The sequence below is a fragment of the Mus caroli genome, unplaced genomic scaffold (genome assembly GCF_978045245.1).
Source record: "Mus caroli unplaced genomic scaffold, Mus_caroli_1 scaffold_6, whole genome shotgun sequence".
In the NCBI taxonomy this organism is placed as follows: Eukaryota; Metazoa; Chordata; class Mammalia; order Rodentia; family Muridae; genus Mus; species Mus caroli.
Genome location: NW_028227261.1, coordinates 111379894 through 111449664, shown reverse-complemented (window position 1 = coordinate 111449664; position 69771 = coordinate 111379894). Strand labels below are relative to the sequence as shown.

General features: G+C 48.0%; 2 protein-coding genes across 15 annotated transcripts; both read right to left on the bottom strand.

The window, feature by feature from the left end:
• Positions 1–13258: 13258 nt before the first annotated feature.
• On the bottom strand, positions 13259–21257 carry Dnajb5 (DnaJ heat shock protein family (Hsp40) member B5). Of its 6 annotated transcripts, none has more exons than XM_021159758.3 (5): positions 21132–21204; positions 20394–20660; positions 17735–17979; positions 13922–14523; positions 13259–13713 (listed from the first exon to the last, which is right to left on the bottom strand). In XM_021159758.3, the coding sequence occupies exons 3-5, from the start codon at positions 17943–17945 to the stop codon at positions 13480–13482; spliced, it is 1047 nt and encodes a 348-aa protein (XP_021015417.1). In that variant the 5' UTR covers positions 17946–17979; positions 20394–20660; positions 21132–21204; the 3' UTR covers positions 13259–13479. The 6 variants fall into 6 exon arrangements, with proteins under 6 accessions (XP_021015417.1, XP_021015418.2, XP_029332614.2 ...); XM_021159759.3 differs by lacking the exon at positions 20394–20660 and adding an exon at positions 20193–20337 and having other exon boundaries at positions 21132–21193; XM_029476754.2 differs by lacking the exon at positions 20394–20660 and adding an exon at positions 20193–20334 and having other exon boundaries at positions 21132–21189.
• A 5710-nt stretch (positions 21258–26967) lies between these two features.
• On the bottom strand, positions 26968–54365 carry Phf24 (PHD finger protein 24). Of its 9 annotated transcripts, XM_085839366.1 has the most exons (10): positions 53578–53722; positions 48337–48463; positions 37328–37379; positions 36998–37216; positions 36154–36339; positions 33245–33323; positions 32786–32991; positions 32387–32547; positions 31974–32069; positions 26968–31649 (listed from the first exon to the last, which is right to left on the bottom strand). In XM_085839366.1, exons 3-10 carry the CDS (start codon positions 37373–37375, stop codon positions 31553–31555), a joined length of 1092 nt encoding a protein of 363 aa, XP_085695492.1. In that variant the 5' UTR covers positions 37376–37379; positions 48337–48463; positions 53578–53722; the 3' UTR covers positions 26968–31552. The 9 variants fall into 9 exon arrangements, with proteins under 9 accessions (XP_085695492.1, XP_085695489.1, XP_085695493.1 ...); XM_085839363.1 differs by lacking the exon at positions 53578–53722 and adding an exon at positions 54162–54365 and having other exon boundaries at positions 36998–37379; XM_085839367.1 differs by lacking the exons at positions 48337–48463; positions 53578–53722 and adding an exon at positions 54162–54365.
• Positions 54366–69771: the final 15406 nt, after the last annotated feature.

Below are 69771 nucleotides of genomic sequence, written 5' to 3'. Positions count from 1 at the left end.
AATCCACCTGTCCCTGCCTCCCAAATGCTGGGATTACAGGCTGCACCACTACTGCCCAGCCAGGACATGCATTTTAAACCTTGAACTATGCTATCCAGACTCTAGTTTTCGCCTCCTGTCCATGACACCTCAATCAAATAATGCAGAAACTCAGATTTTGTTCGCTTGTTTGATTTTTGAGACAGGGTCTTCATAGCCCTGCCTGTCCTGAAACCCACTTTGTAGACTACACTAGCCTTGAACTCACAGAAATCTGACTGCCTTTGTCTTTGAGTGTTGGAATTAAAAGTGTGCGCCACCACACCCAGCCCATTACTTCAGTTTTTAGGATTAAATGCATATATGTACTTAGAACAATACCTGGTAGGTAGTATATGGTGTGTGTGTGTTATGTGTTTTAATTTCATTTTTAGCACAATTGTTTTTCATGGCATTTTCATAATACTAATTTTAGTTGTCTCTTCCTCCCTGCCATTCATTTCCTTTACCCCTGCACCCCTGCCCCATCCTCCCTGCCGCACCCCTGCCCCATGCTCCCCGCTGTGTCCTTTACCCTTGCACCCCTGCCCCACACGTCACTTTCCACTTCACATTACATATTCTGTACCTTTCTTCATTGAAGCTTCTTTTTTCTCTCCCATGGCTCCTTTCTACTTCCCTGATTGCCTCTTACACTTACTTAAATACACATAAAGAAAAAATAGAAGCCAGGCTCTGCATACAGAGAGACCATGTGATATTTGTCACTCTGAGCCCATGATAGGTTTTTTTTTTTCTTTATTGCTGTGATGAAATACTATGACTAAAAGAAACTTGGGGAGGAAAGGGCTCATTTCAGCTTACACTTCCACATCATAGTTTATCATTGAGGGAAGTCAGGGTAGAAACCCAAGGCAGAACCCGGAATGAGGAGATGACACAGAAGCAATGGAGGAGTGATACTTACTGACTTGCTTCTTATGGTTTGCTCGGCCTGATTTCTTTTGTTTGTTTTTTGTTTGTTTTTCGAGACAGGGTTTCTCTGTATAGCCCTGGCTGTCCTGGAACTCACTTTGTAGACCAGGCTGGCCTTGAATTCAGAAATCTGCCTGCCTCTGCCTCCCAAGTGCTGGGATTAAAGGAGTGCACCACCACGCCCGGCTAGGCCTGATTTCTTACAGCACTTGGGACCATCAGCCCAGGGGCAGCACCACCCACAATGGCCTGGGCCCTCTGACATCAATCATCAGTTAAGAAGATGCACAGGCCAATCTCGTGGGGTCATTTTCCTAACTGCGGTTCCTCTTCTTGGATGACTCTGGCTCATGTCTGCTTTACATAAAACTATCCAGCACAGCTTGGATTGCCTTGCTTCCTATATTTTCCAATTCCATCCACTTTCTAGAATTTTAAAAATTTTATTTGTATGTGCATGCATATTTGTGTGCATAAGTGCACAGCTGTTTGCTTGTTTTTTATGAACGAGTAAAATTCTATTGTGTGTATGTGTCATAGTCACGGTTTCTATTACTGCGATGAAATGCCATGACCAAAAAGCAGGTTGGGTAGGAAAGGGTTTACATGGCTTACACTTCCAGATCACAATCCATAATTGGAGGAAGTCAGGACGGGAACTCAAGCAGAGCTGGGACCTGGGGGCAGGAGCTGATGCAGAGGCCATGGAGGGTGCTGCTTATGGCTTGCTTTACATGACTTGCTCAACCTGCTTTCTTAGAGAACCTGGAACTACCAGCACAGGGATGGCACCAGTCATCATGGGATGGGCCCTCCTGCACTAATCACCAATTGAGAAAATGCCTTACAGCTGGATCTCATGGAGGCACTTTCTCAACGGAGGGTCCTCCTCTCTGATGACTCTAGCTTGTGTCAACTTGACACACAAAACCAGCCAGTACTGTATGTACAACATTTTCATTATTCATTTTTCTGCTAGTGAATATATAGGATGATTTTATGGCCTTGCTACTGTGAATAGAGCAACAAAAGCTGTGGATGTACAAATATCTCTGGAAAAGGGGATAGTTTATCATTGAGGGAAGTCAGGGTAGAAACCCAAGGCAGAACCCGGAATGAGAAGACGCAGAAGCATGCAAAGGGTGTTACGAGGAAAAAGATCTCAGAAACACCCAAAGTGGCAACAATGAGTGACCGACGGGAATCTGAAGGTCTTTTTAGTCACCTTTGTCTTTGGCTGCAGGGGTAAGGATGTGTGTGAACTCAGAGCTATTTGTGATTATGCCCAGGGGTGATATTGCTGAGTTATATGGTAGGTCTATTTTTAATTTTAGGGTTTTTTGCTTGTTTGTGCTTTTTTTGGACCCCCCCCTCCCAGTGCATAAGTGTAAGAACATAGACTTCTGCCCTCCTCCCTTTTTTTCCCCCTCACCCGCCACATTCAATTTATATTGGCAGGGTCTCCCTTTGTAGCTATTCTGGAACTTAATATATATTCCGGGTTGGTCTCAAACTCATGGCAATTCTCCTGCCTCAGTCTCTTGAGTGCTGGGATTATTGGACTGAAACATTCCTAGCTTTTTATCTTTTAGACTTTTTAAATACAGGATCTCATTATGTAGTTCATAGAAGTGGTTGTGTAAATCAGGCTGACCTAGAATCTGTAGAGCTTGTCCTGCTCCTGCCTCTCAGAGCTGAAGTAAGGTGTGCGTATGTGTGTGTGTGTGTGTGTGTGTGTGTGTGTGTGTTTGTGTGTGTGTTGTGTGGGTTGCCCTCACACTGCTGAGCTAACGTAGCCCTCCTTCTTCAGCCTCTTGAGTAGCTGGGTCTATAGACTCAGAGGAGAGTAAGTGCATAAAAGTTCAACATCTTCAAACTTTGAGTTGCAGAGAAAAACCACAAATGTATTAATTAAATGTAGAAAACCACATTATTCCTACATAGTGTCTGTAAACAGAAGAGAATGTGAATTGATTCCAAACCTTTCTTTCATTTCTTTTTGTTTATGTTTTTACCCATAATGTTTAATTATTGTTCAGAAAAAAAATGATGTTTTTTTTTTTCCTGAAAAACTGTATTGGTTTTGTATGAGTTGAGGATATTTGAGAGTGATAAGACCACTGGTAAGTTGTCACGCTACTTTCTATTCTGAAAATGACAGCTTCATTTTAGTCTGATTGTAAAGATACACGTGTACCCCATGGAAGACAATAAATACAAACTAAAAAACTATTCATCTAAGGGCATGCAAAGGGTATTACGAGGAAAAAGATCTCAGAAACGCCCAAAGTGGCAACAATGAGTGACCGACGGGAATCTGAAGGTCTTTTTAGTCACCTTCGTCTTTGGCTGCAGGGGTAAGGATGTGTGTGAACTCAGTGTAGTTGGACGCCCCTGTGTCGGTGTGCGCTTCAGTGTCCCAGTTAGCGCATCTAGCCGCTCACGTTGGTCGTCAGCTCAGGCAATCCTTCTGAATGGTGCCAGTTGGTGCTGCTTCTCCTCCTTCGTTTTCTTCCTCATCCTTTTCTTTACATTTATGTGTATGCTGATTTGCCTGCATGCATGCTTGTGTGCACGTGCCTGTGTGTGTCCAAGGAGGTCAGAGAGGGCTTGGGTTCCCTGGAACTGGACTTACAGATGTGTGCGTAGGAATTGATCTTGGGCCCCCTGGAAGTAATGGTCATGACTCTTAACTGTGGAGCCATCTCTCTGGCTCCCCCAATCACTTAAGCAAGCTAAAGCATTGCTGATGTCATTTTCAGGATCTGTGTGTGCCATTTAACCTTCCAGCAAACTCGTTGAGTAGATGCGGAGAGCGCTAGGGCCATGACTTTATCCATCACAGCATCCGGATGTTCATCAGCTGGGTTAGTCTCCACAGTGAGGCCAGCATGTCATGTCATCTTCTCTGTCAATGAGTCTGTGTGTTGGCCTTTGCCAGCCCCTGGGTCTGTAACTGTTCACATAGGGCACACACTGGATGTTGCCTGCTGAGGGGCTTCTTGCCCCTTTTGATTGACATGGTGGTTTCATCCCAGCACAGTTATGAGAGTCAGCATACCATAGTGAAACCCTTGCTGTCATGATTCTTTTTTCATTTCTTGTCCTTGCGCTTGAGTATGTAGGGAAGAATACAGTGAATGGGCATTATTGATCTACCCGCTGAGCTCAGAGTTTTCAAAGGTTAACCCAAGTCCCTCTTCTCGGGGCTCACAGTCTGTAAGAATGTTCATTGCTAGAGCTTATTTCTGTCAGCACAACACATCTCAGTGAGGAAACTAAAAGCAGAAGCCAGTAACCAGAGTACCAGCTTCCTGGATGAAAATGAAAGAACTGTAGAGCCGAGGAATGTCCACCAGGTGGCAGTGTGACATGCAATAGAACCAACATACCAAGATCTGCTTTCTGGCTTTTCTTTTTTTCTTTTTTTTTTCTTTTTTTAAAAATTTATTTATTATATGTTAGTACACTGTAGCTGTCTTCAGACACTCCAGAAGAGGGCATCAGATTTCGTTAGGGATGGTTGTGAGCCACCATGTGGTTGCTGGGATTTGAACTCGGGACCTTCGGAAGAGCAGTCGGCGCTCTTAACCACTGAGCCATCTCGCCAGCCCAAGACCTGCTTTCTGAATCTTGACTTTGGACAAATTTAACTTCCCTGAGGCTGAGATTCCTCCTTGAGATCCTCTCGGCCTGTATCCTTCACAGTAAGCTTATAAAGAGCATATGGGATAACGGACAAGAAAATACTTTGAAATATGCAATGTTATTGTATAACTGAGTCATTAGCTGTCATTGGCCAGGCCAGTCCTCCCGGTGCTTACCACACAAGACTGTTTCAGTCAGCTTCAGTCAGCTTCTGCACTTCTTTTGCTTGCTCCATCTCCATCACATGTGACCGAGCCTTGGAGTGAGCTTACCAGAAAACAGCTCATGAGATTCAGGACTGGCTTGCTCCTGGGGCTGGGTGGGGATGGAGTTTGGTGTTCTGTAATCTCTTCTTGTACCCTTCTTAGCGTGTCCCATGCCAGTGTAGAGCCCTAGTGCAGGCGGGATTGCGATGAGTGGTGAAGGCCAATGTCTCAGAATTTGTGAAAAAAAAAATTCTGGTAGGAAGAATAAAAGAATATTGTGGATTAGAGACAGGAGAATGTGACTGACCCCTCACTAGTGAGGCCTTCCTGTCCCCATGCTGCCCCTGTCTGCAGCAGGTGCTTCTGTTGTTTTGCAGCCAGTCATCGGGGGATAATATTCTTGGTGAAGGCAGCTTGTAGCAGTTATCTGCTGGGAGGATCTGATGAAGCAAGGGTGGAGGCTGACCCATCCTTTAGGAGGCTAGGAAAGATGCTGCCCCTGCAATGTCCCCAGGCTAACACAGCTCTGTCCCTGCAGTGTCCCCAGGTTCTCACAGGTCTGCCCCTGCAGTGTCCCCAGGTTCCCACAGCTCTGCTCCTGCAGTGTCCCCAGGCTCTCACAGCTCTGCCCCTGCAGTATCCCCAGGCCCCCACAGCTCTGCCCCTGCAGTGTTCCCAGGTCCCCACAGCTCTGCTCCTGCAGTGTCCCCAGGCCCCCACAGCTCTGCCCCTGCAGTATCCCCAGGCCCTCACAGGTCTGCCCCTGCAGTGTCCCCAGGCCCTCACAGGTCTGCCCCTGCAGTGTCCCCAGGCCCTCACAGCTCTGCCCCTGCAGTGTCCCCAGGCCCCCACAGCTCTGCCCCTGCAGTGTCTTCAGGCCCCCACAGCTCTGCCCCTGCAGTGTCCCCAGGCCCCCACAGCTCTGCCCCTGCAGTGTCCCCAGGTCCCCACAGCTCTGCCCCTGCAGTGTCCCCAGGCCCCCACAGCTCTGCTCCTGCAGTGTCCCCAGGCTCCCATAGCTCTGCCCCTGCAGTGTCCCCAGGCCCCCACAGCTCTGCTCCTGCAGTGTCCCCAGGCCCCCACAGCTCTGCCCCTGCAGTATCCCCAGGCCCTCACAGGTCTGCCCCTGCAGTGTCCCCAGGCCCTCACAGGTCTGCCCCTGCAGTGTCCCCAGGCCCTCACAGCTCTGCCCCTGCAGTGTCCCCAGGCCCCCACAGCTCTGCCCCTGCAGTGTCCCCAGGCCCCCACAGCTCTGCCCCTGCAGTGTCCCCAGGCCCCCACAGCTCTGCCCCTGCAGTGTCCCCAGGCTCTCACAGCTCCACCACCTGAGCCTTCTGACTTCTTTGCCTTCCATCCTTCTTGCAGACACTCTCAAAAACCAATTGACAGGTTTTTTTGTGTGTGATCCTGTTCAACAGCAGCCTATTTATGAACCTGTCAGATACACACAATAGAAACCACATAGATGAACTCAAGCCACAGAGGTCTGGGGATCCTCCAGAGACCCCCGCTTCCCATGCCACATTCTCCCTCCGCCTTCACCTTCTTGCTCGTTGGCTTCTCTGCTCATCTTTCAGTGTAAGAACAGTAGTCTCTATCTCTGTCACAAAGGCCACTTTGCCCTTGTCCATGTACTGTCACTAACCTCTTTACGCATCTGCCTTTGACATGAACACTATTTAATTGCATCTATTTATTTACTTCAGTATACGTGGAGGTAGGAGAACAATTTGCAGGAATTGATCCTCCTTCTACCGTGAGAATCCCAGGCGTTGAACTCAGGTTGTCAGTCTTGGCAGCCAGCACCTTTACCCACTGAGCCATCTGGCTTGCCCAGAGATCTGATGGGTCTTTGTTCTTTTGTTAGCCCTTGATTCCCTTTCAGCTCTGCCAACAGGGTCTCTGCTACTAGGCACTCTTCTTTGAAACTTGTATTTACTCGCTGTCAACTCTGCTGCCTGTTTGATATGTACCACAGCTACAGTTCTCTGGGTAGCTTGGAACTAAGTTTAGAAACACGCGTGCTAAGCAGTTATTTTCCAGCAAGCCCCTTCAGTGGCATCCTTATCCCAGGCTCATTCCTGTCAAGTGAATTCTGTTTTCACAAGTAGGGTCTGTGATGGCTGGGATATTGCCCTCAGGGCATCTTTCTCTCTTTTTAAAGATTTATTATGTGTACAGCACTCTGCCTGCAGTACACCTGCATGCTAGAAGAGGGCATCAGATCCCATTACAGATGGTTGCCAGCCACCATGTGGTTACTGGGAATTGAACTCAGGACCTCTGGAAGAGCAGACAATGCTCTTAACCTCTGAGCCATCTCTCCAGCCCAGCACCTTTCTCATTATCTATGCAGAGCTTAAGGTCTCTCTTCTTTTAAATTTATCCATTTTAATTTTGTATTTTTCCACTTTTATATGTATGTTGTATATGTATGCATGTTTGCACATGTGTGGGTTCATGTGTATGTGCATATACGAATGTCCTTTTGAGACATAAAATATTTTTTAGAATGTGCATCCATTAGCTCATATTTATAAACACTGATTTATACAGGAACCTTTTTTTTCTAATTTTTTTAAACATTTAATTTTATGTGTATGGGTGTTTTGCCTGCCTGTATGTCTGTGCACCACATGTGTACAGTGCCCAAGAGAGCTGAAGAGGGCATTGGTTCTCCTGGGACTGGAGTTAGAGACCTTCTGAGCTGTCACGTGGGGTAAGATAAATTATCTACACTTTTTTAAAAGATTTATTTATTTATTATATGTAAGTACACTGTAGCTGTCTTCAGACAACCCAGAAAAGGGCATCAGATCTCATTCGGGATGGTTGTGAGCCACCATGTGGTTGCTGGGATTTGAACTCAGGACCTTCAGAAGAGCGGTCAGTGCTCTTAACCTCTGAGCCATCTCTCCAGCCCAATTATCTACACTTTTATTTTTATCTGTATAGTGAGTTTTACTAGCTCTCTTTATTTCTTTGTGTAGAGTTGCAGTTTCCTTTATATCAGCCTGAAGGACTACCTTTTAGGAATTTTAGGGCAGATTAGCTGATGATGAATTTTCTCAGTCTTTATCTAGGGATGTCTTGATTTCTCCTTTAGTATTTTGTTTGAGACAGAGTCTCACTGGGTAGCCTCGGCTGTCTTGGAACTCACTCTGTAGACCAGACTTGTCTTGAACATCCAGGTATCCATCTGCCTCTGCCTCCCGAGTGCTGGGATTAAAGGCGTGCGCCCCCATAGCCTGGCGGCTTGTTTTTGTTAGTGTCTCGTTTCAGCTGTACTAACCTCCAGACTTCCCCTCAAACTTGATGTCTATCCAAGATGGCTTCTGATTTATGATCTTCCTGCCCTAGTCTCATTGTAGGGATGCAGGAATGCACTATCATGTTGCCTTCATTTGTGATTGCTAGTTTTTCTGGGTATAGAATTTCCCCTCCAATGCTTTGATTGTATCTCTAGGTCTTTCTGATCTATATGGCTTCTGGTTACAGCCAGCTCTTAATCTCACTAGAGTTTGATGGGATCTGTCCAGCTGTGGATCTTTTTATTGTCCCACACACCCACTTGGAATTTCTTTTTTCTTTTTTTATGCTGAGATTGAACAGAGCTTTTCACACGCAAGGTCAGCATTTGACAATGATCTCCATCACAGAACCTTTTGGTTTACAGATTAATCAGGTCTCTCATCAAATCTGGGGAATTTTCAGCCAATTCATCTCCTCCTCTTTCTCTTCTCCTTTTCCTCCTTGTTCATCTCTGGGTGCTAGGGTACTGAACCCAGGCTTTTATACATTTTTACCCCTTTCTCTCCTATTTCTTTCCTATTATTGTGTTTTGCCAGTCTTAAAGGCTTTCTTCACCTTTATTCTTCTTTCTCTCTCTGTTCCTCAAATTGAATAATTCCTTTGACCTATCTTTGTTTGCTGATTTTTATGTCTTCCTAATCTACTTATATTACTATCAAAAATTTCATTCAATTATATTTTTCAACTGCAAGGTTTCTATTTGTTGATTTAAAACTTCTCTTTATGTTTTTTTTCATCTCCCCCAACCCTTTGGTTTTTTTTTTTTGTTTTTTTTTTTTTTTGTTTTTTTGAGACAGGGTTCTTCTGTATAGCCCTGGCTGTCCTGGAGCTCACTTTGTAGACCAGGCTGGCCTCGAACTCAGAAATTCGCCTGCCTCTGCCTCCCGAGTGCTGGGATTAAAGGCGTGCGCCACCACGCCTGGCCCCCTTTGGTTTTTTAAGACAGGGTTTCTCTGTGTAGCCCTGGCTGTCCTGGAACTCACTCTGTAGACCAGGCTGGCCTCCAACTCAGAGATCTGACTGCCTCTGCCTCCCAAGTGCTGAGATTAAATGTTTGTTCCACCACCATCCGGCATCTGGCATGAGTGTTTTGCTTGAATGCATGACTGTGCACCGCATTTATGCAGTGCCTCAGGAAGCCAGAAGAGGGTGTGCAATCACCCATGCTGAAGCTACAGACAATTGTGGGCCAGCCTGCAGATGCTGGAACTTGAACCTGTATCCTCAGAAAGATCAGCCAGTGCTCTTAGCTGCTGAGCCATATCTCCAGCCGCACCCCTGAAAATCTTGTAGCTGCTTGGGAACTTTAACTTTAGTCCTCTCACTGAATCTATAACATCTCTTGGAAGCTTTCCTTGCCTGACTCAAGCATTAAACATACACCAAAAACCAAAACAATATGACTGGAGTTAGGAGAGAGGTAGAGCTTACTTGTTAAGGTGCTTGCATCTATAGAACTATTCAGGTGATGCAGGCCCAGCTGTGGGCCTTCTCTTGCCTCCCTTCTCAGCCTTTGTTTTAGAGAGAGCTGAATGGACATTGTTCAGATCCTGAAAAGAAACCCCTAGACGGATTGATGAATATGATCATAAAAATTCAGTCCTGGAGCTGGAGAAATGGCTCAGTGGTTAAGAGCACTGACTGCTCTTCCAGAGGACCTGGGTTCAATTCCCAGCGCCCACATGGCAGCTCACAACTGTCTGTAACTCCAAGGTCTGACACTGTCACACAGACATACATGTAGGCAAGACACAAGTGTGCATAAAAAAGTAAAAAAAATTAACTTAAAAAAAAATCAACCCCATTGCTAGGGGCGGTGCCACACCCTTAGGAAGCAAAGGCAGGAGGATCTCTGTGAGCTTGAAGCTAGCCTGCTCTACATAGTGAGGTCCTGGAGAGCCAGGGCTGTAGGGAAAGCTTGTCTGCAGAAAAGCAAAATCCAGTCCCAAGGCTAAGGATATGTATAGTTAAGTGGGACAGCACTTTGCCTGGAGTGTTTATGGCCCTGGGTTTGATCTCTAGCACCTATTATCCCCTCATCTGTCAGCAAAAAAGTCCAGAGAGAGCCAGGCGTGGTGGCACACGCCTTTAATTCCAGCACTTGGGAGGCAGAGACAGGCAGATTTCTGAGTTTGAGGCCAGCCTGGTCTACAGAGTGAGTTCCAGGACAGCCAGGGCTATGCAGAGAAACCCTGTCTCAAAAAGAAACAAAACAAACAGACAAAAAAAAAAATTGTCCAGGGAGACCTGAGAGATCTATGGGTTGTGGACTCCAAGGGGACCCTCAATTCAAGAAAGAGAACTTTTTTCTCCTGATAACATGGATAAACTGTGGCAGTGGGGACAAGGGGCAGTCTAGAGTTACCCAGCAGCCTGTGAATGCTGACAGGGTACCAGACACCAGACTGCCGCTGTGGAGGGGCAACACTCAGAACGAAGATGAAGAGAGGCTGGAGGAGGGTTCATCACAGAAAGGGACAGCCTTTCACTCTCCTCTGTAGATGGATATGAGAGATTCGGAAATTCACTCATAGCCCAGAAGAGGCTGAGGAGATGCGAGGTCCAAGGACCTCCCAAGTCACAGATGTCCAGTGAGCTGAGAGGGGTCGGGAAACTGAATGACTAAGGTGACAGATGATTGCCATAGTTCTGTCTTTACAGAACCAATCCACCTCCTTCCCTTCCTCCCAAACTTGGCCAGGCAAGAAAGTCTTCAGGCCCACCAGGAAACACTCTCTAGTTTCTTTATTTTCATTAAGTTCCCCCCCCCCACTCCCCTTCTCTCCTTCCTCCTCTCTCTCTCTTTCCCCCTTCTAGTTGTGTGTGTATGGACACACACATCTACACACACTTCCACAGCAGCTTATCTTGCCTCAGATAGCTTGGTTTCTAGGATCTCAGGGACCCATGGGCCAGAAGAGTGTGCTCAGCGCAGACATGGAGACAGGACAGTTTCCTAGGTCCTGTGTGTCCACCGAGGCCAGAAGAGAACACTGGTTCAGAACACCCGGATCCTGAGGTTGTGGGTCTCAGGGAAGACACAAGATAATATTTAACCTTAAGTGAGTGAGATCACTCTAGAATTCCTAGTGCAGAAGACGAAAGGGCAGGATCAGGCAGGGTGGGATCCACTTCACACATAGCCTGGTTTGGGAGTAGGAGGAAGAGTCTCCCACAGGAAGAGCCTCGTGTCAGAGGGCAGGGGCCTTCGTCACTGTCTCTGCCCCAGGATGAAGAGTGAGTCAGAAAGGTCCTGAGAAGCCCAAGGTCCACCTGTGTGGAGCCAGGCCCAGCAGAGGGCAGCCATTATTGTGGTCTTAAGGCTGTCTTGGGTCTCTCTCCAGCAGTGTGGCTGGCGTGCTTAAAGGTAGCCATTTTTGTAACCACGGGGTTCTTTCTCACCCAGACCCACAAGGTCCTGAGAATCAGAGCTATCTGGCAGGGATAGGTGGGTGAGATACCAGGACAGACAACCCCATAAGATTATGGTTCAAGGGGCAGGAACTATGTTTAATGTCCATCATGGAGCCCAGGTCCCCAGCCAGAACCTGTTACCATGCTCCATCTATATTCTTTGTGCCCAAGCTTTAAAAAAAATCATTTTTTTTTATTATTTATAAGTGTGTGTGGATGAGTGCATGTTCTTGACGAGGCTGGACTTGTTAGATCCCCGTGAGCAGTTGTGAGCCGCCTGATGTGTCCTGGGAACTGAACTTGGCTTCTCTGTAAGAACAGGAAGTGCTCTTAACTGCTGAGCCATCTCTCCAGCCCACTTGGTAGCCAGACTTTATTTTTGGGAGTGTGCCTATTCTCATCAGTGAGAAAGCCCTCCATGTCCTGCAAGGAATACAGTGTCTCTAATTCAAAGAGAACATTTAGACAAGTGTGTTAGTTCTCATGTTGACAGCTTCTGAAGGGGCTGGGCCCTCTTTCTCACAATCAAGGGCATCTTCTTCGTAGGCAGCTGGGCTGTGGCTTCTAGCGTTGTCGTTTGGGGTATATGTTCTGGAATTCCAAGAGGTCAGAGCTGATAGGAAGAAGGGGTGAGCCTTGGCATATGCTAAGGTTGACTGGCTTTCCTGGGGTGCCCAGGACCCTGGAAGGAGGCTGACAGTGGCTCTGTGTTCCTGCCTGCACCAGGGTTACTGCTTCTGCGCAGAGGCTATATTTTTAAAATACTTTATTTTTTTTTCATAATACTGTCATTACAAAAAAATACAAAAAACTACTATAAAAACATTCAGGGGCTTGTCAAAGTGAGAAAACCTAAGGACCCCACCCCAGGACCAGCTGAAGCAGTTTTCTCCCAGCTCCTTCACTATTCGACTTCTATACAACTGTGGGAGTGGGGTGGGGTGGGGTGGGGTGGGGTGGGGGGGTCACACAGGCAGAGAGGGGCTGGGCACTTCCAACACAGCCTCCAAGAAAAGTAAGAAAGAAGCAGCTTCACACAGCACAAAGGGGGGCTTGGAAGTTGGGGTGGCTGGGCCCTGAGTTCAGAGATATGGGGGGACCTGTGATCCTGAATCTCTTGGTGGGGAGCAGCTGCCGCCTGACCCCAAAGCCCTTTTCCTTCCTGACGCTGGCTGGGAGATGGGTCCTGCCCCACCTCTTAGCTGGGATGGTTCAGCCCCTTTTTTCTTCTCTCCACCCTTGAACACTCCCCAGAGCAGCTGAGGGGGACAGATCCTCCAACTCTGTGCGGTGTAGGCAGGGCAGCTGTTGGGGAGGCTCCTGAGTGTTGGCTCACTTCCCTGCCCCAAATGAAAAGTGTCTCGTGCTCAAAGGACAGCCTTGTTCACAGGTAACAGGCCTTCCCTTCCTATCTCCTGTCCTTTATTGTCTCCCGGAGAGACAGAGACCATTTTGGCAAATGTTTCATGTGCACGGACACTTGTGCAGTGGCCTCGGACACTACAGACCCGCCCAGGGTGGGGTGGGAAGCGGTGTCCTTTCTATCCTCTTTCTCCAGAAACAGGAGAAAGCAGAAGGGAAGGGAGAGGAAAAGTGTTAGCAAGGCTCAGAGGGAGGAGGGCATGCTATTTACAGGCAGGACAAGGAATCTATAGCTCCGAGTAGCTCTCAAGTCTCTCTCCAGCCACTGCAGTGGGAACTGGATTCAAAGCACGTGACAGAAAATTGACCCCTGGTCTGGGCTAGCTCTCCCCCACCGCCCTCCCATTCCCCCAAAGCAGCCCAGCTCCGAAAGGGGTCGGGAACAGGAACATTCTCCTGAAAATCAGTGGCTTTGCATTTTAGAAAAGTGCCAGTGTCCAGTGGACATCCAGCCGGGTCCACGTGAGATGGGGTGAGTGTGGGGGTATTGCTGTGGTAGGCTCCAGACTGGCCAGGGCAGAGCCTAGGAGCAGGGGAGGTGCTGCTTAAGGATCTGCCGCGTCTGTGGGGTTAATCTGTCTGGGAATCGAACTTTGAACTCGACAATGAGGTCTCCCCGCTGAGTGGGCACCTTGGGGAAGGGAAGTCCCTCCCCACGGAGTCTTTTCACGGTGCCTGGCTTGATAACATCATTGCAGGGTAAAGGGATCACTCGGCCATCAATGGTGGGAATGTTCACGGTGCAGCCACACAGCGCCTGGAAAACAATAACGCAGAGTGAGGGAAAAGTAGGCAAAGCGTGGAGAGGGAGGAAAATGATGTACACGGGAAAAGACCATGGCAGGCAGGCAGGCAGGCAGGCAGGCAGGCAGGCAGGCAGGCAGGCAGGCAGGCAGGAAATGATTCCTATCACCCTCTAACAGACAGAAAGACAGACACACAAGCACATACATACACACACATACCTCCTTGAGGCTGATGAGGGCACTGTAGAGCACGTTGGTGCCATCTCGGCGGAAGTGTGCATGAGGCTTGTCTTTGAGCACGAAGACAATGTCGGCTGGGATGTTGTCAGGTGTGGCGTCGCCCTCTTTGGGGAAGGTAATCTTGGTACCTTCTTTCCAGCCTCGTTTGATGACAATGTGCAGGATTTTGTCCTCGGTGCGCACAGTTCGCCCGTCAGGGTTAAGGCGCCGCCTTGTGATCTTCATCCGTTTGGTGGAGCCGTGGTAGATCTCCTCCAGGGACACCCGCAGCTCGTGCACCACAGGGGGGTCCTGGACCTTGCGCCGGGGGTACAGTGGCTCTGGGGCTCGCCTTGGACCCCTACTCAGCCCATTGAAGCCAAAGCGGCCAAAGGCACCAAATGGGTCTTCATCTTCATCCACATCCATGTCGTCGGGGTCAAAGCCACTGAAGGGCCGAGTGGAGCGGCTGCTGGCAAAGAAGATATCGAAGGGGTTGGAGCCACCAAAGAAGGAAGCAAAGGTGGCGTGAGGGTCCCCATGAAAGGTGTAGTGAAAGGAGCCACCGGAACCACCTGAGGAACCACCGCCGGTCTTGAGGCCTAAAGGGGACGAGAAGTTAGGGGCAGTGTGGTCCATCCTCGCCCCACCCCAGTCCCTTCCCTCTGCCACTAAATACTGGCTCCCTGGCTGAGGGAAGTAAGCAGTCTCTAACCCCCAGAGAGGACCACGCTGACAGAATGAGAAAGGCCTTGGAGGAGGTTCATTTCTACTCAATTGAATATATACTTAGGAATGTGTACATGGCATGGTGTTGCATGTCTGTAATCTCAGTACCCTATAAAGTCTGAGTAGGAGGATTGAGAGTTTTAGGCTAGTCTGGGCTGAATACTGAGACCTCGTCTCAAAAAGCAAACTAAGACAAGCTGCATCCCGAGAGTCCGTCAAGCTGAGTTAACCCATACATGGGAAAGCCAGGCCTGGGAGACTTAGAAGATGTGACTTAAGTTATATAATTATTCCCACTCACAGTCCAAAGATGCCTCGTAAAGGTTGCTTTGTTGGCCTCGTATTATATGACAGGCCACACCTGACTCCCATATCTCTACGAGACAGCCAGGCTTTGGCCACAGAGGAGGCTAATCAGTGAGCTGTCCTGAATTTAGTGTGGACACAGTTTAGGAGGAAGCCCTAGTTCCACTCTGCTTCCTCTCTCCCTACAGTTTGCTCAAACTGGAAATCACGAGTTCTCAAAAATTAAGAAAACTCATTGACATGAAAATAAGGAGCTGAGCCGGGCATGGTGGCGCACGCCTTTAATCCCAGCACTTGGGAGGCAGAGACAGGCGAATTTCTGAGTTCAAGGCCAGCCTGGTCTACAGATCGAGTTCCAGGACAGCCAGGGCTACACAGAGAAACCCTGTCTCGAAAACACCAAAACAAACAAAAATCAAAACAAAACAAAACAAAAAACCCCCAAACAAACAAGAAAAGAAAATGAGGAGCTATTTTCTCTAGGAAAAGAAAAAAAAAAAAAACAAAAAAACAAAAAAACAATCACTTTATTTGCATATTGTGATCTAGTATTGTACAGCTTCAGGGACTGTGTCATTCACATATTGTACAGACACAGACTATAATGAACCAGCGCCCTAGAGTAACACCATACCAGCCCTGCATCCCACATTTAATGTGGAGCAACCACCACAAGTCAATGGCACCACGCAAGGGATGACCCAGCTGCTCCCTCTTGTCTGAGGGACTTGGGTTTCCGGATGGCGTTTTGATGGTGGATGCTTGGTGGAGCTGTAGGAAGGATGTGGATTAACACAGACTGATCTGGGACCTATAGATTCAGGGGTGGGGTCCAGGCTAGAGGAAGGGCCCCTCTCACTGAGGCTTACTTGTTTATTTAGTGCTGGGGGTGGGACCTAGGGCTGTGTGCTGCTCTAGACAAGTGCTGTAGCACTAGGCTACATTCTCAGCTTTTTGTGAGGTCTTTTATCTAAAATTTCAATTTGTCTCAGGAACCTGGGCTTAAATGATTTTTTTGTTTGTTTGTTTGTTTGTTTCATGTGGCCACAAGGACAGATTTGGGTTTCATTAGAGAGGCCATGTATGTAGCAGGCACTTCGGGGCTCGTGGCAGCTGCCTCTTAACCCCTTTCTTAAGACCTGGGGGAGAGGGTCTGCTCTTTCTCCCTGTTGAAGGGCAGCTGTGAAGCAAGTATAAGAAGCTAGGCAGAGCTCGGTGAGAGAGCAGGAGGCTGGCTAGATGACAACAGGGGGTGATTCTCGCTGTGGAGAGTTCTACTCCACCACCCACCCCACTTCAAGCAGGGAACAACTTGTCCCAAGCCAAGCCAGTGCTGCACACAAACTCTGTGTACAATGATTCTGGCTGGCTGTTGAGGAAGAAGCAGGGTGGACAGCAATATAACTGACTTCTCAAGGCTACTTCTGCTTCCTTCAGTCCCAGAGGTTTCCCCTGGGTCACAGTGCACTTGATCTATCCCAGGACTCAGTGTCTAGGCTTAGGGTCCGAGTCTGAGTGTTGCCTTCACTTCCTCCCCCACTTGAGGGGGAGGAAGTTTCTGGGTAGCTTCTCCCATCTTCCTATCAAAGGTTGGGCTAAGGGCAGGAGAGAATGCAGTTCTGAGACTGGCCACACGGGGGTGTGGTGCCCACACTGCTTCCCTCTTTCCCACTCCCAATACTTCCCATCCTCCCAACTTAGCTGGGAGGATGCTGGGGATTTGAGCAGGTGCCTGGTCTCTCTGAGAATTGACAAGCCTGGGAATAATCAGGGAAAAATGGGATGAGCTCGCAGCATGGAGACTAAAGCGGGGGGCGGGGGGAGCGGCGGCTGGGAAGATGGGGCACAGGGAGGAGAGAGGCAGAGATGAGCAGGACACAATGTGAAGAGGGGACACAAAGAACATTCTCTTGAGCCCCTGCACTTAATCAGGAATAGTACATGCCATTTAGCCTGGTTCATTCTGAGGGTAGACTGGGGAAATCGAAGGGGACAATGAAATAGCGGAGGATGTCGTTAGGAGGAAGGACAGTTCTTCCCAGGAAGGAGAGTCCTCAGCTGTGACAATGTCTCTTAATATAGCCTGACAGGTGCCCATGGCTGGCGGGTGGCAGGCGCCCCGAGGGGCAGGCCCAGAATTAGCAGCTGCATCATGCCTGTGGGATGTGCTGGGAGGAGCCACCCTCCCAGGGACTTTATTTGGGCCTTTCCTGCTGCCCTCCCTGTGCAGGGCCACCAGCTGCCCCTAGGGAGAGGGTAAGATGCCAGCAACATCTCCCCTTCCACTCCTGGACCCCTGCCACTTCCTCTGCCATCCTAAGGGGGATTGGGGGGGTGGCAACAACCGGTTCCACTCAGAACTCTAGGAGTTAATTCGTTGGCTGGCTAGTCAGGGGGCAGACTTTTTATGCTGATGAATGTAAATGCCGTCCGTCCTCAGAGAGTCACAGGCTCTCTCTCTCTCTCTCTCTCTCTCTCTCTCTCTCTCTCTCTCTCTCCAACCTTTCTGATCAGCCAATGAAGCAGCGGGGACTTCAGGCAGGACTAATAAGGCTGGGAAGGGAAGAAGGTGGGGGGAGGGGGAGGCCTCTGGCACAGTCTCCAGGCCTCTCTAGGGCCAGAAGGGGACGAGGGAGGGAGAAGAGTGGTGGGGAGGAGAGTGAGTCGGGGCCAGGTGAGTGAGGGAACTTGCCTCCCTCAACGCTGCTGCTGCTGCTCCGAGAACCAGGGCTCACCCAGGGCTCCAGACAAACGGGGTCTGGTGCTCTGTCTCCTTACCTTCCTCGCCATACTGGTCGTACAGGCTCCGCTTCTTAGGGTCACTCAGCACATCGTAGGCCTCAGCAATCTCCTTAAACTTCTCCTCGGCGTTGGGCTCTTTGTTCTTGTCTGGGTGGTACTTCAAGGCCATCTTCCGATAGGCCTTCTTGATCTCATCCTCGTTGGCCCCAGATGGGATCCCAAGAATCTTGTAATAATCTTTTCCCATCACAGCCACTGGACCGGTGCTGGGTTCCTTGTTCCTGAAAGAGCCCAGGGCCAGTCTTTGATGCCCTACTCTCTACAGCGCAGCCCCACTCCTGATGATCGATCCTGCAGTCCTTAAATGACTCCCCGTGTGACCTTCAGTAGGTCATGCCTATTCTCTGGGCCTCTGTCTCCCCATCTGTAAAATGAAAGTTTTGGGCTAGATGATGTCTTCCCGTTCTGACATGAACCATTCCATGATTCCCTTCTCAGCTTCTGGCTGAAGATTGTGGCCTACTTCTTGGGGCTAGGCAGAGGCCCAGGCCCTTGGGGCCAGCCTGAGGACCCCCGAGAGGCCCTTCTGAGTGAAATGGCACTGTGGACTGACAGACACACACAGAAGCTGGCGAAGGTCAGTGCACTGAGTGAGGTCACCTGAGCTTCACAGTCTCTCCTACGCCACACCTCAGGCATGATGCCCGGGCTGAGGACAGCTGGGTCAGGAGCCTAGGATGGGGAACAGGCTCCAGTCTCCAGCCAGCTGAATTGGGGTATGGGAGTTTGGAGTCTTTTCTGCCACCGGGGACCCCAGATCTCTCTGCCCTTGTCCCCCAGACTATGCTAAGCCTCACATGTGACTCAGATTACAGAGTGACTCACACCTTTGGAAACTGCTGTTTCTAACACCCTCGTTAGCAGGGGGACACTCTCTCCCCCAGCCAGGGTAACGGTGCCTTTACTCATTTCCCAGTATTTACACACTGAAGTGTGATGTGACTACTTGTCTGCACTGCCTAAGCACCAAAGGCAGTGAACAAAACCATCAGAGAAACGGCCTTCTTAAAGCCTAGGTGCCAGGAGACACATGGACACTGACCTCTGTGTCCTAAGTCCCTTTGCTGCAAGCCCCTCCTCTACCTACCCTTACATTTTAGGATCTGACTCCATGCTAGGCTAATACTCCTAAGTGGGGCCCAAGGACATCAAGCCAGGGTTCCTACACTCTTAACCAACCGGCTCCCATCAGTGGACCTGTGGAGGATATGAAGGGAGGGGACATGAAGGAGTGGCCACGTGCCATACTTTAGCCTTTTTGAGGTGTAGCCAACCCTTGTTAAAACAGGGAGAACCAAAGTCTTTCTAACAATGTCCTGGCAGCCAGAGCTGAGGCCTGCCTTTCTGCCCCTGACTACCTCACAGTAGTAAAGTGTACAAGGCATCCTGGCAGGAGTGAGGGCTGTGACAGTTAAGGGGGCCCCAGATAGGCAGGGAGAGTGACCTTAGCTCCTGCCTGCTGCAGGTGGCTAGGTTGACTCATGGTACTGAAAGCCACCTCACTCTGACAAAGAGAAGGCACTATAAAGGCGGGTACTCCCCCATCTCCCCACACCAGCATGTCACGCCTGTGGGGGAGCCTGGAGTTGGGGGAGGCAGAGAAGAAAGATCATCTGGAGGAGGGCAGCCATTTTCGGAAACGGCATTAAAAGCAGTCTGAGAGGGAGATGGGTGGTCTGCCATCTTTGCCTCAGCCCACACTTTCTCTCCCTCAGGACAGGAAGGAACCTAGAACAGCAGCAACAGGGTGCCCAGGGAACTCCACTGGCTTCCAGGCAGAGGGCAGTGGCCCAGCTTACCAGCCCACCCACCGTTTGTGGTCCTTCAATACCTTTTCCCCACCACAGCCAGCTTCCTCTCCGGCACCCACCTGCTAGCTGCTCTAGACCCACAATTCTCTTGCCTCTACAGACACAGGGCAAACTCTCAGGACCTGCCTCCTTTCCCTCCTTCTTTCCACCCTCCTTCCCTCTCCCTCCCCACAAGCCACGTGGTAGGATGACAAAGGAGCCCCAAGGCATGGCTCTGCCTTTGATGAAGAATGAGTATGTCAAGGTAGAGCTAGGGATGAAAAAAAATGAGGACAGATAGCAAGAGGGACTGTCAAGTACAGGGAGGAGACAGGGTCTGACGGACAGGGATGAGAGATGACAAAAGGAAAAGGCTGAAGTGGACCACAGGTTACTGATGGGTTGGGAGGGAGAACCTAAGAGCTGAAATATTGGAGATATTTGTGGAAACATGAGTTTGAGAGAGAGATGAATGACATGGGGTACAATTCATTCAAAAGTACAGGTGAGGTCAAGGGGACTCATGCACATACCAGGGGGAGATGAGGATAACAGGGAGGAAGGAAGGAGGCAATGCAGGGAATGGCTGATGTGGAGAATCTGACTTGGCATGGGTATGAGCGCCCTTCTCAGGAGGGACTTACCGAAACTTTACAAACCCATTCAGCGTCCACGCTCGAAGTTTTAAGGGCTCCAGCTGAATTTTAAACATCAAGCTGGCTAAGAAGTCTTCTCCCCAGAAGTGTGGGAAGCTCCGGAAAGCTCCTCGAGCCTGCAGTGGGGGTGCTGCTGGGGGTGGGCAGGACAGCACTGTGCGCTTAAACATGCCCAGCCAAGCCCCTCACCTCTGATCGCTCCACCGGAGCCTGCTTGGGACGCTGTAGCTCTGGAAGCCACCTCCTCAGATTCCCAGAGGCCGTGACCCAGCAAGGCCTGTATCGTGCCCAGGGAGATGGACCCGGTCCCCAGGAGTAGAGTGCAGAGAGAGGATCCAGTGGCCACCTGCTCTCAGGTGCAGCAGTGTCTGGCTGAATGATGTGAGCGCCTGTTCGGCTGTGTGACAGTGAGGCTGGCAGTGACAGTGTGTAGTTGTTGAGTGGCAGCGTGTGTACCTGTGACAGGTGTGATAGTGAGGGCCTGAGAGTCAGTGAGCTCCTCTCGCCTCTCTGGGGAGGACCCAAGCCCAATCCCCAAGAACCTACTCAATGAAGTCACTGACGGGGAGTCTCCTCCCCCGCAGATGGGCGGGGAGGGGCGGGGCAGAGCCGAGCCTGGCCCGGACAAAAGGCGCGGCAGGGAGAGGAAGGAAGGGGGTTCGCGCGGGGGAGGGGGGTCGGTGATGTCACCCCAGCTGGCTGGCTGGCCTGCTCAGAAACGCCTCCGCCCGGCGCAACCCAATCCGACCCGACCCAACCCGACCCTTGTCGCAGACACCCAGCACCTGGCAGACCCCGAGCTCCCAGGCCCCTCACCCCTACGACAGAGGAGACTATGGGCCCACGGTGTCCCAACCCCCCATACCAGGACCTCTCTTCTCGACGCCCCACTCCCGGGACCCCCGAGTCCTCGCTCAGCGCCCTCACCGGTGAGGAGCTGCGGGCGCCGCCGCGGTCCTTCTATCAGCCGCTGCCCCCTCCCCCGGCTCCGGCTCCGCCGCCTCCACTCGGGACAGGAGTCGCCTGCCCGCCGGCCGCAGACAGCGGGACCGGGAGCCCGCCCCCACGGCTCCGCCTCCGCGCTTCCCATTGCACGGTCTATCCGTCACTCAGCTCAGACTCTTCTGTGATTGGATACCTCTCAACGAGCGTCCGGGTGATAGCCACCTCTTCTCCGCCCCTGTCACCCGGCCACACGCGCACACATTCCGGGCAGTGATTGGTGTGGGTGTGATTGGTGCCCTCTGGGATCAATCAACCACACCTCTTCTCCATCTCGTCGTGTTATTGGTGAAAAGAACATAAGGAGGCAACTCCAGGCGCCCTTTGATTTTATTGGCTGGTCCCTGTGATTTCGACCCAAGCCAGTGGGGGCAACTATATTAGTCCAGTCTCCAGTATGAGAAGGTGAGACATTCTAGCCACCGCCTGAGTCCAGGGAGAACCTTCTGGAACGAGTGCAAACTCAAAGACAACCTATTAGGAAAGCTGCACTCATCAGTTGTTGGTGACACCAGGCATTCTTTCGAGTCGAAGGAGAGGCAAAGGCTCTGGATCAGTGCCCAAAGCTCATCCCTTCTTACTCGTCTTCTATCAGATTGTGATCCAACTTGACCTGGCCTGGTTTAGCTTTCCCTTGTCTTGACCTGGGATTGACCTGCCATGGTTTAACTGTAACACAAAACAGAGTCGGATAGAGCTGAGATTCTAAGTGCCCCTGTGACTACCCTCTGCGCTAGTAACTGGTAACACCTTCCTGACTCTCTGTCCAGATGCCCTCCATCTTCAGTCCTTTCACACCGGCTCGCTTAGGAGCAGTGGCTTCTCAGCCACTTGGAGTCCACAGTGTCCAGTTCAACCTCGTTATAAACTAACCTTCCATCTTCTCCTCCTCGCTGCCCGCGCCCCGCCCCCGTCCTTTTTCTTACCTTCTGTGATAGCTGGTCTTCCCTCACACCAAATTTCTGCCCTGTTCTGTACCTTTTTACTCCCCGCTCCACCTCCCGCCTTCTGTCTTAATTCTTAATTCAATTCCCTGCTTCCATAGTCTGCAATCTCATAGCTCATAGTTCCCCCTTTAATCTTTTACCTCAGCTTTTCATGATCCTCTTTCTTAGCACCCTCATGCACTGTCATCTCTGGCCCCCCAGCCCCCTAGTAAATCATTAAATCTCAGCCCCAGTGTCCCCGATACTCGGAGCAGGCGGGCCTGCGGAGGCGGTCGCCAGCGGAAGCCGCCGCTCCAGCAGACACCGAGCTTGGCGCCCACGTTACTGTCTCCCAGGCCCATCTGTGCTGGAGGGAGCGGGGGTGGATGGGGGTAATCTGGGGGTGAAGAGGGGGAGGGGGTTCTTGGGAGATTTGGTGACAAAGGCTTGAGAAAATTCTCTTACCTTATTCTTCGCCAGTTCTCAGGACCGGATTTAGATATCTATGAGGCCATGAAGGGCAGTTGGAACTGTAAACTGAGGCTTGGAGTACCTAGGCCCCAGAATAGGGCAGGAGAGGGGACTGGGTGTTTGGGGGTGGGGGGCAAGTTCTGCATATTCGTAACAACCCTTCTTTCCCCATTGTTCCACATGAACTCCCAAGTGTAAAGGAATTTGAGTTTAAAATAGGAAAAGGAGCTAGGGTGAAAAAAGGAGTTGGGCAGAGGGGCAAGGAAGGGGGTGTGGAGCCCGCAGTATGGGGACTGAACAGGTATCTGGTTGAAGGAGGTGGGATGGGAACTGGATAAGGGGGCCGTAAGATGGGGGTGGGAGGCAAAGACGACCTGGGCAGGTGAGAGGGAGGGGAGATGGGTCAGGCAGAGACTGGAGGAGCAATAGAATGGCAGGACAGAGAAACCAGATGAGGCAGAGGGAGAAGGAAGGGATGAGGCCACGATGAGGGAGTGGCAGGGCATGGACATGGTATCCTGGGAAGAGGCAGTCCAGGAATGGTACTGGCCCCAAAGATTTGGGGGCCACCAGTATCCTTCCTCCTGATGTGAGGGGCCCTAGCTGTGTTTCTTCCTAATTCTAGGCCTGTCTCTTGCTGCTCCCAGCCTTGCTTATGCCAGCACAGAGGGAGGGTTTAGCCGTGAGCCTTTACCTGGCTCGGCTGATGATAAACTGTCAGCCTGGACTTCAGGGCCTGGAGGTTTATGTCCTCAGAGTGGTGACCCACACTTCACTGTCTGCCTGGATCACTATTGTTGCCATTTGTCCTACTTTCTAGGGCATCTGACCCAGAGAACACAGGGCAGCAAAGACTGTAAGAATGGGAGTGCTGGAGCCAGTCAGCCTGTTGGCCTTTCCAGGGCACTGGCCAACCCACACCTCATTTGTTCTGGGCAAATGGGCTAAGAAACAGTATAAGCCCACAGGGCTTTTCTGGGGGTTAATTAAGGTGACACATGTCTTAGTTCTGAACATGGCATTCGATTAATGTAAATGACATTGACTCTGTGTGTTCAGGGCTATCTGGGTGTGTGCGTGCAACTAGAAATGTGTGTGTCTGATTGGGATTGTTATAATCATGAGTCTATTTGTAAGTGTGTATCTGTACTTGCTATAGGTATGTAGCTTTGTGTCGGCACACAGGTATGATTAAATAAATGTCTGTGTAGGCATCACTCCATGCTAAAGAGTGAGGGAAGTATGTGGCCATTGACACCATTTCTGCCAGTGTATGTACGCGTCTGTGATCATGTTGTCCAGACACCCCCGCTTGTCCTCCCTCCTCATGGAGACGTCATAACCCTAGGTGTCCCTCATTTCCTCACCCTGAGGGAACCGGAACCTGTGGGCAGAGGGGTGGGGGTGGATGCCAGTGAGGAGGTGTTTAAGCAGGAGCACATGTTCCCTCACAGACTGTGTATGGGAGGGGGCGCCCCTATCTTGCACACATCCCAAATCCTCCAGAGGAAGTGCTTCCCCCTCGGCCTGTTCCTAGTTCCCTGTCTTGTCACCATGGCAGCAGTTGCCAGGGGCTCTCATGGTTGCTAAGATCTGGGTGTGGGAGGATGCCAGGCCCGTTGCTAGTAGAAACCGAATCCTGGAGGCAAAGGAGACTACTACCCCCACAGCTGCCAGCTCTACGCAGCGACAGCATTGGCTCTTGGGCTGCCCCTTTCCCCAGATTGAACCCACGACTTGTATGTGGCAGTATGGCATGTGAGGAGGCTTTAACATGACGCTGGGACTTTCTCCTTTTGAGGAGAAAGGCGCTCCTCAGCCTGCCTATTGTCATTTTTAAAGCCAGCAACTACCAAGAAACCAGAGGCTGCCTTATTCTGTCTCTCATCTCTCCTACTGGTCCCCTGGGTGGCATTCATGGTTGGAGCTCTCCAGTGACCGGGTACTTATCTCCCAATGTTTCACCTGGGCATAGGAATGCTGCTTTGAATGCAGACTGACTTCTTGTAGTCAGACTCTTAGCATCTCATTTGATATGTGCTTTGTGTTGACATAGGGACATAGGGTTGGTCCCACACTGAAACCCACCTTTGGCATCTGCCTGAGATACTGACTCCAGTTACAGTCTTGGCCAAAGGAATCCCTTGAATCCAGCCTCAGCCTCAGTTTATTTCCTAGACATAGTTGAGCCCTAATTTTCATGCTAGACACTTAAGTTTACTGACACCTTCACTTCCTGTTCTTTTCAGTGACTGAGCATTGGCCAGCAATCTAACTTCTTGGTACTTGCTGGCATCTCCTTCAGCTTCTAAGCTTGCACTGATGGGGTCTTTGGGGTCTGAGTTATTTTTTCGCTTTAGAATGGAGATGTCAGTTTTAGGGCTGGCCAGCAGAGGGCGTGTAGCATAAGATTCTCAAGGAAAGCTTCCAAGAGCCTATTAGTGAACTAAAGAAGGTTTGGCTTTTTGATAGCTAAACTTTAAAGTCATGTGACTGCTTGAGCTTACAGTTACATCTCCAGATAAGCTTGGAGGGTGCAAGAAGGCGCTCAAAGTTGACTGGTACCCCAGATGTTAAGAGGACCTGGTAAGGTATCTCACCCTGAGACCCAGCACTGTGTCAAATGTTTTCATGGCTTTGCTGCCCTCCCTGGTAATTCAGTTGTCCTTGGTTCTATTGAGAAGGACGCTGTATTCCCACAATGCTCACCCTTCACCTGGGCTCTGTTTCTAGAGACCTCTTCAGCTTTATAGGCCAAATATTGCCAACTGTCAGCCTTCTGCACCCACATGTCCACCTCCTCCAGAATCCATGCCTTTACGGGTTCTTCATCCACCTTGTTTGATTCCAGCCTTTCTAGGCTTCCGGTCTGTGCTACTTGACTCTGATTGGTCTGTTCCCAGGGGGTTGGCAGGAATGAACAGGATGGCCTGCCTCTCTTTTCCATATAGCCTCAGGTTGCATTAGTTTTTTTTTTTTTTTTTTTTTAAATTTCTTTTTTGGTAGCTAGCTCATATAGATCACTCATACCAACTTAAAACCGCAAGCTTTTTTACCCCAAGGTGATGATTCATCTCTGGTCTATTATGGTTTTGGGAAAAAACTTGAAATAAGTTAAATAAAAACATTTTGATGTTACTTTTTGAATTTGAGGGCAGTCTTTTGAGCTTGGAAACCTCTACCTTTGATGTTTACTTAAAGTGCGAACAAAGGACAGCCGGCCTGTAGCTGGCTGTGACTTCAGCACTGTGGACAGAGGCCACTGGCAGCACCTCCAGCCATGCCTGGGACTGCAGAAGCGTGGGAGATGGACCACAGCTTCCCAGGGAACAGGAATCCTAGCTGTTCACTCGGTGGCGCCTTGCCTGTCTAAAGCTCTTTTCTCTTACTTAACTCATTCTGTTTTTGTTTTCCTATCCGTTTAAAAGGCAGACATGACAGGGACTGTGTTCTAGATTTTTTTTGCAGATGAGGAAATAGGTGTGCAAAGACTGGATCCAGAGGACCCTTGGGGTAAAACAGAGTCTGGGAGAACACTGGGTCTAACTGGATTGGAGAATTGGAAAACTGTATTGTTTCTCTTTGGCTTTCTTGAAAGACAGAGGGAACATCCTTGAGCCAGGGCAGGACAGGAGGAAGTTTGTGTGCAGGAGAGGTTCCAGCAGGCCCTGGGAGCAGGAGGCAGCTGCCGAGAGAAACATTCCTAGGAGGGAGAAAATCTCCGGCTAGGGTTGCTGAGTGGAATCTTTGTTGTTCACAGAGATACAGGATTTTAATTTTTTATTGTCATGTTTATTTTGTGTATGTATGCATGCTATGACACACGTGGAGATCAGAGGACAACTTAGAGGAGTTGGTTCTCGTCATCTGCCATGGGGATTGAACTAAGTTGGCCTTTGCTCTCTGAAGCCATCTTGGTAGCCCAGGATCTAATTTTTATGCCTTCTGCTACCCCGATGCTCAGCTCCCCTGAGTTTGGAGATAGGAAGGGACTCATGCGGTGTCATCTTGAGCCTGGTGGACACTCTCTGCCCTACGGGAAGAGGTATGGAAGATGGAAGCTGAGGTGTGAAAGTTGTGTCAGCGGTGGAAGCTTCAGTAATGTGGCTACAAGCCTGGTTCTCGGTCTGTTTTGAGAGTTGGGAGGGGAGGTGCTAGACTACACCGCTGCAGGTCCCTTGAAGCGAGCTTTGACAGGCACCACATGTGCATGCGAAGAACATGGCCACTGAAGATGGACTGAAGGCTACAGTGTCCTGTTTTATACTCGAGCCAGGAATTGGTCATTGATGGGACAGGACAGGGAGATGGGAGGATCCCCCAAACACTAGGAAGAAGGAGCAGAAACAACATTGCAATTGGTTTATTATGGTGTCTGCAGTGCCCAGCCTCTGAGGGCTCCTGCTTGGAGTACTGTGAAGGCTGTCACAGGGAGAATCATGCAGCTGTAGACAGGAAGACAGGGCTTGGGGTTGGTCCCCTCTGATTACTATCATGTTACCTTCAGCAAGAAAGTACACGGGAAGGGCATGCGGAGCTAGAGGGCCTTGGGTCCTCGCTTACTGAAGGGCTCTCAGAGCCCCCCTCCCAGTCTGTTTGGCTGGAAACAAACCATGGATACCCCTTAATGTTTGGAGGCTGAACTTGAAGGCCTTTGCTGATTATGGATATAGAAAGGGCAACCCTTTCTATTCCAAACTAGAATGGAATGGGCTTCTAAACTATTTGTCTAGATAAGACTTAACCTGTGTCTCCAAGCTCTGGGCCCCTGGGGCATGCATCCCAGAGGGAATCAGCTTTTCTTTAGTGTTGGTCTAGTGGGGATTCTGTAGCCTATCATTTTCTTTACAAGGTTGCCAAACATAGTGGCAATAGGCCAGCAACAGCAGGAGGAATGCTCAGCTCCACCATATTCCCAGGCTGAGCTGTGGGACCAGGCCGTATACTGATCATGCTCACTCAAGAGCTCCTTTGTCTGGGCTGCAGCCAGGACAAGAGAGATACAGCGAGCAGACGAAACCCAGATGGCAAGGAGGACGTGGCGATTTGGCTCCACTGTAAATGGCAGGCTAGAAAGGGGCCATGGTTACAGATGCTGTCAGGATGTTCTGAAATTTTGGCATTAAAGTTGTTTGGCCTTTTAGAGCCAAGTACAGAATAGTCACGTGCCACATAGTGACATTTCAACCAACAACAGATGGCATGCACAATGGTGGTCCCACAAGTTACTAAGTCCTACTAATGTGGTAGCTGTTTGGTTTGTGTAAGAGCACTCTTCGATGCTTGTGCTATGAAGATGCTGACGAGTGATACGGTTTTTTGGAATGGATTTCCAGAATGGAAACGGGTCTCTTAATCATCAGTCCAGACAAGACTTGCCCCTATTTTCCATACTCGGGGCCATGAATGACTCTATATACTTGTGTCTCTCTGAATACATATGCGGTGCACAGCTGTGTCTGTGTCTTTACTTTGCTGGTTGGAAGGAGACATGGACTACCAGAGCCTGCTGCCAGTTCAAGTTTCGTGCCTCGAGGTTGCTTGCTTTTGGCTCTTGGGGAGTCATGGCTGGATGGGCCCCTGCTAGACAGCTTCTGTCGATCCTTTCTCTTAGCCTTACTGATTTATGCACTCTGGGAAGCCGTGATGCCTGCAATGATTATTGTGCTTTGGACTAAGGCATGGGACAACCCTGGCACCCACTTCCCAGTGGGGTGCCCTCTTCCCAGGCAGTCGAATTCTGTGCTTTCTGTTTTGGTGATAGGAATGGGGGAACTCCAAGACTTGGCCACTTAAACAAGGTCCAGGTGACCTCCCTTAGGAAGCACTAGGGCCAGAAAGGCAAGTGTTTACCCTGCCAGCCCATTCCTTGGGCTGGGGCTAGAAAGAGGCAATGTATTCATGGCTTCTGCTGCGGCTTTCCTCAAAAGAAGAGCACTTGAGTTGAATCAGTACCTAGGAATACGGAAACTGCTTCATCCCTGGGATATCATAGGGGCCACTGCTCAAATGTCTTGTGGGGGAAGGAGGCCAAGGGACAGACCTGGAGAGGTTATGCAGTGCTGAGCCACTCTCAGCGACTCTGTCCCTGCAGCTCTGCTGTGGCATCCTGATGTTCCCTTAGTTAATCTGAATATAAGGAGGAGAACTTCTGGATGAAAACCAGGCTTGGGGGAAGTGGTCTTCAGAGAAGTATATATGCAACCCAAGCCTCTATTTTTTGGAGCTCAGGATGGACGGTGTTGAGAAAAGCATTGATCTTTACTTTCGGCAGCCAAGATGGGAAAGACTGAAACATTTTTCAGACCCTCATCAGAGCCAGACATTAATCTTTGCACTTGGCAGAGTTTTAGACAGTCACAGTGATAGAAAGGCTTGGAAAGGGAACGAGTCTTACTAGGTTGATGACAGTGTACCTCTATAAACACTGCAGGGGGCTCCAGGGAGCCCACGTCAAAGAGAGATTATGGACATAGGGCTGGGGCGGGCTTCTGTAACAACGGACTAGGGAGCAATGGGCCCTCCTTTTGGAACAACACTGGATGCTTATGGAGAAGAGGTCAGCTGTCCTGTGCCATCCTGGGTAAAGAGGTGATCCCAGGTAGGCCTGGTCCTGTTGAGGATGAGCTGTGGGGCTGGCTCTGCACAGTCCGATTCAGCCTGTGGGCTTCTGCCATTCAACTGTACAGAAGCAAGAAACAGCTGCTCCAAAGTGGTAAGCATCGCCTTGGTCTGTAGAGGACCATGGAACAAGAAGAGATGGACGGACTCCCAGTGTCCACAGCTGGGGAGTGGCAGACAAGCACTGTCCAATTCCCAAAGCCCAGAAATGAATTATCTCTGTGGGGTTCAGCAGCCCACAGCCACAGAGAGAGAGAGAGAGAAAGATGACTCATCGGGAGAGCGAGCAAGAGCCCCTGAATTTAGCATGCTTTAATCTTCTCAATGGAAAACCCCAGGGCTGGCTGCTACAGATGCAGTCCTTGAGCTCAGCAGGTTTGTGCTTTGTTTTCGACTCGATTCAATAACGGGCCATCTTACTGATCAGTCCTGGGAACATGGCCGAGTCGTTTTCATTGTTGTTATTCAGACCAAGTCTCACTTGTGTAATCCTGGCTGGCCTAGAACGTGCTATTTAGACCAGTCTGGCCTTCAACTCATAGAGATCCACCTGCCTCTGTCCCTCAAGGGCTGGGTTTAAGGGTATGCACCACCATGCCCAGCTTTAAGTAATAGTTTTTAAAAGCTGTGGGTTTCAAAATGAACCCACATGTATTTCCTGCCTGCTTCATTTCGGTCCTAAATAATCTGTCTCCAGCAGTATACTACCCTGCTTCTAGGTAAGGCAGGTCCTACAGAAGGAGAGCATGCACGGCTCTTAGCAAGGCTTGGCTGGAGATGCCCATGGCATCCAAGCCTCTCAACACTGAGCAGCGTGCTCCTTCTCCTGAAACCATCCACTTTAGTACAAGTGCTTTCAGCAGCGGAGACAATGCAAGCTTTCTGCAGGACTTTGCTCAATTCTCTCTTGAAGAACTAGCTGTCAGAACTGCCCATACCCAAGTCATCTGGTTGAAAATAGAAATCCAGAACCTGGATCCCTAGGTCTTAGGGCTGACCCACACCATGTTCTGACTCCAGCCAGAGCTTCAGAACTGGGTGATGGGGTTACACAAAGCCTGGAGGCCAAGCTTGCTACACCCATGGCGTTCTCCACTTGTCCACAAGGTCCTCTCAGGCTAGCTTCATCTCCTAGCACAGAGGGGAAGACGCGGAGTGAGCATCAGGGAGAAGCAGCGACTGGGGCGACGGGAGAAGAACACACTGTCCCCCTTCTGACGCTGACTAGGACTTCTTGACAGTTGAGATACAAATCTTCTCAAGCCTTTGTTGTCTCTTCTTAAAAAGCACAACTGCATAGGCATTCTGCAGAGCTCCTCTGGCTATGTAAGAGGTTGGCTTGCCCTCCATATGATGCCACAGTTCTATGTCTGTGGCTGAGTTGGGCTGGAAAGTAGGAAAAGCCCGGGCTTTCTTTTATGCATCCTCCTTCGGCCTCTGAGGCTGCCACCTAGGCTAAAGCATCTCACACACAGTGATCCCTGCCAGTGTATCTGTTCTTCTTGGGTCCCTAGAGCTTTGGATCATTTGAAGACTAGGGATCAGGGGTCTCATCTTGGTTTTCCTGTTCTGCTAAGGACTTGTGAAGTTGGATGACCTGGCTGAAAAGTTCCTAGACTTCTGGCTCTCTGGGAGAGACTGTCTCCACTTTCTCCAGGCAGAAATCCACAAGCTAGGTTCCTTCTCTATCACAAGGAATCAGAATTTAAACACAAACTTCGGGATGGTTTTGAACTGTTCTCCCACCACGGCATACCTGAGGGATATACAGACACTTACAAATAACAGTGGTCGTCACTGAAGGGCGTTTCCATGTGGGCAGGGGGGGGGGGCTCTCGGCAACTCCTGGAGGGGAAGTGAATTCAAACTGTCCCCTTCTTTCTCCTGGGAATCAGAACTGACCAATAAAGAGTGAGAAGAGACCCTCTTATCTAAACCAGGGGGGCTCAACAAAAGGCTTTTGGTCCTTTTTCATCAAAGAAAGAACCAAAGGAGTTTGAAGGCATGGATGTCTAGGCATGTATGTGGTTGTATGTGCATGTGCACACACGTATGCGTGAGGTGGCAGGTAGTTTTATGATGTGCGGGCAGGAGGTGATCCATAGCAGGTAATGCCACAGCTCTCAGGGCCTCTCACTGTGGCAATACACATACTGCCTCTGTTGTGAGGGGAACGGTGGCTTTAGTGCCATAAAGCTTAATGACAAATTAAGATGTTGGCAGTGTCCCATTCCCATGAGTCTCAGTGCCAGAGGTTGGTAAAGGAAAAAGAAAGGAAAGGAGAGAGAGAGGATGCCACCGTCCCAGAACTGAGCTTCTCTGTCCCACCTATCCTGGGGGCTTCAGGTGGATCGCTCCACTGTTAGGACGAGCAGCCAAGATGTAGATGACGTTCTCTCTTAGGAAGGTGGGCCAATCCACATATCTGCAGAGGGAGAGAACAGGTTTGCAAGGTGGGGCACAGATCCGGAAGGCCCAGAAGGCCCAATCCCAGTGGCAGTTTGCCTTGGACTGGACAAAACTCAGTGGGGCTTGCCTCATGACTAATACAGTTAGGATTGGCTCTGCTAAAAAGCTAGCAGATCAGATGTTTTTGCCCTGGAGACCTGGGGTCAAATGTGTCCTTTTGGAGCCTGGTTTCTAGGATGAGCATTTACTGTTATGGGGTAGTAGTAATGCCCTCCTTTATTTACATGGGTGTTATGGCAGTGGAAGCTATAGACAGCAGCAGAAATGAGGTTCAGCTCACCTGGACTCCTGCTCTGTGGGCAGCAGGGCCTTCTCCTGACTCTTGCCGCTGCTGGCAGCCGGGCTGCTGTCTGCTATAGGTCCCACATGGCTGATGCTGCCAGACACAAGAGCATGAGGTTAGCAGTGGGACAGCAACAGGCCTGGACTCCTCCCAAACTCGGGCGAACCTATGGACCTAGCCATGCCTATCCAGTCTTTTCGAGACAGGGCGGCAGAGAATTTAGGACAGAGGCAGTCCCACAGACTGCCGATAGGATTGCTGCCCTCTACTTAGTTCACTGGCAGATCTTTTCTCAGTAGGATGGAAAAGAAGCTACATGCTACACCAAGCACCTCCAGGGAGAAAGAGGAAGGGGGGGGGCTAAGAAAGAGGGGTTAGGCAGGGCAGGGTAGGGCTGGGAAGGCGCAGACCTGACACTGCAGGAAGGAGCCTCTGTAAGGCGTTTACAGAACCAAGAGTGCCGGGCATGGTGGCACTCCGCCTCGCTGATGGTGCTCCCTCTGCCCCGTGCCAGGAAGGTGGCTCGGGCTCGTTCCCGTTCCTTGACGGTAAGAAGCCTCAAGAGAGAGTTCTGGGGAAGAAGAGATAGGTTTTTTTTTGGTAGCCTGTCATTTTTAGAGGAGTCCGGAACAAGCCATTCTTCTTAAGCAGTTTCTGCAGCCCTGGTCACTGGTCATCTGTCGCTGGATGGACCTGGAACCCTTTCCTGATACATGCTCTTGCTTAGACAGTTCCCAGTGCTCCCCGACACACCCAGCATGCATCTAGACCTCTGTCACCCATGGACATTCACTGCCCCCACTCCTCACCTGGGGACGCAGCTGCAGCAGCAGCAGAAGGGATTCGTGGGACAAGAAGTCGGACCACTCTATGTGACCCCGCTGTTCAGGGTCCAAAGCTGCAAACTGGCGGGCTGCCTGCTCCTCTTGCTCGTCAGTCAGGGCCCTGCTGCTCTCCCCTCGCTTTGCTGCTTGGTGGCGGTAGCGCACAAAGTCCTCCAGTGTCAGGGAGCAATCTGTGGGAGGCACCCTTGCTGGCCACAGCCACCTTCCTCGCCTTGGGCACCTTCACTGTCCTCCAGGGCACCCTCAGGGCCCCACGGCCCCAGCTCTTGTCGCATCATGCCTCCCGTAGCCAGAGGAGCTCGGGGGAGCTGTGGTGGAAGTGGGCGCCATTCATCCTTACTCCCCAAAACCCACCGTTCACCCCAGGAAGGATAAAAGGGGATGATGTGTCTGGCCCCTTCTCATCAGCGCTAGCCGGCTTACCAGGGATGACTTTACACCGCTGAAAGGTCTCAGTGAGGCTATACATCTCCTCCTCAGTAAGCAGCAGGTTAAGGTTGTCCTGAAGGAAGTAGAAGTGGAGTTAGCTAGTGGCCACACAGGCCAGTGACAAGGGAAAAGCTAAGGATCAAGAGAGATGGAAACAGCACCCCCACCAGAGAGGAGGTAACCCCCCCATCCCAACCACAGAGGGAAGATCTGCTTGGAGCTGAGTGACTCTCGGGATGAATCCCCCCTAGAATCCAGCTATCCTGGCTCTGGTCCAGTCTCTTTATTCAATACCTGCTTCCAAGTTAGCCTGTGAGCTGCCCTAGGGATGCCCCAGAAGCAACCCCCAAAGCTGCTGTGGGTGTAAAGAGAGACAGATACTCAGCTATAGGTCCTAGCTCCACCCATCAGCTGCTCAGTATGTATTTATTTTATGTCCACTGGCTTTGTGGCCAGGCTTAAAGCACATTTTAGTTATAAAAAACAAAAATAGCCCTGCTTCTAGTGGGTTGTGCAACTTTAAATGGCTCAAGAATGGGTTTCGAAATGTCCCTAAACAAAACCAATTTTTATGGTGTCATAGGAGTTTAATTACTAAAGCAGCACTGAGATCTCATTTTGTTAGCATTACTGATTAGTTAACTTGCTCCTAGCATAGCAGCCAGGAGCAGACTCAGACATCACGTGAGTTTCACAAGCAATCCTATGGTTCTGTCACTGAATGCCTGGCGTGTCCTGGGCACCTGAGTGTGCACAGCACTGGGATGTTTGGTACTGTGTGGCTGCTGCATGTGAGTGTGAAGGCAATCGGCGAGAACTCGAAATGAAGAATTGTGATGCTCCTCAGATGGCCTTGACGGGGCCCCGTAACTCGGGCCTTTACTCTAAGGACATTGAGGAGGCTCAGAGGGGCAGCTGTCACGGTCAGATCTCTGCCTTCTGAGGGAAAACGGATTAGAAGAGCAAAATCTGGTGGTATGGATCGTCGCTGGGTGCTGTTCCAGAGGCACAGGTAAGAAAAAGCGGGTGGCTAAACCCAGCGGACAGGGGAGGGAAGAAGCGAGAGGTGTCAGAGGTCATTGAACCTGCTGATGTACAGGCAGTGGGGGATGAGGGAGGGTACCGGAAGAGTGGGGGCTGGGAAACTGGGGAATGATAGATACTACTGCTCACAGAAGAAAGGAGTGGAGAAAGAGCAGGCTTAGGCAGGAACATCAGTTCATTTCAGGACATTCTGAGCATGAAGTACTGGTGAGACATCGAGATGGATAAGCCCCTGAGACAGGAAATTTAAGTCTGGGCACAGATACGGGCATCGTTAATATTTTGATTGTAGGTTATAGGACAAAGTCACTCAAAGACGATGAATACAGTGGGAAAGACAATGGAATCCTGAGGAATACAGCATCTAGAACTGGAACAAACCACGGGTGCGGAGGAGAGGTCAGAGAAGGCTGGAAGACCCTTGGGAGTACTGGGTACCAAGTGAAGACTGCGGCATGGCATAGTGGGCGGTGCTAGTACTGGTCAGACACGCATCCGGGCATTCGTTGTTTGGAAACACTTTCTCTAGCTTGCATATATTGTATAAATTCTAGAAAATAGCTAACTGCCAGGCGAAAGAGGAGGAAACAAGGAAAAAGACTGACTAAGAAGATGCCTGAGAAAGTCAGAAGATTGTCGGTGGCCTCAACACAAGCCAACTCAACAAAGTGCTGACGGCGGAGGTCACACTGGAGGGCAGAGAAGTCAGGAGGCAGTGAAATGCTCTTAAGAAGTGTGATTGTGAGTGGAGGGAAGAGAAAGGGATGAACTGGAAGGAAGGGTGTGCAAAAGGCCTGTGGAGGTGGTGGCAGCAGCTGGCCCCCAGTGAGCTGGGAAGGAAGCAGAGAGTGCCCGGGAGACAGAAGAGGGACACAGACTGACACAGGCTCATGCTGGCAGCACATTGGCAACCAGGGCTGCTGAAATGGAAAAGCTGGTGTTCGGGTGGCTGTGTGTGCATGTGTGCATGTGTGTGCGTGTACAGACTGGGGCAGAAGTGGAGGGGAAGACTGCAGCGCAGAGTCTGGTGTGGTATAATTTACAGGCAAGGATTTTCAGGAGCTGAAAGTCACTTGTAGGTTTCATTTTGTGGCTTCATTTTGTGAATTAGCCATAGATGGAGAGTGAGAAAGTTGCGCCTATCTGCTTTCTGCAGACAGTGGAAGAAGACAGTTGCCAGCTGCTCCTTACACCGAACCAGAGAGTAGGGAAGACATCCGCACAGCAGGCAGGGAAGTCCGGGATTCCACGCAGGCGTGATGATAAATGGCTATGAATCTGGCGTTCAGCAGGCGACACCTTAGATTCTTTCTGCCATTAGAAGTTGGGAGGTATTTATATATAGTTTGCAGAGTTCTGAATCAATGCAGCGTTGCTCTTTAATTCACATAATGATTACTTCAGAGGCGAAGAACAAAGGCTTCTAACAGGCGGCAGGTCAAGCGAGGACCATGGGACTAAGTGTTTCCCGTAACAGAATCTCCCTCTGCTGGAAGTGAGCTGTTCAGGATGCCAGGTTGGTTTCTCAGATGAGTACAAGGAGTGACAGGCACAGGCTCGTAGAGAAAGCACTGCCCCATGCAGAATGACTATTGATAGGTTAGGCTATTCTTTTTATGATTCTTAACCGAGGGTGGCTTGCTCCCTCTGGAACATACTTGGCAAGGTCTGCTGTGTTACAACTGGGCCTGTTTGCTACTGGCATGTTTTTAAAGTGCCATATAGTGCACCTCTAGCTCTAGGACCCTTGCATGCACTATTAGAAAAGCCCCTTAGGTCACTACTTAGAAACAGTCACTTTTAAGACTTTCTCTGGGAAGAACACCGAGTTTTCCCCCTGTCCTGCAGTCCAGACTCACACAGTAGTAACAGCTCCAGCCTGTCTCTGTATGGGCCATCTCAGTCACCTCCACTGCACTGTCCCCTTGGAGGTAGCCCATGCGGCGCAGGCAACCATCGTGGAAAACCCTGGTGCAGACTCTGCATGGGAAGAGGCTCTCAGCGGTCCAGACTTCACAGATGTCACACATCTCATCGTTGACAACCTTGCAGGAACGAGAAGGGTTTGAAAGCACAGATAGCAAGATCCCACACCTGCCGCATGGGCCGGGCCTCTCTAGGGCCACAGTTAAGGTGTAAGCGTTCTTCCTGGTGGACGAGCACTAGGAAGCTGCTTAGGCTCTGTTACTGTTTCTGAACAGGGATTCTATTCCCATTTTATATAGAGTAATCTGTGTGAGTGACTGTCCCAAGCATTATATGGCATTTAACACTTCTAACTCACCCCAGTTCCCCCTTCTCAGTTTCCCAAATGCCCCCTCCAAGGGTTAGTGCTCTCTGTGGGTGAGAATCCAAGGATGACAGGGTGAGTGCTAGGTCTGCCATGCCACTGTTCCTTACCACAGGAAAGCTCAAGTCCTTCCCCACGACTAATCCAAGATATACCTAGTGTTTCTAGTCACATGAAATACTATTTTCCTTTGTGGTACTGGGGATAGAACACAGGGACTTGAACACGTAAGGCAAGCAACCTGCACTGAGACACATCTCAACCTGTCTTGTGGGAAAAGGACCGTTCCGAACTCCACTCCATCTTCTGGTGCTGAGTCTCGCTTCAACCACACCTAGCTTTCCCCGTTTTCCCTGTTCTTTGATCCGTATAAAGGCTAAGACAGGGAAGTCCTGCCTTAATATAACACTCACAGGCTCCCGGGGTTCCAAGCAGATATCTGGAGGTTTGTCATCATCCAGCTTCCGGGTGGGGCGGATGAAGGCAGGGGGCGTGAATCGGCTGGTCCTGTCAAACTCCTCAGGCTCGACGCCACGCCCATCTCGGAGCCGCTCCCAGGCTGCGCGGTTGATACTGCTCTCTTCCTGGACCACGGGGGCGCTCGCCTCTGCTTCCTTCTCCTCCTGTACTTCCTGAACAGAGCCCTCCACAGTGCCACGGCGGGACCCTGGCAGCTCACCCCCACGTCTAATGGAAGGCCTGTCCCGTAGCCCATCCTTGAAGGCTGACACAGCCAGGCTCACCTTCTGCACCTGCTCTACTGTCTGCCGCTTGGACATCAACACCCCCATGGCTCTGTGGACAAAATCAGTTTTATCCATTCATGGAAGAGGCAGGTACTATTAAATAGTGTCGGTCATGGCTCCTAGGAGCAAGGCGTACTGGGAAGGGCACGCGCTGAGACGTCAGAAGCCTCTGGATCTGCTTCTGACTGGCTAGTTTTGGTTTTCCCTCGTACAGGGTGAGGGGTATCTATCCAGCACACAGCACAGGGTTGTCATGAGGGAAATGAACTTGGACTGTTGATATAGCGCCACAGGAGAAAGCTTGTGCTGAATTCACGAAGCCTTAGGTTTGACCTCAGCCAAACGTGTGTGTGTGCACATACAGAGAGATGCACATGCGCACACACACAGACACACATGCACACACACAGGCACACAAGTTCATACACAGGCACACATAGACATACCTGCACACACGTGCACATCCACAGGCGCACACACACACAGAGGCACACGTACACATACATACACAGGCACACAGAGACACACGTGCATGCACACAGAGCACATACACACTATATACAAGCAAGAAAAGGTTAAATGGTGCTTAATAAGTAGTTAGTATTATAACATATGAAATAGTATCTGCCTTCCTTTTTATTTGAGAGTTGACCTAGCCCAGGGGTGTCGGTTCTCTGCTACTCTGAGGTAGTTGGGACTCCAGATACTAAACTTTTCCTCTTCCCTAAAAAGGGGTTCAACACACTGCAGGTTTTCTCTGATTGAAAGAAAGCACCTTCAGGAAGTACTGTGCACAGTCCACCCAGGGTCTGTTCCCATTGAGGTGCTGGCTAGTTTTCCAGCCAGAGTGAATGGATTTCTATTTTTGGAAGACTTCTGAATCAGGCACTCGGGGAACTCTGTCACCTCCCTGTGTATGTGGCCAAGGTCACAAACACCCCTTTGTGGGTCTCTCCCAGACAGTAGGCCTATCTCTCCAAGCTCTATGGTAGGTGCTTTGTTCTCCTGAGACCTTATTCGTGTTCCACTCACATCTTCACCTTTGCCTTCACACTGTCCAAGGTCTGTAGCTTTTCACCAGCTAAATGGAATAGTGCCCCTGTCCTCCTCTGCAGGGGCACAGTACAGTGTGGGAAAGTGAGGTCGTGACTGCACAGTGTGAAGCTGGCGTTTTCCTTTCTACTCTGGGAGCTCAGTGAGAGTCAGCCGAGGAATGTGTGTTCACAGTAAGCAGAGCACAGTCCATTTTGACCTTGCCCTCGGCACACTGCAATCGAGGCTTATTGAACAGTACATGTTCAAGGCACTCATAGGAAATGGAGATGGGCTAGCACCACACCACTCAAGTCTTTAAACATCAGACCCCAAGAAGCAAGTGGAACTCCAGGCCACCTATCCATGCATTGGGAGAGCCTTCTCTCTCAGAAATGAAGTGTTGGTGTACACTAGACATATCTCAAAGGAGATACTCATGTGAGAACACAGGTTCTGTGATTATGTTTGTGTGAAATGTCCAGTAGATCTAAGGAAATAAAATAGATTGGTGCTTCCCTAAGTCTGCAGAAAAGTTGTGGGTGGGTGTGGCTGCTACTGGGTCTGGCCTTATTTTGGGTGGCAACAAAGGTGTTTTAATGTTGAAGTGTAGTGATGACTGTGTAACTGTGCAAATGCTAAAAATACTCTGGTGCTACACTTTAAATGAGTGAATTTCATGGTACAAACTATAGAGCAATCAGGTTATTTTTAAGGATTTTAAAAAAGCATGAGACCACACTCCCGGGTCACAGTGGACCTCAGGGAATTTGTGAGAAGCCATCTTCAGTTTATTTTGGGGAAAAGGTGACAGTGGGTAAGAGGCAAGGTAGAGACAATTAGAAGACATTACGCTAGTTCAGGTAAGATGGTGAGGCTTTCAACTGAAGCAGGCGTGACACTGAGCGCATTTGTCACCATGAACCAGAATTTTAGAGAATTTTAGGAATAAACTGGTAACTCATTGGCTCAAGGATGAAATAGAAGAGAAGGGTTTTAAATAGACCAGAAGAATGGCCAGAGAGCTGGAAATGAGGAGGAGGAGTCGCCGCTGGATTTTGTGCATGTTAAATTAAGGCCACCCCAGGACACTCAGGAACATCCATAGCAGCATGAGTGTTTCCATCGGCTTTCTGCAGCCTTTAGGATAGAATCCCTCAGGTCTGTGCCTTTATGTCAGCTTAGGAGGTAAGCCTTGGACTTCCCTGCTAGTCTCTGTTACGAGCTCTGCTAGCCCTGCCATGTCTTTATTTGACATGCCTTCTCTATTTTTGGGAACCACGAACACCCCAATTACTGCCTACTCTTTCCAGCTTGCTCGAGTGTCCTTCCGTTTGGGGAAGTCACTTCAGACTCCAGGCTGGAGTGCTTTTTGGGGCCGTGCTCTGTGCTCCAGAGCACTCACTTTCCTTAATGGGATGATTATCTGATCAATGCCAACTCCCTCTGACTGTTTCACCCCAAACAGCACCTACCGCCACCCTGGTGAGGTGTCCGGAACATAACAGATGTTAACAAACATTTTCAAGGCCAGGCCTGGTGACTCGTGCCTGTGATTCTAGTACTTCAGGGGTGGGATGGTGTGTGTGTGTGTGTGTGTGTGTGTGTGTGTGATGAGGCAAGATGACTGCTGTGAGTTTAGGGCTAGCCTGGGCTACAGAATAAGACATTGCCTCAAGAAAAACAAAACTAAAGGTGGGGGAGGTGGTTCAGCCTGTAAAGAGCTTGCTATGAGAACATGAGGACCTGAGTCGGATTCTCAGCACCCCAGAAAAAGCCAGGGGTGCCGGTGCGTGTGCAATCACAGTCTAAGGAAATGAGAGACAAATCTGACTGCAGCAAATCCAGCCTAGCCCACAAGTCCCAAGCCCTGATGAGAGACACGGTCGTCTCTCCCAGGGATGACACCCAAAATTGGCCTTCACATGCACGCGCACTTGCTTGTTTGTGTGTGGACACACACACACACACACACACACACACACACACGGGGCGGGGGGAGGTGTCAGAAACTCAAATCAAATCTTTTCAAGTCAAGAACTTGCTTTTCCAAATAAAACCTTACTATATGCCATGCCTGGTAATAACCATATATTCTTTATAAAATATTTATTATTTGTATGCACCCCAGTGATACACATCTCTAGTCTGGACCTTACTGTTACCAAGAAAACTCATATTCCCGTTTTTTAAAAGATGGGGTCTCACTCTGTAGCCTTGACTCTCCTGGAACTCACTATGTGCCAGATTGACCTCAAATTTACAGAAATCCTCCTGCCTCTGCCTCCTGAGTGCTGAGATTAAAGGTGTGTGCCATCACACCTGACAGAGACCTATATTCTTCAATCGGTCAACTGAGAAGACCTGCCTCTTTCATTTGTTAGTTAATAAAAATTTAAGATACAACTCAAAAGAATAAAAAACCGTGATATAATACTAATGGATGTTTACCGTCTATCCATAACTGTTTTACAGGGTCACAGTGGCAAAGGTTTTTTGAAAAGATCTAGGAATTCCTGCCTCAGTGGACAATCAGAGTAGATTTTTTTTTTAAGTCTATTTTTATGAGTGTTTTGAGAACATGTATGTCTGGTACCACCTGCATGCCTGGAGCCTTCAGAAGCCAGAAAAAGGCATCAGATTCCCCAAAACCGAGGTTACAGATGGCTGTGAACCACTCTGTAGGAGCTGGGACCTCAATCCAGATCTCTGGAAGAGCAGCCAGTGTTCTTAACCACTGAGCCATCTCTCCAGGCCCTCAAACTAAATTCTGATTAAAAATACTTTCCTCCTTCCAGTTGAAAAAAAAATCGGGATAGGAGAGACATCCCAGCTGTTAAAACTCACAAAGGTCTTGCACAGGACCCACACTTCGTTCTCAGCACCCATGTGTGGCAGCTGACAAAATCTTCTAACTTCATCTCTAGGGCATTGGATGCCCTCTGTCCCCCACAAGCACCTGCCATCCTAACAAATAAAAATTTCTGCCAGAAACTTGATGTGCCAGGTTAGGGGGATATCCAGGGGGAGGCATACCCTCCCAGAAGTGAAGTGAAGGGGTGGGGAAGGGTCTCTGTAAGGGGGACTGAAAGGGAGCAGCATTTGGGATATAAATAAATAATAGCAAAAACTAATTTTTTTTTAAAAAAAGATGCTTTGTTCCTAACATTAAAAAGAAAAAATGGATAGCATGGGCCGGGGAAGAGTCACAACACGATCAACACTGAATTGGAAGTGTGTTGCTGTGAAAAGATGTCCAAAATATGCAAGCCTAGTTATGAACAGGGCATGCCACAGACCGCTGACAGATCTGTGGTCTTCCAATGGGAATGGCCTCCTTAGGCTGGCTCCTGTGTTTGACTACTTGGTTCCCAGTCAGCAGGACTGTTTGGGAAGCCTTGATGGAGGAGGTGTGTCACTGGCAGGGGTGGGGTGGGGTGGTGGACCTAACATTCCCCATTAGCACTCTCTGCCTTCTGCTTGTGGATCAAAATGTAGGCTCTCAGATGCTTCTCCAGCAGCCTGTCGCCATGCGGTTGGTCGTTCAGCCGTTACAGACTTTATCTCTCAGGAAGTCCAACCAAACTCTCTCTTTTATACATTTTATACATGGTAACTTACCACAGCAATACAAAAGAAACAAACTCAGGATCTAAGTTTTAAAGAAAGGATGTAGGTAGTTTTCACATTTTCTATTCTATATATTCCAGTTCCCTATCTCTCCCCTTACCCTGAATTAGCAGCTAACTTCAGTTTGAGCTATTTCATTGCTTTGGACTATTGGGAGCACACAATCTTGGCATTTTGAGCATTCATGTTCTTTTACAAGCCCAAGTGACCTAATGGCGGTAGTCAGAGCCAATGGGAGACTGTAGTGGAGCGTTAAGGTTAGACTCTGGGGTTCTCAATGGGCCTATGACTCCAACATGGTCCAGATGCCTCACGGGCAGTAACTGTGCTCTGTGTTAGGCAGGAAGACCTGAGATACATACACCAAGTGGGGAATGCCAAGCGGACACACAACTCTTCTCTGCCATCTTTGCTTCCTTTTAAGGAGATTTGTTTTTATTTTTGTGTATGTGTGTTGTGTCTACATGAACGCATGTGTACTACATATGCATTGCGCACAGAGGCCAGAAGAGGGTGTGAGACCCGCAGGAACTGGACTTACAATCAGTTGTCAGTCACCATGTGAGTGTTAGGAATCAAACCCAGGTCCTAGAGCATCCAGTGTCCTCAGCCACTGAGCCATCTCTCCAGTCCCCATTGCTGCTATTTTCAATACAAGCATTTATATATCCAGATCTACTGTTTTCCTGTTATATGTTAAGTGGGACGTTTTAATTTAAAAAACTGTTCAGCTGAAGATGGAACCCAAGACCTCAGGAATGCTACGTAAGCATTCTACCACCAAGCCATATACCCACTCCTAATTTTTAAAAAGATTTTTTGTTTTTTTTATTTATTTATTTATTATATGTAAGTACACTGTAGCTGTCTTCAGACACCCCAGAAGAGGGCGCCAGATCTCATTACGGATGGTTGTGAGTCATCATGTGGTTGCTGGGATTTGAACTCTGGGCCTTTGGAAGAGCAGTCGGGTGCTCTTACCCACTGAGCCATCTCACCAGCCCTTTAAAAAGATTTTATTACACACACACACACACACACACACACACACACACACATATATATATATGATGAGTACACTGTCGGTGTCTTTAGACACACTGGAAGAGGTCATCAGATCCCATTACAGATGGTTGTGAGCCACCATATGGTTGTGGAAATTGAACTCAGGACCTCTGGAAGAGCAGTCAGTGCTCTTAACTGCTGATCCATCTCTCCAGCACTGTGCCCCCCCCCTTTTAATTTTCTTTTTTTACTGCAATGCAGAGAAGTACATTTTATGAGGAAATACCGTATATACAAGTATTTATTTGTGAACTTGTAACTGAACCCAAAGATTATAATTTTTTTTTACTATATGTGATGGTTCCTGATAATTCTCGTCTTTTTAAAACTACCCCATGGGGGCTGGAAAGATGGCTCATCAGTTAAGAGCATTAACACAGGACCTCCAGATCAGCCAAGTCTAATAGTGAGATCTCTCTCAAAACAACAGCAAAAAGTGGTGTACAGAGATCGCTACTTTTTTTGTTTGTTTGTTTGTTTAGAGACAGAGTCTCTGTGTAGCCCAGGCTGGTCTGCAACTCACCTAGGTTGGCCAGGATGTTGAGGGTCCTCCTACCATAGCTTACTGGGTGTTGGGGTTACAGGCGAATTTCACTATGCTTGGCTTAATTATCTCTGGTGTATTCTAATTTAGATTTCCTCAGGTAACAACCCAGGAGTGAACAGTATGGCAGCCTCATTTTAGATTTTTCTTTTTTAGAACCTCTATGCTTATTTCCATAGAGACTGGACTAATAACCCAATAGCTGCACCAGCATTTGCTGTTTGTTTTCATGGTGACAACCATTGTGACAGGGATGAGGTGACTCTCAGTGCACTTTAGATTTGTATTTTCCTGGTGACTAAGCATGGCGAACACTTCTTTTATGTATTTATTTTCCATATAAATGTCTTTTGAGACATTTTGTTCAATTGAGACATTTTGTTTAATTCATTATTTTTTTGGGGAGTAGAGTTGGGGTCTCTCTCTCTCTCTCTCCAGGGTTTCTCTGTGTAGTATTGACTATCCTGGAACTCATGCTGTAGACCAGGCTGGCCTAGAACTCAGAGATCCACCTCCCTCTGCTGCCTGAGTGCTGGGATTAAAGGTGTGTGCCACCACTTCCCAGTAAATATTATTCATTAAAGAATTGCACTTCTTTTTCTTTGGCAGTGCTGGGACTGAGTTCAGGGCTTGTGACTCAAGCAGTCTTCCTTTTGATTTAAAGATGGCCACTTATAACACGAGAATATAAGGAAACCTGCTGCTTTTGACAGTCTGTGTGGATGGGGGGTCTACTAGAGACAGACTGACCAAGGAAGCCAGTTCTGTGATGGGACACAGGGAAGATTGCCTTTGAAAAAAAGAGGGCGAAGAGCCAAGTAATGTATGTGGATTTAAGAAGCTGGAAAGGGCAAGGAAACAGGCACACCCTTGGATCCTCCAGAGAGCTGTGCTCCCCTGCGAACGAACGGACACCTTCATGTTAGCCCATTGAGACCCGGTCCTGTCATTGGCTCCAATATTGCAAGAGAATAGATTTGTATTTTTAAGGGGAAGTGATGGGAGAAATGGAGAAGAGGAAGAAGAGAGGGATGAATAAGAGAGAAGGAAGAGGGGAAAAAACCCCATACTTGATCCAACAGATGGATCCCTTTAGAACTGTGGGCATGAGTAAAACAACCTTTACTAATGATTGTTTTCTATGTAGCCCTGAGTGACCTGGAACCCCAGGTTGGCCTAGACATTGAAGATACCCACCCAATTCTGCCTCCTGAGTCAGATTAAAGGCACCTGCCATCATGCCCTTCTGCCTTACTGAATCATTTAAAAAAACAATTGTAAGAGGGTAGAAAGAATTCTAGTAGAAAGTGCAGGATAACTTAATAGACAAATTATAAACAGAATTGATTTAATGTTTTGAAACACAAGAGTGAGAGTGAAGGTTTCCAAACGGTGGGTGAGCTGGATCATGGGAGCAGGGAGAGTCTATGTAAAAACTCCAGGAGATAAGTGAGTGGATGGAACGCATAGCAATTCTAAGATACACTTATATTTGTAACACATTTATTTGTTTTTTGTCAGTGTAACAGGCTGCAGAACCCCAGGTCTCCGCAGAATCCACCAGGCTCCGGGGGCCACAGAAGATGAACCTGTTCTCCAAAGAGATGCGAGGCACCTCTTTCTTAGAAATGATGTCAGACATCCTGGACAACAGTGATGAGTCCAGAGAAGGCCTGGGCTGAGCCTCAGTTGGAAACATTTATTTGGAGACCCTGAACATAGTTAAATCGATTTCCAAGACCGATTCACCGGGAGAGACCCAGTATGTGCGTTTGGCTTTTGGCTTCTTCTGATGATGTAATGCAGGATACTGAGCTAGCTAGCCGGTTGGCAGCACCGTTCTGTACGTTCTGTACGTGAAGTCACTTATTGCTGGTGTAGCAGCGGCTGGATCACAGAGCCCTTCCACCCTGCAGCTGTTTCCCCCCACTGCTCTGTGTTAAGAGAGCACTCACTCTGTCAGATGCCAAGATCCCTCAGTTGTAATGCAGTCCCTGCAGTCATTTTGCGAGTTTAGATTTTGGAGGAACTTTTATGAAGACAGAGCTGGGACACGCTATCAAAATAATCAAATAGAAAAAGCAAACAACACGACGCTCTTTGCCACGGTTTCGTTGAACAGGCTATTTCCTTTGCTGGGGAAGGTCCATTTTTCTAGATTGCTTTATGTCCCTAAGGCAAAGAGCTGTGAAGTAGAACCATTAATAGGAAGCCACTACGACCCAAACACGACCTCAAGCCATTTTTTTGTTTGTTCATTTTATTTTCATCATTTTGAAATGGCGTGGCTGTGATCTGATTATAAACTGCGAGGACACAACAGAATTAAGCCTTAAGAATAAGGCTAAGTCTCTTAATGTTTAATGAAGAGTACTGCAGAAGCCACCTTGATTAAAAGCGAGTGGAGTGAGCGTGCTGAAGTAGAGGAGACGGAGACAGGCACCTGTGGTGTTTGAGGAATTAACACAGGCAGCCGGAATTCCTGGATGAAACAAGTGGCACTGATTAGCAATGGGTAAGAGGGACCGCCTGGAGAGAAAGCCCGGCCTCTCCTGGCCTGGAAGGAGGCCTAGGAAGAAGAGCAAGCTGAAAGGTAGAGGTAGTGAAGTTGCTAAGATCTCACAGGTTTTCAATGACTGCTTCTTTGGCTGGTGGGCGGAATCTCCCCTCCCCCCAGCCCCCACTTTCTCCAACAAGAATGGAAAGGGGATATAAGAAGACGTTGTCTCAGAAATGATGTGACTATTAAGATTTTGGGGTGTATAAAGAGAGGCTTAAAGAACACCTCTGGGATAGAGCAGGTGGTAGGAGACCATAGAGAGAGCAAGTGCAGCTGACGGTACGAACAGGAAGACATGAAAGTGGCAACGATCAGAATCTTCCTTTCAGCAGGAGAAGGCTGTTGAGATGTATTTGTCAGGCAGAATGACTATGTGGGTAGCTCAGAATGTGTGTGCAAGACACACCCATTCTTTGCAGAGCACCTACGAAGAACGCAATGGGATTCGTTATGAGGGCAAAGTCGTGGGAGTGGAGAGGTTTTGCTCCACAGCAGGAGATGGTAAAGAAATAAGGAAGGCGAAGGCAGCAAGGGAAGCCCTCTGCCTATGCTCTCTCTGTAAAGATCTGTGGCGGTGGAGAGGCTGGGCAGCAGGCTGCCTCAGAGGCAGGGCTAACATGAAGTGCATTTACTCAGTTGAACCTGATCCTTTGTATAGAAATGGCAGCCGTATGGAAGGCCCAAGAGCAATTAAAAGGGATTCTCTGGAGGCTGTGAGGGTGGTCCTAGGCAGGGACAGGCAAAGGAACCCTTAAGTGAGAAGGGAACTGAGGGATGTCTGAAAATTGAGTGTGGTGTGATCCCAACATTGAGAGGCTGAGGCAAGAGGATCATTGTGAGTTTGAGGCCAACCTGATTTACAGAGGAATACACACACACACACACACACACACACACACACAAAAGAGTTGAGCTTGCAGAGAAAGAAATGAAAACAAAGGGTAGAAAATGCTGACGGCCCCCACCATCTTTCCCAAGCATGAATGTTGCCGAGATGACTGAGCAAAGTCAGTTTATTTCAGACATGGAGTCAGTATCCTCTCTTTTCATCAGTGTTGGCCAGAGGTTAGGCCTGCTTAGGGCTGTAATTCCAACCACTCAGTACTTGGTTCACAACAAGTTCAAAGCTAGGCTGGGCTGTGAAGTGAGTTCAAGGCTAACCTGGCCAACTTAGCTCAACTCAGTCTTGCAGACTGAACTGAGGTCTGGGGGTGTGGCTCAGTGGAAGAGAGCCTGTGGAACACACATGGGCTCCTGGATTAAATCCCCAGCACTGAAAACAAAAGAAGACAAAACCAAAGTTGGCCAAAAATGTGATCAGAGCAAGGCTCTGGAACTCAGTTCTAGAAACACAGCGTCAACTCAGCCTATCACATCCTCGCTGCCTCCTCAGAGGTGGGGCCTGAACGGTGGGTCAGGGCACTGAGAATAAGAATACCAGCCTTCTGGTAGCTATGGGTGGCTTTCTGCCACAGAGGACAGTGCCTGCTATGCTCTGGCTCCAGGTGAGAGGGATGACCATTTTAATTTAGCTAGTTTCTGCAACCACAAAGTTAAGACAAGAGAAATGCCCATTTCCGGGTCTATGGTACATATTCTCTGCCCTGTTGACTATCGCTTGGCCCACAGGGGTGAAGCTTGCTAGGGCACAAGAAAAAAGCTTGAAAATGCATCTCCCTGTTCCTGGGTTTGAACCAGAGATGCTGAGCACGCGTCTGTGCTTGCAGGCATAATAGTTACGTTGGTTGGTTTGTTCCTGGAGGTGTGTGGCCGAAGGACTAAGAACTGTGTAAAGCTACACACTTCACACAGAAGGTAAAAGTTACAGAGATATAGAAAACCAACAGAACTGGGGGGGTCTGTAAAGATCAGAGCAGGGATTCTCAACCTCCCCATTGCTGCGATCCTTTAATGAAGTTCCCCATGCTGTTGTGACCCCCGTCCATAAAATCATTTCCTTGCTGTAATTTTGCTACCCCTATGTATCGTAACATAAATATCTACTGTACAGGGATATCTGACATGTGACCCCTGAAAAAGGGTCATTTGAGCCCAAGAAGGGCCACGCCCTGTGAGTCACGACTTAAAAGCATACAGCACAGACCCCGGGCTCACCATACATATCAACATCAACCTGAAGAACGTAAGCAAAAGCTTCACGAAGAATTCCCTTACCCTCTGCAGGTCTTTGAGGCAACCCAAGTGGTCCAGCTGTTCTCCTCTGCCTGTTGCTTTAGGAATCCAGTTTCTCCATCCAGTGTCCTGGGAGTCTGTTTCTAGTCGCCGTTCTCCTGGCAATAACCTACAGACTGGTGTCAGTTCTCATGACTGTAGACCCCGAAGCCACCCTCCCCATCTGCTTCGGTCCACTTCTGCCTATCTAGGAAGACAGTCACCGGAACTGCAGAGAGGTTTTCTGGAGATTCTAAGAAGCAGACAGGCTGGAGCCCGGGTAAAACTGTCTCCCAGCTCGGCTCCAGGCTCCGAGGCAGGAGGGACAAGTCTGCTGCTGCTTAATATTTACTGAGGCTTTAATATACATGAGAGCAAAATGATGGCATGATCTTTAGCCTCTGGGGATTGGGCTGTCTTCATTAAAAGCTACAGCTCTGACTTCCCACAGAAGCAGAGCAACAGTTAAGGAACATCGCACTGGCAGTGATTGGCTGGTGGGAATGCACTCAGCAAGTGAATTTTCCCAGCAAGATGGAGAGGCACTCCCTGCTTTCTGCTCTTAGGTCCCTGAAGCACAGGTTCGGCTTCATTTATGCAGTTATTACACTTTAACTATCTTGCCACTCTCTTGCTTATTGAGTCTATAAGCTTTCCCCACCCCATGTGCGTGTGTGTGTGTGTGTGTGTGTGTGTGTGTGTGTGCAGCCTACTATGTGTTAGGCACAAATCAAGTGCTAATAGCTGTCACTAGGATGAAGAGATGGAGTCTCAGTCTGTGAGGATGCAGGAGTGTGTGCATGTGTAGGGGGCATACGTGTAGGATTAAAAAAAAAAGGTGTTGCTTGAGCTAAATTTTGAAGATGAGTGGGAGTTAACCCAGTGGATGAGGAAAAAAAAAAGCATTCCAGGAAGAGGTAAAAACACATGCCAAGCATGGAGCTATATGGAGACTCCACCATGACTTAGAGCTGTGAAGCCGGCCCTGGTGCTGGATAGAAATAGGCAAGGAAATCTGTACTCACATATGAATTAACATCAGCTCAAAGGACTGGTTTGATGTAGTATGCCTAAAATATTTGTTTAAAAGAGAATATTCATTTGAATTCAGGGAAGTGGGGCGGGGGCAGGGAAGGAAGTTTGGCCAGGATGATCAGAGACAATCCCGGTAAACCCCAGGGCTGACCACTGAGTGTGCTCTGGCCCTTCACAGCTCTCTAGCATAGAACTCTCCCACAACCTAAGGCCTGGCAGGGAGGGGCTGCAGTAACCACTGGCCTTTGTCTAAGGAGACTGGAGCTTAAAGGACAAATACAAACAAGAAAAAGAGGGCAGTGAAGCTGAATCACTGAGTGTTGCAGAGAGACCATAGCAACAGGAAACAGTCTCCATCAAACAGAGATCATAACATGCAAAGGGCTCTCTAACTCATAATCTGCTATCCACATAGATGACTTGCACAGGGAGGCAAGCGTGCGTGTGGCCAGTTTGCTCAATATGTATGGGTAAGAGTAACTTGGGCAGGGGTTGGAAGATGAAGAAGAAGCTCATCTTAGCAGTAGTTGTCGGTGGGTGATACCTGGGAGACGGCACACTCACACGGACCGCCGTGGGGAGCCCACAAAGCCATATTTCCCCCGGTACTTTTCCTGCACTTTGTATTAATAGCAATCGAGTGATGAAATGCAGACAGATTCTATGCAAACTCCTCGAGGGCAGGAAGTCTCCTGTTTATACAGCACAGTGCTGGCAGGTCAGCAGCACTTAGGGTGGGTGCGGACCTCTGAGAGGATTGCCGGCAGGTGGGTGGAGCATGGAGAGATGCTATAATGGAACCAAGAGTTGCGTGTCCAGCTGGACACTGACAGCCAATGCTTCTCAGCCCAAAGCTGGTAGAACAGTTCCAATCAGAACGTACTCATTAAGACTGAAGGAAGGACTAGATAATGATGTTCCCGTCAGCTATGGATAGGTGAGGTGAATCTGGGGAATGAGGAAGAATTGCAAGACAGGTATGTGGCACCCAAAGACAACAGATACTGTAGCTGAAGAGATGGGAGACGATGATCCACTTAGGAACAGGTGTGCTGGGACAAACGAGGAGCTGTGGAAAATGGACCTGGGAGCTCTTATTATCCATGTTCCAAGAAAAGGAAGCACTTAAAGAAATACATGGGTAGTGTGGGAAGAAGAAAACAGCTACAGTGTGGCCAGAGAATCTATGGAAAATCCAAGGCTGAAAATCCATACCCATTTGTGTGTACTCAGGTGGGGGAGGGGCATTCTCCTCTTATTTCCCTTTGGATTGAAGCATTTTATTTTTGAGAAGATTAAGGCTATGCTCAGGCACTATTCTGACAAGTTTTGAAATTTAATGTTTACTCAATACTAGACATTAGGAGATGGAACCGAGGATCAAAGTTTTGGGGAGCACTTAGATCAATCAAGTAATTTTCCCAAGTTACCAAGGAGTGCAATATTCAGAGTCCCCAGTGAAAAGATCACCATCATCATCACCACCACCACCACCACCATCATCCTCCTCCTCCTCATACTCCAACAAGAAATATCTGAGAGCTTTTTGGCCCAGCATCTAGGAGACAGAGATTGGCAGATCTCTGAATTCAGGCCAGCCTGGTCTACAGAGCAAGTTCCAGGACAGTCAGGACTACACAGAGAAACCTTGTCTTGAAAAAAAAACAAAAACAAAATAAAACAAACAAAAAGAAATGTCTGAATTAGAACAAATGCCACCATATTTTCAGGCTTGGTCTTGGTTTTCTCTTAAAACAATACACACACACACACACACACACACACACACACACACACACATGCTGGGGAGCTGTGAAAGGCCAGAGTACACTCACTGGTCAGCACTTGGGTTTACTAGGATTGTTTCTGAGATATACATATATCTCAGAGACAATCCTGGCATATGTATTATATATGTGTGTGTGTATGTGTATGTGTATATATATATATATATATATATATATATATATATATATATTTGAATTAATGAGAGGGGATCTAAGCTGAAAGGGGATTATAAACAACTTTATGTCAGATGCTAACTAATATGAACCTCTGTCAGATTTGCTTGTTGAGCTATGCATGAGGTACAACAACGATCCAATCCTTAAAGGAGCCAAGTACTTAAGGAAGACAATTGGTCAGTTAGGTTATCCAGTTTTCTTGGTAGCTTCCTCTTCTCAAGATGTAATCCCAGACACCCAAAGAAACATTTCTTTTTCTTTTTATCTTTTTTTTTTTTTTGAGACAATGCCTAGAACTTTCTATGCAGCCCAGGCTGGCCTTGAACTTGAGATTCTCTTGCCTCTACCTCCCAAGTACCAGGATATCAGGCATAGATTACCATAGCCAGTGCAGAAAGACAGAGTTTTCTTGGTTTGTTTTTCTGAGACAGTCTCTCTAGTAGCCCAGGCTGGCCTTCAACTTGTGGCAAGCCCCCTGCCTCAGTCTCTGAAGTAGGTATATATATTTTCAAAGGAAATCAGGACCAAGCCTGAGTATATATGTGAGGGACCCATGCTCTGATCGGCCCTTTCTCATTGGGGCCCAGGTCTAGGAGGAGAGTTTTATGAAAGGATACTAGGTCTGGCTGTGCAGAACAGGACAAAGATGAACAGGGACACTCCAGAACGGCTCTGTGGTAAATTACGTGGCTTGGCCCTTTCACACTCCCATTTTGGATAAGAAGCAAGAATCTATCTTTGGGCCCAAAGTTATACCCTTAGGAGTCAGCTGAAATGGAAGTGTTGAGGGGTGAGACAGGGGTATATGGCTGTATCTGGTTCTCTCCCGGATGACAGATGACCAGCAAGCCTCTCGGCTCCCATCCTTTCCACCCTTCTGCTTCTCACACAGAACTCATCAACAGTGTCCTGGGTGGTATTTGTGGATTACTGTCCACTGGTGCACATGCAGGGCCACAAGGGAAGTGTGGGTGACTCCTAGAAGTGACAGTGTCTCTCCTTCTTCACCCCCAAGGTCCTGCAGCAGGGAAGGTGGCCCCTCTAGTTCTCCCAAGCAATTCCCGACAAAGACCACCACACCATTACAGTAGTGCTACCAACAAAGGAAGCCATACATTGAACTCAGGGGATTAAGTGGATAACTGCTCCAATGGCCTCAGGTTCTGATAAACTGTCCCCCTCCCTTCAAGTATCACCTCTGCGGAGCATATGCTCTGGCAAAGCTCCACGCTTGACCCTTCAGCACAACTTAGTAACAAACAGCCTCTCTTCCTTCTGTCCCTCTTTGACACTTTTCTCTGAGTTAAATGTGAAGAACAGACTTTGTCATTTGTGATCTCGGGCAAAGTACTAAGCCTGCGTCACAAATACCTAATGTTTAAATGGGGGCAATTTGATGAAGCTGTTGTTAAGTATTATGTAAGGTGGTTAAACAAATCTAGCACAGTGCCTGACACACTAGTTCTCAAGAATGCTTCCCTCCCGCTTAGTCCTTCCTCTAGAAACTTGGTCTTAGTGTTTCTGGATAGTCAAGCTCACAGGTTCAGATATCTTATCTTTGATTTGGAGGCCTCACTGATCTTGGTACCCCTTGGGCCCTGTGCTCTTACAAGCAGTTCCAGTCTCCCCGAAAGTCCAGCGTGAAGCCAACCGGGCTGTCATTCAGAAGAGACGCTCTACTGGGGCAGTGTGAGAAATGGAATGAACAAAGGCCACAGCCCCATAGAGTCCCCACTCCTTTCCACTAGGTTGAGGGGGACAAATGAGGGCACACTGAGTCCCTCAGGAGGTCAGTGCCAAAGTCCTTGGAGCTATGATGCCACAAATGGATCCCATTTCTCCAGCCAAAGGTTCTTTCTTGGCATCTCTAGGGGCACAGGCTGAGATCACCTGAGGTTCACCAACACCACTGAGAAAGTCCCTAAGGTTCCCAGATGTTCTCCCAGGGAGCCAAGTCCAGAGACTACCCTGATGCCACTCCACTTACACAGAAGGCCCCCCTGGGGGCCTGGGGAGGGTGCCTCCACACTGGGGCTGTGCAAGGCACAAAGTGCAGAGCGCCCTGGGCGTCTCCCGCCATGCCCGTCCCACGGACGCTCTCGGGGTAGAGGCGGCGGTCACTGGCGTGCATCCACTTGCACAGGGGCCCCGTGGGGGCGGCTCCCGCACCAGGATCCGAGTCCTGGACCGCAGACCCGCCCCTCGGGGTGACGGCGGGGGTCCCCCCGCCCCCGCCCTCGCTTACCGGGACAGTCCGCGTGCGGGACGCGGGTCCGAGGCCGGCGGACTCTACGCCGCGGGCCCGCGCTGCCCACGGCCGCTCCGGAGCCGACGTGCTGGGCCGAGCACCGGGAGCGGGCGGCGCGGGCGGCGCGACAGGCTGAGGCGGCGGCAGCGGTGGCGCGCACCCTGAGCACGCCCACCCGCTGCGCGTGCACCGGCGCGAGGCGCCCTCGGCCGGCCCGTGGGCGCGCGCCGCCCCACCCTCCGGAGCCTCAGGCGCGGTCCGCGCAGCCCGCTCGGCCGCGGGCGTGGGGCGCGGTGGGAGCGCGGGCGCGCGGTCCGGGTGCCGTGGGCGCCCGCAGGAGCAGCCGGCAATGCGGCGCGGGGACTGCGCCAGCCTGGCCGCCCGCGGCAAGGTCAGCCCGCCCGGGGAGCTGGCCCCGGGTCGGCGCTGCAGGGGCTACGGGGACTCGCTCACCCGCACACACCCAGGGCAGAGCAGGGTCTGTGTGGATGCTGCCACCAGCAGCTGCCCGGGGTGAGAAGAACTCAGCCAGGAGACTCTGTCGCACCACCCAGGTCTCAGGGCTCACCGAGGGCACTTACCTTCTTCAGGTTCCCACTGAGCTCGGGAGTGGCCAGGAACCTTCACAAAGACCTTGGCTGCTTCATCCTGCCCTGTGCGCTTGGTCGGAGGCTATTGGTCTTCCATCTCCAGCAACAGCAGCAGCAGAGCTGTACTGTCATGTAACCCACTTTTCCTGCAGCAGCCTCAGCCTTCAGACTAGCCAAACAGCCAGCTTGTCAGGCGGCCAGTGTTTCTGAGAACTATAGCGCGCATTGCAACAAACTCCAGGCTTTGAAGAGGGCAAGAAAAAGACCAAGTCATAAAATATCGAGAACTAGTTGTAGGAAAGTAATGGACGATGTGTACACATGCCCAGATCCCTCTTATCTAAATTACATCTATTTTGTGTCTATCAAACACATGTCACATCATTTTTTGAGCATCTAGTATCCCTCTACCCTACCCCCCTTTCCAGGTGGTATAGAAGATACTTTGTCCTTTAAGTAGAATTTACTAAATTTAGAACTATATATTATTATCATCACCAAATTAATATTAAAAATGCCAAGTGTAAAGGTACTATTTTAAAGACCTTAAATGTCACTCACTGTGCAGCTGCAGCTGGTCAGTAGTTGACTGGGGAGCTCAGGTTGGCCTCCAACTCCAGAGGGCCAGCATTTCAGGCCTGAGCTACCACAGTGGGTTAAGACACTATGTCTTGGAGGAGTCATACTGAGGCACAGAGGTTAAACAGCTTGCCTAAAGTAGCAAGCTCCTAAGTCATGGAGATGAGATTGAAATCCAGGTGCTCTGATATCAGAACCCAAACTGCCACTGCAGACTGAGAAGCCACTACAAAATTGTGTTAACAAGAGCCACCATATTTTCCCCCTTGTGAAACTAATATTGAAGAGCAGACTGAGATTTCTATGTAGTCCGATGTACTTACCTTTAGAATCATAATGGACCAAAAATTTCAGACAGGGACCTAAAGACTGTCTTGAGTGTTCTATTTCTAGGCTATTTGATGGACCTGCATGGAAGAGAAAGCTATAATATCCCCTATAGAGGTTTGTTGGCTAATTCCTTCTTTCATTCAAAAATACGTGTTGTGTGTCTGCCATCCATTGAACAAACAAAAAACAAGGTGGTCAGAGTCCTGTTAGGGAACTGCACTATGAACCATGGACCACGACGGCCTCACTCTAATAACCAGTATAACCATAATCCCTGCCTCAGCCACACATCTGAACACTGCCGTCCAGCCCAGTCTCTCCTCTTCACACTCATCCTAGCGACTCGATCCCTGACACCTTGGGCTTGGCCAGCCTGTGGTAGACATGCCTGAAATCACAGCGCTGGGAAGCGGGCAGCAGGAAGATCAGGAGTTTAAAGTCGTTCTAAGACATTTGGTGTTTCCAGCGGTTCCAACCTACGGCAGATGATTTCACATCACCCCAGAAGTGACGTTTTGCAGTGTATATAATTTGCTTTGATTACTTCACCTCCAATTCTCTCTGTCTAAACAATCACTTCCTAAATAACCACTCCTCAACTTCTATGTTTTTTTCCCCCCAAAGAATCTAGGTTCTATGTATAAGATGCTTGTTTTTCTCAGTCTGGTTGTTTCACTCCACACAGTGAAATCTAGCTCTATACCCATCTACCTGAAGATGACACATTTAGTTTCTTATTGCTAAGTAAAACCCTGTTATGTATATAAACTATATGATCTTCTCCATTCCTCTGTTATGTTGATGACTATGATATTGTGCCTGGTAGTCAGTGTCAGCTTGACACAAGCTAGAGTCATCTGAAAGGAAGGAACTTATATTGAGAAAATGCCTCCATAAGGTCCAGGTGTAAGGTTTCTTCCTCTTCCCCTTCCTCTTCATCTTCCTCTTCCTCCTCCTCCTCCTTCCTCTTCCTCCTCCTCCTCTTCCTCCTCCTCCTCCTCCTCTTCCTCCTCCTCTTCTTCTTTTCTTCTTCTTCTTCTTCTTCCTCTTCTTCTTCCTCTTCTTCTTCTTCTTCTTCCTCCTCTTCCACCTTCCTCCTTTTTAAAAAGATTTATTTATTTTATTTTATGTGTGAGTACACTCTCACTGTATTCAGATATACAAGAAGAGGGCATCAGATCCCATTACAGAAGGTTGTGAGCCACCATGTAGTTACTGGGAATTGAACTAAGGATCTCTGGAAGAGCAGTCAGTGTTCTTAACCACTGAGCCATCTCTCAAGCCCTGTAGGTAATTTTCTGAATTAGTGATTGATGGGGGAGTGCCCAGCCCATTGTGGGTGATGCCATTGTGGGCTGATGGCCTTGGGTTCTATAAGAAAGCAGGCTGAGCAAGCCATGGGGAGCAAGAAGCACCCCTCCATGGCCTCTGCATCAGCTCCTGCCTCTAGGTTCCTGCCATGTCCAAGTTCCTGTCCTGGTTTCCTTCAGTGATGAATAGCGATATGGAAGTATAGGCCAAATAAACTCTTTCCTTCCTAACTTGGTATTGGTTATGGTGTTGAATCAGAGCATTAGAAACCCTGAGACAGGCACCAAGGCTGGTTCCATGTCCTGGTTTCTGTGAACAGTACCACTATAAATATGAGTGTGCAGGAATAGGAGTTTATATGTCCATACAACAATCCCTTTACATCCATTCTGCCAACGTAACACAAGCAGGGATTGCTATTAGGACTGATGATTGAAATCCCATATCTGAGATGGCTAAGGTAAAGACTCAGAGCTTTTGTGATAGAGCTGGCGCTTTTCCACTTGGAAATGTTTATCCTAAGCATTACAGGTAATAGAAATCACCTACATTCCTTTTCCCTTTTCCCTTTCCCATAGTTTCAGCACGAGGGATGCTTCCTCTGCAGACCATCAGCTCGCCCACCTGTGCCTTTGATCGTGTCTCCTTTTGTTCCTTCTTTTGTTTGATCTGTTGTCATTCAGAACCCCAGCTTTCTCCCTGTGGCTCTCCCTGCCTTCAGCCTATAAACAGGATCTGGTTTAAGAAGCTTTGTCTACTGACTCATCTTATTTCAGTGCTGCTGGCTATGGTTGGAGATTTTATGTATGGACATTGAATCCTCAATGCAACAGTGTTGGGAGGTGAGACCTAAGTGATTAGTCAGCAAGTCACCGCCTTTGGGAAGGGTTAATGCTGTTATCTAGAGTGGACTGACCACTGAAGCAAATTCAGCCCACTCAGCCTGCTCTTGCCCTTCTGCCTCCTGTCAGGAGATGATGCAATACCGAGAGACCTTATCAGATGTTCTCACCACGCTCTTGGGCATCTCAGCCTTCAGAACCAGGAGCCGATTAAGGTTTCATTTGCAAATCATCCAGTCTGTGGTATTGTTACAGTAGCATGAAATAGACAAAGATCTTAGCTAGTCATTTCCAAGCACTCCAAGTGGCACAAATTGTATATAGTTCTTATTTATATCAATTATACTTCAATAAAGCTGTTACAAATAATTTGCCTATTTTTGGGTGGGTATTTTTCTGGAATATGTATGTGAGGGTATGCATATGTGTGCATCCACTAAGCACTGAACCTAGGGCCATACACATAACAGTCAAAGCACTCCACCACTGAGCTACAATATCCAGCTCTACATTTCTATTTTTGACCATGGTTATTGGCTTATAACTCCTGCTCCAGATGTGAGTTAGAGAAATTCTAATCGCCCCTTGGCTCTAGGTGGCTATATAGAAGCACCTACCTAGTAAACCATAAATCTCATCATTCCAGAGGGATTCTGCTCAACACACTGGAGGAGACTGCTGCATAGACGTACCAAGAAGAATCTGCACAGACAGGACGTCTTGGGGTTCCCTGCCCAGTCTATTAGAACTCACGCTTATTCAATAATGCCTACACAAACACCAGAAAGGACAAAATTTGGAAAGCTTTTAGGAGTTGAACATTTGGAGACTTGCAAAAGGGTGATCTTAGACTGCTTTTTGGGTTGAAAGTTTGATGGGTGGGCTGATGCCCCCCTCCCTCCACTGGAAGTCCTGCCTGGCTGCAGGAGGTGCCCACTTCAGTCTCCATATCCCCTGATGGTAGGAGTCTCAGCTAGGGTCACCCCCAAGACTTCCTGGAACCTCCCCCTTCCCATATCTCCAGCTAGTCCCAGAGATACCCTCATCCATTTTCATCCTTACTTTCAGCCCTCGCCCACCCCCACCTCTCCACCCCTGATTGCTATCCCTGTTCCCTTCCTCACTCCCTTTCCCACCCAGGTCCCTCCCTCCATTCAGAGTCATGCAGAGCCACTTGCTTGCTGACAGAAAGAATTCCCCCACATGTGAGATCACAAATAGTTAGATGGTGGTGTGAGAACACAGGAAAATGAGACACGGTCTTCTTCCCAGCACACGGACCCGCTTCTTCAGCTGAGGGACATCAGGGTTGTTTGCAATTTCTGGGTATTACAAATAAAGCTGCTATGACCATAGTTGAGCAAGTGTCCCTGTGGTAGAGTGAGGCATCTTTTGGGTATATCATCCCCAGGAGTGATATAGCTGGGTCTTGGGATAGAGATATTCCCAATTTTCAAAGCAACCACCAAATTGATTTGCAAGTGGTTGTACCAGTTTGAACTCCCACCAGTAATAGAGGAGTGTTCCTCTTGCTCCACATCCTTGCCAGCACGCACTGTCAATTGAGTTTGTGTGTGTGTGAAAAGCTAAGATTTTTTATTAGATATTTTCTTCATTTCCATTTCAAATGCTATCCCAAAAGTCCCCTATACCCCCCACCCCCACCCCCCGCCCTGCTCTCCTACCCACCCACTCCCACTTCTTGGCCCTGGCGTTCTCCTGTACTGAGGCATATAAAGTTTGCAATACCAAGGGGCCTCTCTTCCCAATGATGGCCTACTAGGCCATCTTCTGCTACCTATGCAGCTAGAGACACAAGCTCTGGGGGTACTGGTTAGTTCATATTGTTGTTCCACCTATAGGGTTGCAGACCTCTTCAGCTCCTTGGGTGCTTTCTCTAGCTGCTCTATTGGGGGCCCCATGTTCCATCCAATAGATGACTGTGAGCATCCACTTCTGGATTTGCCAGACACTGGCATCTCCTCACAAGAGACAGCTATATCAGGGTCTTTTCAGCAAAATCTTGCTGGCATATGCAATAGTGTCTGCGTTTGGTGGCTGATTATGGGATGGACCCCTGGGTGTGGCAGTCTCTGGATGGTCCATCCTTTTGTCTTAGCTCCAAACTTTGTCTCTGTAACTCCTTCCATGGCTGGAGAGGTGGCTCAGCTGTTAAAGGCTAGGCTCACAGTCAATTGAGTTTTTGATCTTAGCCATTCATAGCCATTCTGACAGGTGTAAGATGGAATATTAGAGTCGTTTTGATTTGCATTTCTCTGATGACCAAGGACATTGAATATTTCTTTAAATGCTTCTTGGCCATTCAAGATTCCTCTATTGAGATTCTCTGTTTAGGTCTGTACCTCATTTTTAATTGGGTTTACTTGGCTTATTGGTATCTAATGTCTTGAGTTCTTTATATATTTTGGGTATTAGTTGTCTGTTGAATATGGAGTTGGTGAAGATCTTTTCTCATTCTGTAGACGCCTTTCAAAAGCTTTCCTGTTTCACGAGATCCCACTTATTAATTGTTGATCTTAGTGCCGAGCTCTTGGTGCTCTGCTCATGACTCTGTCTGCTGTGCCTGTATGATCAAGACAGTCCCCCACTTTCTCTTCTATTAGATTTAGTGCATCTGTTTTTTTTGTGGAGGTCTTTGACCCACTTGGACTTGGAGATTTTGCAGAGTGATAACTGGATCTATTTGCATTCTTCTGCATGCAGACATCTATTTAGACTAGCACCATTTGTTGAAGATGCTTTCTTTTATTCATTGTATGATTTTGACTCTATCAAAAAACAAGTGTCCAAGTGTGTGAGGTGTGTGGGGTTATTTCTGGGTCTTTGATTCGATTCCATTGTTCAATCTGTTTGTCTTTGTGCCAATACCATGAGGTTTTTATTACCATTGCTCGGTAGCTTGAGATCAGACATGGTGATACTTCCAGAAGTTCTTTTGTTGAACAGGATTGTTTTCATGATCCTGTTTTTTTTTTTTTTCCATATGAAGTTGAGAATTGCTCTTTCAAGGTCTGTAAAGAATTGTGATGGGATTTTTGATGGGAATTGCATTGAATCTGTAGGTTACTTTTGGTAAGATAGCCATTTTTACTATGCTAATCCTACTGATCCATGCTCATGAGAGATCTTTCCATCTTCTGATATCATCCTCAATTTCTTTCTTCAGAGAGTTGAAGTTTTTGTCATGCAAGTCTTTCACTTGCTTGGTTGGAGTCACACCAAGATATTTTATGTTATTTGTTGCTATTGTAAAAGGTGTTGTTTCCCCAATTTCTTTCTCAGTCTGTTTATCATTTGTATAAAGGAGAGCTCCTGATTTTTTGAGTTAATTTTGTATCTAGGCACTCTGCTGAAGGTGTTTATCAGCTGTAGGAGTTCTCTGGTAGAATTTTGGGGGTTGCTTATGTATACTATTCTTTCATCTTCAAACAGTGATACTTTGACTTCTTCCTTTCCAATTTGTATTTCCTTGATCTCCTTTAGTTGTCTTATTGTTCTAGCTAGAACGTCAAGAACTATGTTGAATAGATATGGAGAGAGTGGGCAGCCTTGTCTTGTCCCTGATTTAGAGGAATTGCTTTAAGTTTCTCTCCATTTAATTTGATGTTGGCTTGCTCTATATTGCTTTTATTATATTTAGGTATGCACCTTGTCTCCCTGATCTCTCCAAGACTTTTAACATTAAAGGATGTTGGATTTTGTCAAAGTTTTTTTTTTTTTTTGGTTTTTGTTTTTGTTTTTTTTTTTTTTTTGGTTTTTAATCTCATGAGATGATGAATCTCATGAGATGATGATGTGATTTTTTTCTTTCAGTTTGTTTATATTATAGCTTATGTTGATTGATTTTTGTATATTGGACCAGCCCTGCATCCCTGAGATGGAATCTACTTAATCATGATGTTTCTGATGTGTAGTTAGATTCAGTTTTCGAGTATTTTACTGAGTATTTTTGCATCAATGTTCATAAAGGAAATTGGTCTGAAATTTTCTTTCTTTATTGAGGCTTCATATGGTTTAGGTACCAAGTTGACCATGGCCTCAGAATGAGTTTGGCAATGTCCAGTCTGTGTGTCTATTTTGTAGACTAGTTTGAGGAGTATTGATATTAGCTCTTTTTTGAAAGTCTGGTAGAATTCTGCCCTAAAAACATCTGGCTCTGGGCTTTTTTTGGTTGTGAAACTTTCACGGACTGTTTCTACTTCCTTAGTGGTTATAGGACAACATAAATAGTTTACCTGATCTTGATTTAACTTTGGTGAGTGGTATCTATCTAGAAAATCATCCATTTCATTTACATTTTCCTATTTTGTGGAGTACTTTTGAAGTAAGACCTAATGATTATAGGAATGTCCTCAGTATCGTTATAGCTCCCTTTCATTTCTCGTTTTGTTTATTTGGATACTGTCAGTCCACTTTTTAGGTAGCTTGGCTAGGCTAAGGGTTTGTTTGTTTATCTTGTTGATCTTCTCAAGGAGCCAGCTCTTGCTTTCTTTGTTTCTTAGTACTTTTTATTTGTAATTTATTGACCTCAGTCCTAAGTTTGATTGTTTCCCGATATCCTCTTCTCTTGGGTGTGGTTCTTCCTCTTTCTCTTCCTCTTCCTCCATCTCTCTTTCCTCCCCTCCCCCTCCTCCTCTTCCTTCTCTAGAGCTCTCAGGTGTATTTTAAAATTGCTAGTATGCGAACTCTCCAATTTCTTTATGCAGACACTTAGTGCTGTGAACTTTCCTCTTAGCACTGCTTTTGTTGTGCACCATGTGTCTGAGTTGTTGTGCCTTCATTTTCACTGAATTCTAGAAGGTCTTTACTTTATTTCTCTATCCCCAGTGATCATTAGGTAGAGGATTTTCAGTTTCCATGAGTATGTAGGGCTCTCTGTTGTTTCTACTATTGCTGAAGTCCAGCTTTAATTCATGATGGTCTGATAAGGAGGTATTTCAATGTTCTTGTATCTGTAGAGGCTTTCTTTGTGACTGATTATATTGTCAATTTTGGAAAAGGTCTGCGAGGTGATGAGAAGAAGGTATATTCTTTTGTGCTTGGGTGAAAGGTTCTGTAGATACCTGTTTGGTTCATTTGAGTCATAACCTCAATTAGTCCCCTTATTTCTCTGTTTCTGTCTCAATGACCTGTCCATTGGTGAGAATGGGGTGTTGAAGTCTCCCACTATTAATGTGTGGGTTTAATGTGTGATTTAAGCTTCAGTAATGTTTCTTTTATGAATGTTTGTGTCCTTGCATTTGAGGCATAGATGTTCAGAATTGAAACACCATCTTGATGTTTTTCTTCTTTCTTTGCTGGGTATGAAGTGTCCATATTTTTTTTTTATTAATTTTGGTTGAAAGACTATTGTATTAGATATTAGAATGGCTACTCCAGCTTGCTTCTTGGGTTTGTTTGCTTGGAAAACTTTTTCCAGCCTTTTACTCTAAAGTAACTTCTATCTTTTTTGCTGAGATGTGTTTCTTGTATGCAGCAGAATGATGGATCCTATTTTCATATCCAATCTCTTAGCCTGTGTCTTCTCATTAGGGAATTGAGTCCATTGATATTGAGAGATATTAATGACCAATGATTGTTAATTCCTGTTATTTTGTTAGTGTTAGTGTCAGTGTGTGCTTCCCTTGTTTTGTTTATGCTGGTGTGGAATTATTAATTTCCTGTATTTTCTTGGGTGTAGTTAGCTTCCTTGGGTTGGATTTTCTTTTTAATATTTTCTGTAGGGCTATATTTGTGGATAGATATTGTTTAAATTTGGTCTTGTCTTGGAATATCTCCTTTTCTCCATCTATGGTGGTTGAGAGTTTTGCTTGATATAGTAGTATCTCTGGTTTCTTAGAGGCTGCAAGACATCTGTCCAGGCCCTTCTAGCTTTTAGAGCCTCTGGTGAGAAGCTGAGGATACACCCTCCCTCCCCCAAGACTGTACACAAGGCTTTGTGCATGCTGAGCATATATGCTTTATTATTAAGTTATGTCTGCAGTTCATAAGATTGACTTTGCACTGCCCTTGTATTCTGTGACTTTGTAAACTCCCATGCTGGTTATAAGAGATCTTACTCTAGATCCTTTGAGAAAGAGAGCCAGCCAGCAGGAAGAAAGCTTCCAGATCAGTTTTAGCTTGGTTCCTCTATGTCTGATCTCCACCTGAGTGCTATGACATATGTTATGTATGTCTTCACACACACACACACACACACACACACACACACACACACACACACACACACTAAATAAATAAGTGAATGAATAAATAAATACCCATAAACAAACAACCATATAGAACACACACACACACACACACACACACACACACACAAACTGAATAAACAAATACCCACAAACAAACATCCATACTGGAAAAAATGATTCCAAATCAGTAACCTAATGTACTGGCTGGTTTTGTGTCAACTTGACACAGGCTGGAGTTACCACAGAGAAAGGAACTTGAGTTGGGGAAGTGCCTCCATGAGATTATGGGGTATTTTCTCAGTTGGTGATCAAGGTGGGAGGGCTCATTGTGGGTGTTGCCATCTCTGGGCTGGTAGTCTTGGGTTCTATAAGAGAGCAAGCTGAGCAGGCCAGAGGAAGCAAGCCAGTAACATCCCCCCATGGCCTCTGTATCAGCTCCTGCTTCCTGACCTGCTTGAGTTCCGGTCCTGACTTCCTTTGGTGATAAACAGCAATGTTGAAAGTGTAAGCTGAATAAACCCTTCCTGCCCCAACTTGCTCCTTGGTCATAATGTTTGTGCATGAATAGAAACCCTGACTAAGATACCTAAGATTTAAAGTTAAGAAATTAGGTAACAGCCAGGCATGGTGGTACACACCTTTAATCCCAGCACTTGGGAGGCGGAGGCAGGCAGATTTCTGAGTTCGAGGCCAGCCTGGTCTACAAAGTGAGTTCCAGGACAGCCAGGGCTATACAGAGAAACCCTGTCTCAAACAAACAAACAAACAAACAAAAAAACCCCCAAAAAAACCCCAAAGAAATTAGGGTAACATTAACAGATAACCCAAAGCAAGCAGAAGAAAAATAACAAAGAATTGAGTAGAAATCACTGATAAGTACATAACATACATATGATATATAACATATATCATATATTATATATGATAAGTGCATCTATCTATTTATGATACTGACTATAAAATTTAAAGTGACATTTCACAATTTCTACCTGGAATACCATTTCTACTTGTATAGAAGTTCATTAAATTGTACAGACTTTGGGCCCAGTTCATTTGTTGTGTGGTATTTTTAGTTATTTGCAAGTTTTTAATAATAAAGTTAAAAGAGAAATCATTAAAATACAATATAGAAAACAACTAATCAAGTCAATAGAACCCAGAATTATGTTTTTAAAGAGAACAAAATTGACAAACTTTTTGCTAGACTCACCTAGAAACAAAGCAAAGAGACAAAACTTCCTGAGCTGAGGGCTGGGACGATGGCTCAGAGGATCAGCTGCTGCCAAGCAAGCATAGAACCAGAGTGAGGCTCCCCAGAACCCACATAAAATCTGGGTGGGTGTGGAGGCTTACCTCTAGTTCCATGTCTCAGACTACAAAAGGCAGAAGATCCTAGCATATATAGACAAGCTTTGATTTCATTAGAGAGACTCTGCCTCAAAGAATAAAGTGGAGAGTGATCAAGGAAGGCTTCTGATGCCAATCATGGACATCTACACATGTGCACATGTACACACATCACAACCACACACATGTACATATGTGCACGTGTACACACACCACATCCACACACATGTACACATGTGCACATGTACACACACCACAACCACACACACGTGCACATGTACACATGTACACACACCACAACCACACACATGTACACATGTACACACACCACAACCACACACATGTACACATGTGCACATGTACACACACCACAACCACACACATGTACACATGTGCACATGTACACACACCACAAACACACAGGTCTACACATGTGCACATGTACACATACCACAACCACACACACCTACACACATGCACATGTACACACACCACAACCACACAGGTCTACACATGTGCACATGTACACACACCACAAACACATACATGTGCTAATCTTTAAAAGTTACTGAATAGAAATAAGAGGGAGATCTTAGAGACCAGCAACTCCAGAGAAATAAAAACAGACTATAAATAGTTCCAGGTACTTTTGAGGCTAGTCCAAAGGACAGATTAAGCCCAGGAGATCTAAATCGTTCTGGGCAGCATCACAAGATCCTGTCTAGGGTAGTTCCGTTTTCAACAACAGAGTCTCTCTAAAACACGACTCCTAGCTACCTGTGTTCATCAGTCCTGCAGTGGTAATAGATGGAATCTTCCTCTGCTGCTGGGGATTTCTCACTGGAGAGATCACTGTCTCACTTAAACCCACAGTGGATTTGAGGCTTATGAGCTCTGAGGGCATGTCTTGCTGGCAGGACTGCCCGGCAGGACTGCCCAACGTTCCTGGAGCTTGCTTCTTGGAGCAGCTTCTGCTGCTTTCCCTGGCCAGGGATCTGTGGGTTGGGCTGTTTTCTATCTTCCTTCCCAGTGTCTGAAGTCTTTTGTTCTCCTCTTCTCCAGGGTCTTTCGCTTCTTTAGTGGCTTTCCAAAGCTTTCTCTCAATTCAAACTGTCTCTTACCATTTGTGCTCTGCTTTTAAGACAAGGAATCGCCATGCTGCCCAGGGTGCTTTAGATCTCCTGGGCCCATGCTGCCCAGGGTGCTTTAGATCTCCTGGGCTCATGCTGCCCAGGGTGCTTTAGATCTCCTGGGCCCATGCTGCCCAGGGTGCTTTAGATCTCCTGGGCCCATGCTGCCCAGGGTGCTTTAGATCTCCTGGGCTCAAGCTGCCCAGGTTGCTTTAGATCTCCTGGTCCCATGCTGCCCAGGGTGCTTTAGATCTCCTGGGCCCATGCTGCCCAGGGTGCTTTAGATCTCCTGGGCCCATGCTGCCCAGGGTGCTTTAGATCTCCTGGGCTCAAGCTGCCCAGGGTGCTTTAGATCTCCTGGGCTCATGCTGCCCAGGGTGCTTTAGATCTCCTGGGCTCATGCTGCCCAGGTTGCTTTAGATCTCCTGGGCTCAAGCTGCCAGGGTGCTTTAGATCTCCTGGGCCCATGCTGCCCAGGGTGCTTTAGATCTCCTGGGCCCATGCTGCCCAGGGTGCTTTAGATCTCCTGGGCCCATGCTGCCCAGGTTGCTTTAGATCTCCTGGGCTCATGCTGCCCTGTGGATTCTGCCTCAAAAGAACATGGAGCCATTTATAATCCTTTTAATCTCACTGGAGTTGGCAGTTAAATCTCCCTTTTATTTCTACACAGTGGCCTTTTAAAAAGAATGTCTATGTGTGTTGTGTGTTGTGTGCATTGCAACCTTGCACACGGGCTGGTGTATGTGTATGTGTGCGTGTGTACACATGCATGCAGAGGCTGGAGGTTGACATCCAGGTTCTTACTTGATCCTCTCACTTTATTCTTTTAAGGCAGAATCTCTCGGCTGAACCTAGAGCTTGCTGGTGACTCGTCTAGCCAGGCAGCTTGCTCTGGGGGATCCTGTCTCCATGTTCTAAGAGCTGGAACTACAGATGGGCCTCCACACCCACACAGCACTTGTGTGGGTTCTGGGGACCCAAACTCTGTTCCTAATGCTTGTGTGACAACAGCTGATCCTCTGAGCCACCTTTCCAACCCTTAGCTCAGGAACTTTGTTCTTTTGCTTTGTTCCTGGGTGAGTCTAGCCAAAGGATGGCCTATTTTGCTATCTTTAAAAAATAACTTTGGCTTTTATTGTTTTGACTTGCTATTTTCTGTATTGTATTCCAATGATCATACTCAGGTCTTCATCTTCTGACTTCTACCTGCTTTTTCTACTACTTTGCTTGCTCATGTTTTCCTAATTTCTTAAAGTGGGAAGCTTCAGTTATTGACGGGATCATTCTTTTCCAGCACACACCATTTTGCCTATATGGGACTTTGGGGAGTGTTTTTATTTGGGTGAGTTTATTTTAAGACATTTAATTTTTTATTTTATGTGTGTAAGTGTTTTGCCTACATGTATATATGTATACTATATTAATGCCTGTTGCTTGCAGAGGCTATAAGAGAACACCAGATCCCTTGGAATTAGAGTTACAAATGGCTGTAAATTGCCATGTGGATGCTGGGAACTGAACTCTGGCTCTCTGCAAGAGCAGCAGATGCTCGTAAATGCTGAGTCATCTTTCCAGCCCATTTGTTTATTCTCTCTCTCTCTCTCTCTTTCTCTCTCTGTATGTGTGTGTAAGTGTGCATACAGAAACAGCCCAAGTATAGAGGTCAGAGGACAACTTTCTCTCCCTATACCATGGATTCCTGGGCTCAAACCCAGCTCACCAAACTTGAGAGCAAGTGTTCCTATCCACTGAGTCTTTCTGTCAGCCTGTTTGAGTTTTCTCAAGCAAGACATTACTATGTAGCTTAGAATGGAATTGAATTTGCTCATTTTCTAGTTAATGAAATTTAGCTGATTCTCGAATATGCTGCCTTCCTTTAATATATTAAGAGGCAAGGACAAGCTATTAAAGAGGCCGTTTTCTCTGGGTCTGTCCTCTGCACTTACAGAAGAGCTGATGATGATGCCGTTTTGTTTTGGAGTCATTTCTCTGACAAGCGTGTGGCTTGTTAATGGGACTGGTTTAAGCTTGGGGACTCACAGCTAGAGAGGTGAAGGAAGGATCATAATACAAGTAGGACAAGTGTGCTCACGGGAGACCTAGACCTCCCCCGTCTCTTTGAGAAGTTGATAGTACACTACCCTTCTTTGAAGTCTCACAACACTTCACTCATAATAGACACATCAAGGGCACAGACGTCTCTTTTTATCCTGAAGTGATTTTGATCCTTTGATTCTGGACAGCTTAGGAAATACTTAGATGAATATAATATGTACTTCCAGAGAATCCAGACAAAATGATCTGAGACCAAGGAAACTACAGATTTAGTTAGCATGAGAGGCTTATGTAGACTTATAGGGGAAGCCAGAGAGAGTTTTTATAGCTCTAGATTCTATGTAGGTCCTTTGTACATCCAACAGTCCAAATTATACTTAGCTTTGAAATCCCTTGGTGAGGAACGAACACCCTTATACACGTTCTTAATCAGCTTTGATGGGTCCTGTGCCTTACGGGGATGGAATAAGAACAAAAGACGCTTCCTATAGCTAGATTAATAGAGAACAGGACTGCAGAGGCAGGAAGAGGGTTTTGGATCCCCTGGAGCTGGAGTTATAGGTAGCCGTGAGCCATCTGATGCGGGTGCTGGGAATTAGCCTTAGGTCCTCCTCTGCAAGTGCAGCAAGTGCAGTTAGCTGCCAAGTCACCTTGCAGGCCCCAGATTCCGACTTCTAATAAAAGCTGCAAGAATTAGGAGGGTGTGTTAGGGTGAGTGATCCTCTAGGTCACAAGCAAGCTGTAGGGCATTGTTACCCCAGAAAACAAACTGGGGTGAACTCCAGGGCAGCAGTCCAGTCCTGCAGTATCTCTGTGGTCAAGTACAGAGATCATAGACCCTGAGCTGGCATGGGGTAAGGCTTAAGTGACAGTTCATAGTTTAGGGAGAGATGTGGAACCGAGTGGGTGATTTACCACGAAGTGACTTGGACAGCCTCTTTCCAAGGCCCCCGAGGAGAAGTATTGCAATATTTTTCCTCAAAGAAGCCTTCCCTCTCACATGCATAACCAAACTGCGTGAATTTCAGTGCTGATAAAACCTAGATCAACATGATAAACGTTTACAAGTAACGATGACAAGATGTTGTGATAAAGCATCAGGAAGGGATTCCTACAGTTTTATGGAAGCACCAAGCAAATGGCTTCTGCTCAGGGAGACAGATGTGACAATGATGAGCACACGCCTGACAGGCAGGGGGCGCTGTTCCCTTCATTCACCACATGCATCCTATTCCCGCTGTTCGGGGGTGGGGTGGGGTGGGGTGTTCCCCTGGCATACAGCAAGTAGCCGTTAGACATTTTGTTGAACAAATAAGAGTGTGTTGTGCAAGGACTAGTGACATGCTGGAGTCACTGGTGGTGGATGGTGTGGCTGGAGAAGAGGGGAGGGACCAAAGACCCCTGTGTGTGTCATACTGTGCTCAGGTTTGGAACCGCCCTGCAGGCTCTAGCTACTCCACTGAAATCTTTCAGTCAGGACATTGTAACCTAACTGGCTTTAGAAAGATCATCCTAGAACTGAAAGATGTTAGAGTTAGGATAGTAATACAGCAGCCCGGGAGTATTTGGAGCAGAGCAGGAGTCCAGGCACAGCAGACTTAGCCGCGGCTGAGCCCAGTCACAGACTTAGGAGTTCAATTGTTCATTCCTTGAGCACCTGTTATGCTCCAGGCTGTGTGTCAACTGCTAAGGTTAGACCAGTCAGAGCACTTACTGCTTTGGCGGAGGACCTAGGCTCAGTTCTCAGCACCATACCTATGAGGCAGCTCACAACCGCCTGTAACTCTAGCTGCAG

Excerpts from the sequence above, each read along its gene's own strand:
- Dnajb5 (XM_085839370.1), bottom strand. The coding sequence starts at position 20,374 with ATGTTTAAGCGCACAGTGCTGTCCTGCCCACCCCCAGCAGCACCCCCA. Across the intron at positions 17,980-20,192 it reads AATGGGTTTGTAAAGTTTCG|GAACAAGGAACCCAGCACCG; the intron begins GTAAGTCCCTCC and ends GGGCTCTTTCAG. Across the intron at positions 14,524-17,734 it reads CGACCAGTATGGCGAGGAAG|GCCTCAAGACCGGCGGTGGT; the intron begins GTAAGGAGACAG and ends CGTCCCCTTTAG.
- Phf24 (XM_085839363.1), bottom strand. The coding sequence starts at position 37,375 with ATGGGGGTGTTGATGTCCAAGCGGCAGACAGTAGAGCAGGTGCAGAAG. Across the intron at positions 36,340-36,997 it reads GCTTGGAACCCCGGGAGCCT|GTTGTCAACGATGAGATGTG; the intron begins GTGAGTGTTATA and ends CGTTCCTGCAAG. Across the intron at positions 31,650-31,973 it reads CCCACAGAGCAGGAGTCCAG|ATATGTGGATTGGCCCACCT; the intron begins GTGAGCTGAACC and ends CTCCCTCTGCAG.